At 39.6% G+C, this 71,768-nt stretch overlaps 1 protein-coding gene across 1 annotated transcript; it reads right to left on the bottom strand.

Annotated features, from left to right (window-relative positions):
* Positions 1-19,765: 19,765 nt before the first annotated feature.
* LOC109373595 (uncharacterized) lies at positions 19,766-39,774 on the bottom strand. The gene is made up of 5 exons (XM_019627596.1): positions 39,717-39,774; positions 39,380-39,491; positions 27,754-27,804; positions 23,026-23,161; positions 19,766-20,192 (listed from the first exon to the last, which is right to left on the bottom strand). Exons 1-5 carry the CDS (start codon positions 39,772-39,774, stop codon positions 19,893-19,895), a joined length of 657 nt encoding a protein of 218 aa, XP_019483141.1. The 3' UTR covers positions 19,766-19,892.
* Positions 39,775-71,768: the final 31,994 nt, after the last annotated feature.

Genomic DNA, 71,768 nt, shown 5'->3' with positions numbered 1-71,768 from the left:
GAGGGCAGTGTCACTGGCCCTCATATGTGGGATCCGAACTGGGGCCCTCTGGCATCCCAAGCCAGCTCTTAACCAACGCGCCACTCGGTCAGCCCAGAAGTTTTATTTTATTCTGCAAGCAAAGCTTTTTGAACAAGGGAGTAACATGGGCATCGATGAAGGGCAAAGCTTTAAATAGTGACAGTAATAATAATAATAACAATATAATAATAATTCACCGGGGGATGGATTTTCAAATTAAAAAGCATTCAAAGATGAACTCAAATGGCATCTTTAACATTAAGTATGCTTAGATGAACTTGGGTCTGTATCTAAATTTAATAACACAGTTGAATTTCATATACCTTTCATTATTGTATGAATATTTAAAATTTTCAACAATAGAGAAAGACACAGAAACCCATCCAAAAACCCAAGTGTCTGTTCTTTGGGTGGGACTGGAGATGGAAGCATAGCACAGTAACCATTGTGATCATCCAGTTATATTAACCAAGAGAGCAAAAGGCAGGAAACAAGTTAACTATCCATCACAAGGGAACTGGCTAAAAAAAGTATGGTACAACCATGAAATGACAAACTATCCAGGCATTTAGAAAGTGATGTACAGGTATATGTACTCATATGGAAACATGACCACTATACATTATTAAGAAAAAGAATTAAAGAACAGTACATAGAAGATATCATTTGCATTAACAAGAGGATATATTGGTTTAATCATATGAAATTGTTGATGTTCAACAATTTCTAACCTATAAGAATGACAATTTCATGTGGTTCAACATATATATATATATATATATACATATGCTGGAATATGTTCAGAAAAATTTCTGAAGTTAACACAATAAACCCTTAGTGATGATTACTTCACAATAGTATTAGTTGGTTGAAAAATTTTTCACTTTTCGGATTTATTTTACTTTACAAAAGACTTTTCAGCTAATGAAGTCCACTTTCTCTGATTCCACACTCACCCTGTAACTTCTGGATGTACAATAATTTTGCCTACATTGGAAGGAAACAATGATCAGTAAACATGATTATCTTGTGCTCTTGATGGGTATATTTCTCACTATAAAAGGCATAAAGAGGATTTCTAAAAATATAATTTGAATCATGAAAACCAAGTAGCCATTCATTTTAATAAGCCTCTGGTTCAGTGCTATTAAAGGCAGTGGAAGTTACCAAGTAAAATGACTCAGAAAGGAAAATTCCTGATATTCATGAGAGCTTCAACTGAATCAATGCGTTATAGTTTCACTATAATTCTCCTCTTGTTCCATCCTTATTGAGGTGATTCAGAAGCTATAAAATTTTTTGGCCAATTATTTCAGGATGGCTTTTGTAAGCATTGAAAGAGAACACCTTTAATTGAAAAAAAAAACCACCAAAAAACCACAGCTCTATTGAGGTATATTTTACATAAAATAAAATTTACCAGTTTAAAATGTACGGTTTCATGAGTTTTGACAAATGCATAGTCATGTAACCATCACTACAATCAAGATACGGAACAATATTATTTTTTTAAAAAGTTCCCTTGTGCTTTTTTGCAGTTAGTACCTTTCTTTGTCACCTGGCCCCTGAAAACTACTGATCTGTTTTCTGTCACTGTGGTTTTGTTTTTTTCTAGAATCTTATAAATGGAATCAAATGGGAGGTAGCCTTTTTTTTTTTTTTAAGATTTTTATTGGGGGATTGGGGGAAGGGGAACAGACAAGTTGCTATCCTTTTGTTCTTCAGTCTGGTTGTGGAGGACGTTGCTTCACTGGCCCAAGTTGGCACCATCATTGTGCTCTTCCCAGTCGAGGCAGATCAGTCGCCGGCTTCTGGACGGCCACTCACGGTGGTTGCTGGCCGCTCACGCTGGCTGCTGGCTACACACAGTAGCCCATGGCAACCCACCAGCCATCGCCGGCGACTCATGGCAGCCCAGCTCCAGGTTGAGCTGTTGTTCAGCATCTTAGCTGTAGAGGGCAGTGTCACTGGCCCTCATATGTGGGATCCTAACCGGGGCCCTCTGGCGTCCCAAGCCAGCTCTTAACCAACGCACCACTCGGCTGACCACTCGGAGGTAGCCTTTTATGTCTGACTTTCACTTACCATAATCTTTTGGATTCACCCATGTTGTGTGTCAAGAGCTGTTCCTTTTTATTGCTGACTAACATTGCATTGTATTTATAAATCACAATTTGCTTATTCATTGACCTTTGATGGACATTTGGATTATTTTGTTTTTGCCTATTATGAATAAAGCTGCTATGAACATTCATATACTGTAAGTGTGTGCTCATGTTTTTCTTTCAAGTAAATACATAGAATATACCGGGGGTGCCAAAAGAGATATATACATGACTTGTATTCATCTTTTGTTATAGGTATATATTACTACAATTTTAATAAGGTTTTTTCCTTTCTTAAAATATGTATACATTTTTTTGGCACCCTCTGTATTTACATAGCATTGTAAATACATTGAATTAAATTGTAAGTGTATGTTTAACTTTAACTCCTCAACTCTTTGCAAAGTGGTTGTATCATTTTGCATTAGTGAGATCAATGGTGAGAGTTTCAGTTGTTCTGGGTGCTTACCAATATTTGGTGTTGTTAAATTTAAAAATTTTAGTCATTCTAGTAGGTGTGCAGTGTTATCTCATTGGTTTTAATTTACATTTCCCTAATGACTAATGCAGTTGTTTACCTTTTCAGATTCTTGTTTTTTTCCTTTGTATTCTTTGGTAAAGTGTCATTTCATTCTTTTGCCCATTTAAAAAAGTGGGTTATTTGTCTGAATAACAATCCTTTGCAAGAATGTGTTTTGCAATCTTTTTCTCCTAATCTGTGATTTACCTTTTCATTTTCTTAAGAATGTCTTTCAAAAAGCCAAAGTTTTTAATTTTGATGAAGTGCCATTTATCAATATTTTCTATTTGTGTCTTCTCTAAAAAATGTTTGTCTAACTCAACGTCGCAAAGATTTCGTCTTATGTATTTTTCTTATGATGTGAGATAAGGGTCAAGGTTCATTTTTTCCCCCATATGGATATCGAATCTCTCCAGAACTGTTTGTGGAAAAGATCGTCCTTTCCCCATTGAATTAATGTATTATTTTGCTAGGGCTGTCACAACAAAGTACCACAGACAGGGTGACTTAAGCAACAGAAATTTTTCTCATAGTTCTGGAGGCTAGACGTCCAAAATCAAGGTGTCAGCAGGGACATGATTTCCATTAAGGCTCTAGAGAAGAACCTTTCCTTGTTTCGTTTGGCTTCTGGCGGCCCTAGGCATTCTGAATGAATGAATGACTGCATGAATGAATTCTGAATGAATGAGTAAATGAGTTTCCAATGACTAGATGACTTAAACTGCCAACACAAGCAAACAGATGCATGCATAGTACTGCTCATGGAAGCATTGTTTCATATAGTGAAAACTGGGGGTAAGGTGGAGAGAAATATCTACCAGTAGATCAGCTAAGTAAATTATAGTACATTTATACAATGGCATGCTATACAGCCATCACAGGTGGTAATGTAGATTTGTATTTATTGAAATGACAAGTTATCCAAGATATTATGCAAAGTAACAAACAATCCTCAAAGCAGAACTTCTTGAATGGGGTGTACAGCCTATCTCCATGATGTAAAATTATATTCATGTATCTTGCATGTATGTATGTAAAGCTAGGTATCTAGAAATTATCAAAATGTTAGCAGTGATTTTACCTACATGGTGGGATTTCAAGTAATAATATTTTTCTTTGTAGTTCTTGCCTTCTTTAATCATTTTATGGTGAGCATGTAATCATTTTATTTTGATAGTTACATATAAATTGTCTGGTCACTGGAAATTCACTCATTAATGTAACACAAATTGAACTTCTACTCTGTTTCAGGCCCCTCTAAACCCTAGAGCATGCAGTAATCTTTCTTCCTTATGGGTTATATGCAATCTTATTCTAGAACTGTTTGGAGCTGACCACTCCATTTACTTCTTTTCACCTGAAGATAAGAATGACCTGATGAAACAAGGTACAGTTTGAATGGCATGTTCCAGAATGCCTGGCACTGGGTGGATTCACTGAATGTTAATTGCCTCCCTTCTCTTCTTGAAAGTACCATTTCTGCTGCACTGTTATCACAATGAAATCCAACAAGGGTCTATTACTATCAACTATCACTGTTGAACCAATGCCGCTTGACACTTCTGCCTATCAGATATTCTTTGAAAGTTGAGGCCAATTGTAGATGTTCAGTAAATATGAGTAAATGTTACTTTCCTTAGCAGCTTTCTGAATACACTGTCAGAACAGATGTCATTTTCCAATGAGGAGACCACAGGAGGTACAGCATTCAGAAGAATGGGCTCCATTCCAAGTGCTAATATTTCCTCTTGGCTGAACAGTGCTTCTGAAAAATTTCCACAGGAGAGTGATGTGAATCAAGGTGGATCTGGTGGTGTAGTCCTATATCGCTATTGAAGTCACCAAATGCCTTTGAACTCACCTACATTATTTAAAAATTTTGAACTTTGAATTCTATTCCACATCTTAATATATTTTTAAAATAGCATCTTTCTTTAATAAAAAAATTTACATTTTTTCTCTTTCAAGTCAAATTGATGCTTAAGGAAGGTAGACCTTGTTTATCTAGCCTCGTATTCTCCCTTGCGTACCCTAGGTTTCTGGGAACCCCAATTTGAAAAGCATAGGCTCTACTATTTTTGCTCTTTTTTTAATTAAAAAGTTTTCAATTTTAGTTGATATTCTGTATTATATTAGTTTCAAGTATTACTATTTTTGTTCTTACCCACACTTAAATAAGGACAAAATTCTTCCATTTAGCTTTTCAATACCTTGAAATTACAATGCAGCGCAGGGGCCCCACGCTGCTTTGCTGATAGGAGGAAGCAGCTGTATTAGGATTTTTGCTGTAATTAATAGAAATTTACATGAGCTATGCAAGTTAACGGAAAGAAAAAGCTGAAGGCTGACTTCATTATAAGGATATGGGGCATTTCAGAGCCCAGGGAACAGAAACCAGAAGTATGTCTGGACTCAGTCTCTGCACATTTCCTTCTCTCGCCACAGATCGGCTCCCATGATCCTCTGTGCACGAGTCATGTGGCCACCATTAACCCTGAATTTACAGGCAGCAGTTCCAAATGTGTAGGAGATTGACACAGTCAGTCTCTTGGTCCCACATCCCCATGGAATGATCTGGTTGCTCTATCTGCTATGTCTAGGAAAATAATGTTTGCAGTACAAATATGGCCTCCTGGGGCCCATCCGGCCATGAGGCGTTCTAGTTGTTCTCCCCTAGAGAATAGGGAAGTGTAAATTAGGCTGACACTACAAAGGGCAAAATCAGAAGCAAAGGCCTACTGGGCTTTTAATGGAATGAGTTTCTAAGTGAGTAGAGTAGAGATAGCTAACTGAAGGATCTTTTTGTAGAAAATGGATCTGCTATGAAGAAAATGGTCCAGTTATACATGTTTACAAGCTATAAGAAGCCTAAGGCTTGTAAACATGTATAACGATGACTGACCTCTTAATAAATTAAAATATTTTAATAAAGATCCAATTCTTGACTCTCCTGAATAATTGCATGTAGTTTTTAAAAATTCAGATGAAATTTAGGGTCTGTTAAAAAAATTAAGGCAAGTCCTAATGAGAGCTCCCAGGAAATTTTGGGGGACTAATTAAAAAAATACCTGATATTGTACACAAAGGGGAAATATATGTATCAGACAGCCACTATGGTCCCACTTTTGGTTTGTTGTGCTTCGGTTATCACTCTGCACCTGCAATATAAGTGGTCGAACAAAAATGGGCAAACATTAACAGAAATTATCTCTTTTTTAAAACACTTCACTGGTTCTAAACTCCTTTATATGATCTATTAAGCCCTTCATGACATCTCCTCCTGACTCCTTCACACACCCACTCACCCACTCACTTCTAGTTGTTTTCCAACATTAAGTCATGGCCTACTAGTGGGGTTGTAAAATCAATTTAGTGGGCTGTCGCCAGTATTTTCAAAGAGTGGAGGATAATACAATAGGAAACAGAATATGTGTGGGGCACAAAGCATCATTTTGTGAAATATAAGTTTCTGATGTATGTACATGTGCGTCCGTGTACGTGTGCCAGATCATGCTGTTAGATTATATTTCTTTCTATAGGTTATGATTCAGATGTTTGAAAGCCACTGCTCCAGGTGCAGCCTCTGATCTTCCTGCCCTCTTTCAGAATTGCATGCCTCTACACACACAAAGTATTTTTCCTTGTATGACTGGCAAACATTGACTTTGGTGTTTGAGCCCACTCAGGCATCATTTCCAATGTGAAATCTTTGCCCATCTCCAGATTATCAGCAATTGGTTACACAAACGTTTTTCACAGACTCAGTCTGTAAGTTTTGGAAAGGACTGTCCATGTCCATTTTTGGATCTTTGGTGTTTAGCAGAGTCAACTCATCAGAGCTTATTAAATATGTTACTGAAGCTCTAAGCTCAATGAGCTGCTATTTACTTTTCTTATACATTTGAAGCCTGAAAAGGAGTCCCTTTAAACAAAAGTTTAAAACATATTCTGCCAAAACTTATTTTATTATACGTTACTTTACTCGCTGCAATTATATTCATTTTACATTAAGGTAAAAAGAAAAATAGCTAGAATAGTAATTCATCTCCAAGAAAGCAGTTTAAAATTGCTGTTTTTATTACTTTTATTTGCTACCAACATTTTTATTGTAAGAAATACAAAAGGCATGGCAAATATACAAACCATTCTCTCTTTGTGCTTTCATTTAGCTTGTGTATAAGTGAAAACAATGAACTGGACAGTGATATTTCAACACCAATTCTTAAAAAACAATAAATTCAATTATCTGACAATAAATACCTAAATTTGCATTCTAGCACCCAGTAAGACATCCAGTTTCCAAAGGATTATTGATCTGTAACCCTCTGAATTTTTTGACACGTTACGTTTGCCACTGCATCAGTCACTATTGGCAGTTCTGCCTCTCCAAGTAAATCTTAGAGTCAGGCGGATGCTAGCATAGCTACCTCAGACCTTAGAAACCCTGGGTCATACATAAAGCATCCCTTACTTGAGCTACTTTTAAAAACAGACTGCTAATGACGGGGTACTTAATGTAAGTTTTGGTGCTCATTGGATTACATATTTTACATTACACAAACATCTACATTTCTATTTTCTTCTTCAGGTGGAAAGAATCTAGATCATCTGACCTGTATTTTCATCTACGTAAAGGGAGGGAAGCAAGATCATTCAGCTCAGGGTGCCATGAAGATAACTGTACAGATAAGCTTTACTTCCTTTTGGGGGGGAGGGGCCTCAGGAGGACCTTCTTTATGAATCGGAGGGATGGTCACTAGAGTGAGACGGCTCTCCCCATTCTGCTCCTGTCTTCCCTCGAGGCCATTTCTCTTTGAGGGCTAAATGATCCGGTTATGTAGGGGAGGTCCCTGTTTTCAGAGAGCTGCACTGCGCCCACACTTGGGGAGAGCACAGGATGTATGTACTCTGTGAGGAAGGATACTCAGGTGAACTTGCCAGGCCACTTGTGTGGTCACTCTCCCTCTTCTGAAAGAAAGAGAAAGCAGCACAAGCAATATTTAACACCAAACCATCTGCCAACGTTTTTGTAAAACTGTGTTCCAGGCAGTGAATTTCCACTGCTTCTTTGACCTGATGAACCCAAAGCACCAAAACAGAGCATTGTAGCAATATGAGCAAACGGAATGAGAGTAATTTTGCACCTTTAAGGAACATGCACCCTTATAAGTCTGTACCCTGATATTAAAACAGCGGAATGAGTTTCAAGTATGAAGAAATACAGTAAAAGTTCAGCCTGTAAATGGATAGAAAACAGCAGCCTGGAATGTGGTGTATATTCTTGGTTAGTTATTCTCTTTGTACCACAGCCAAAACTGAATGCTCTGTAGAATGACTGGGTTTAAAAATCAAGATATACACAAAGATGCCACAGGGCATTTGTGATTGGTGTCGTGAGTACACTCTGTGCCCAGCACCAGGAACCTTCTCTTGATGACTGCGGCCAGCAGAAGGTCAAGTAAGGATGGTGGCCAAGCCTGAGCAGACGCACCTGTGATGCCTAAAGCATGACTCATGATGTCCCTGATGCCCAAGGGGGCAGTATTTGGGGATGGAGAGCACCATGTGGACTGGCCAGGATGGGGGCAGGGAGCACTTCAGAGGAAGGGAAGAAGGGATACTGAGGATGGGCTAGTTGTATTGGTTACCCTGGGCTGCTTCACACAGTCTAGATTAGTATCTGACATGCACACGCACAATCTCTACATCTCCAGAACCATGATTTCAAACACAGAAACCAACACATCAAATGTACAAGATTTTTTTTCTATGTTTAGAACATTTTGTATTATAAAGCAAAAAACAAACAAACAAACAAAAAAACAGCAACTCACTGGGTATGACATCCTTGCTGAAACCTAGAAGAAGGTATTAACTAGGCCCTATGGGAATGCAGAAACACTAATACATTTTACACATCTCAGAAATGATAATCCTATAAGACCCTCTAAGTTCTAACCTGTACTCTACGGGAACCAATATTGTGCTTTTCTTAATACATACAGCTCTTCTATACTAAACACTTGCCATTTAACCTTCAGCTCAAAACCTAAAATACCAGAAATGCAACAAGGTTGTGAGGTGGTTGGGAACTGTTGGTTGTTAAAATCCCACTGTTGACTATTGTACATGCAATCCTTGTTTTTATTACTGGACTGCTTCTGTACAAAAACCAAGTTACTTGAAGCACGGAAACTTGGACTTCTCCATCTGACACATTCAGGAAGCCTCAAGGCACAAGCTGACAGTTCTGTTTCTACAGAAAACGTGCACATTGCTTTCCTTTCGACAGTACTACCTGTTCCCACTAATGCACACAACACCTATGAGGGCCATAGATCACATGGGGGAAGCTTCTTCTCAAGGCCAGACAAGAGCCACTGCTCAGGCGCCTGTCTCTGCCTAGTGCCTACTCCGATGGCCATCTGGCAGAATTCCTAAATTAAGGCAGTATCGGATGTTTTTCTATCTGTAGTTTTTATTTTTGTTGTTATTTTCACACTATACTATTTGCATATTTGACAAAAGAATAACTACAAAGTCCTTTGCTTTAATGCCTTTATACATGATAAGACACCTAGACACAAAACAGTATACTTATGTACTTAAATTCTATTATCATGTTAAAATGCATGCAGCTTATTGGGGGGCTTAGTCTAATTTTTATTTTCTTAGCTCCGTCAAGACAATGATTAAGAACATTAAACCCATATTCTTCTGTGGTCTGCTTAAGTTCCACTTTCACAGGACTAGTGTGATACAGAAATAAATAATATAAATGAATAATAATAGAAATAACTTATTCAAATGTAGAACAACTTGAAATAGAAACTTCCCACCTTGTTAAATGCTAGGGGTAGTTGATGCTATTCATTCCATGTATTAACTAGTATATTTCTTGTCATAGCAAAATAAATGAATGCAAAGTAAGTGAGGAACTACAGGCATGTGGACATGCAAACACAGGACCAAAATGAGAAGATATATAATGCACTTGGGGGGCACGGTTCAAGAAATGTATTGTTGCTGGGGTCTATTTATTCAGAGACTTCAAGGCTAAATTCAGAGTTGCTGGTGATCACAGATCTATTGCTAGCTATACATATTATTGCATTTCATAAAACTTAAAATCAGAAACTTCCAAGTGAGGGTACAAAGGATATCTTGAGGACTGTAACCTAAGCACCTCAACAGAATCTGGCTAGAAACCACAGAGAGTTTGAAATTAAGTAAGTGAGTGGCTCTATGCCTGCTGATTAGTGCTACAGCCATAGTTCTTGGTAGCAATATGTACAGTTATGTGCTCCCCTTTAAGAAAAATCTACATTTGATAATCCAAACTCCTGAAATAGAGAAGGGTTGATTATTTGCTGGACAAAACAATTCACACGAAACTTCCTCTAAACAGGAAAATCCCCTGCTACATTAGATACTTTGCTTACATACCTTTAATTACTTAAAAAAGAAAAAAGAGAAAGAAAAAAATTAAGAAGAAAAGCGTTAGGAGCTTTTGCCAACTAAGGATGAAGCAGAAAAATAAAAATTTGAAACAAAGCTTTCCAGGCATATCTTGTGCTATCATATAAGTAGAATGATAGAAAATAAAAAAATAAAAAAAATCTTTCCTGTAATCTGTAATCACACATTTTCTCTTAAAAAAACAACAACAAAAAAACAAAAAACACTGAGCTTAGAGCTTGAGAGATGCCTGATAGTTTCATACAGAGCATCTCCTCTTTATACCCGAACTTTCGGAGAATTCTGTTGTACTTATTTATGCACAGAAGACACCCGTTTGCTTCTAGGGACATTTTACTTCCTAAGATTGCAGAACAGATGCCTCTGAGGCAGCAGCAGGGCACATGGACCTCGGACAGTTTCCCGCCGGGTCTGTATATCTTTTCAGCACTAACAGGTGAGCGGTGGACGGGGCCCTGCCAGCTCCGCCCACTGTCACTCTACTGCCAAAGGGGCGGGGTGACGGTGCAGCGCACCCGGAAGGTTTTCAGGTGGGAGGGAAGATTTAAACACGAGCAAATAGAATCCAGATTGGCTCAACTGATAAAACTCGAGGTTTGCATTCGGCCTTAAATTGTAAAGTACTTCAGCGGGATTTTAAGCAGAGGGATGAGGCCGACGATTTCTCGAGTTTTTGACAGCCCTTGGTGTGTGCGGTAGTTTGATTCAGTATGAATTACTGAGACTTGCCTGCTGGCTACTTTGTAGGAAAGTTAAGCAGGCAATGTTGAATTTCTACCTCTTAGAAGGAATAAACTGCCTTCTGTTAGGTTGTGCTAAGGAAATTCGGAAAAATATAATTTCCTTCTTCCTAAAATTCAGGGACACAACTGAGGAAAGTGACTTCTAAAATTCACTAAAATCATTTTGGGGTTATTGGGTCTCTGAGCAGACCCGAGAATTAAAACATAAAAGAGTGTAGAGATGTCTGTATATGTATCTAAAATAGAGTTGTCACAGAACTTGACAAGTGGAGAAATTCAAGGCTTGTGTAGGTATACTCCTAAATTATTACAGTCATATGTTTAGACAAAATTTTAAAAAATGAGGATTTCTTGTGAATTTACACTTGTGATTATACAAATGTAAAAATTACTAGGTCTTTTAGTATGTCAGGGCTGTTTTGGCATAGCCAATTCTTTAGAAAAAATAGTTCTGCCATTTAATAACTGATGGGCTACTTATTTTGTTCATCCGGTTTTTTAATTAGGATTACAAAAAATTAATCAATGTCTAAAGGCAGCCATGGTAGGGAAAGTGACAGCAGCAGACAGGGGATTTGGTATTTTGGCTGGGGACACTGGAGGAGTTTCATACTCTTAACAAAAGTATCCTGTTCACAGATGAGTGTTGCCTTTTTAGAATTAAGCCTGCCCATCTTTGAAACTTCTGCACCTAGAAAAGTGAGGTAATTAGGTACCTCAAAAAATGTTTCTTAAATAAATGAATGACTAGACTTTCTTTATGCACTTAAATGATCAAAGTGAGTGTATTATCCAACCGCAAGAACAATCCACTTGCAGACAATTGTTTAAAACCCAGCTAACAACTAAAATATCTAAGTTACAGAACATTATGAAGACTGTTAACCTTCATGAAAAACAAGTGCTGGGCAAGAGTTCAGTATGTACAGAAAAATGAAGTTAGAATTAAGTCTTCAGAAATACCTCTTTAGCTTACTCATATTTCCCCTCCCCCTGAAAGTGCCACCTTGTGGAGAACCCTGGAATAAAACAAGAAAGCCCATCTCTTAGGACAGTCTAAATTTTAAAAAAGACGTCTGCACCTCTTTTTCCTGCCATATTAACTTCCCATTGCTGTAATATAATTTAAATAGATGCTTGAAAAAAGCCTGTATTTGTTTTCAGGTGGCTCTTGCTTTTTCTTCTTGAAGGCCAGAGGACCAGTATCAAGGAAACATAAATATGTTGAGGGAAGTCCATTCAGTTATCTAAATTAACTCCCTGGGGCTGCTGAGAAATAGAAAAAAGCCCATTTGTACTTCATTAAAAAATAAAACCAAATAACTAATTGAGAAAAAAAAACATTTAAAAATCAGAACCCTCCTCTTTTTGTTGTTTGCAAAGGTCAGAAGATAGAAAAGGCCAAAAGAATATTTTTGGTTTCTTTTCTGAAAAAGTACAAGTTAGAAATGCTTGAGATATAGGTTATGTAACAAAATTAGGTTGAAAATTGCATCGATAAGAAATGAAAACGCCATTTTTTTATGCTTTTGAGGGAAGCACTGTTACTAATTATCTGAGGACTTACATTGCTTGACAGGTTTTTGGCAGCTTCAAGTTTTTCCACTGTGGAGAAGGAAGATGTAATGATCTTCCTAATCATATATCTAAATGTATTGAATGCACATGCACATGATAAATGGTTTGGGTTTCACAATTAAAAAAAAATTCTGGTGGCACAGAAAACACACACTTTGTTTTCTATACAGTGAACATCCTTAGGCTTGCATAACAAGTGTAGTTTCATGTGGCTGCTTCTTCCCATGAAATGAAGAAAGAATACAAATGATATAGTTTGCTTAGCTCAACATTTGAAATGGTAACTGTGTGGAATGGTTTTTCCATAAAATTTGTTTTTGAACATATCAAGTTCATAGTTGCAAGATGATTTCAATATAAATTCTTACAATATATTTGTTAATAAAATATATATCCCTCAAAATATATTTAACTTTGAAACTATCCACCTTTGAATACCTTCATTTTCTCTAGAATTTCCTCTATCCATTGCCTGCTGTTTTACGATCTTTAAAGATTTAGAAATTATGTAACATCTTTATTTTTATAAAATACATTATTTTTGTGTCACACTGTAAAACAGGCATTCTTTTGAATTCTATCAATATCTAAGAATTTATATTTCAATATTTTCTTTCCAAAGTAAAAATTCTATAGTTTCTATAATAACACAATGAAGTAACTATAGGGGCTTATTAACTGTTAAGTTATTCTTTCCTAGACCCAACTATTCAACAAAAGCCTGCTTCTGGAAAATGTGAGACAGTCTCATGTGCTTATCATAAAAATAGTCATGTTGTCACATAAAAGAAGCAATTCTTTGGAGAGAAGAATTTTAATATGTTTATGATATTAGGAAGCTTACATGATTTAAATTCCATAATGAATGAGAATTACCATTATTGACTTTTATAGGTACTACTTTTAAGAGAAGCTGCTATAGTTAGTTAAAAGCTCAATTTAAATACATAATTTAAGATTCAAAATGTTTGGTACAATTTAAATTTTTTCTCATCATTATGGATAGTACCACATTCTGGAGTCAAACTATAAATTTCTCTATTAAAAGGCACAAGTTTTCTTTAAGATATTAACATCCTGTGTATTCTGACATTTTCATTTTTACTTAAAACTACAATAAAAGGCTGAGATTCTATTCTTAGGTGACTATTTTGAACTATTTTTAGTAAGTCACCTGGGGCTAAATGAAAAGTCTGCATTCATAGTGTGTGTTTCCTGAGAGAAAATGATGAGAATACGTGGGCTGAAATGGCCCTGGCACTTTCTTCCAAAACAGGTTCTCTGCTTCTTGAGTTACCATCCCCTTCAAAGGAGAGACAAAGTGGGAGGCTCCACCTTACTGGATTCTTACAAGCTCTTAGGTATTGTGTTTTGCAGATTATAAGGTTAGATCCTTGTTACCCTTTGCCACGTTATCGCTATGATGCCCAAATGGAGGTTTCTCTTTTATTCTTTTAAAATGTAGTTTGATACAAACTCTACCCTGCCCAACAGTTCCCACAATGTCTGGTTGCCAGAACGGAATATCATATAGAAACTATCTGGCACATTCTTGAACCAGTCCTAGAAAGAAATTCAAATGTGATTTCAAATTTGTTACTATATTGTAATGTACTGCTCTAACTTGCTTTAGTATAACCCTGAGGCAGTATGACCTTTTCAACTAACCACTGCCTAGCTTTTGGCCAAGATATCTGAAACCATATGTCACAAAAGAATAAGCTGTATTCAGTAAGTTCACGTTCTGCTATATGCTTCCAAGTACCCTAACTGCAAGGATGCTTGTGTGGGAGCTGGCTGTCAGAAGCAGTGAGCCCCGATGTAATAGACATAAAACAACAAAGTGACTACTCAGGTGTACCAACCACACTGTTGCAAGAGCTGGGGACAGACTCTTAAGCTCGGAGAGGCTGAAATGCCTTTTCATTCTACCTCTCAGAGGATAATCTGGCAATTATCTAATGCCAAAATGTTTGTGCCTTAAATTTTCTTTATAAACACTACTGAGAAATGAACCAAAAGCATGAGCTAGAAACAAAAGTTGAGCTCCTATTTGTTTAAAATTCTACAGAATGCTGAAAAAAATTCCAGTTTAGAACAGCTGCATTTTTCTTGAGGAAACTTATACAAAAAACTTGTGCAAAAGCAAAAACTCGTTATGTTCACTCTAGCCATGGATACTAACTGAAAAGCTCATGATGAATCAGTGCAGTGAGTTTTACAATTCAACTTCTAGGCCCCAGCGAAAATGTCTCTGTTTTTAGACCCCAATCAAAGAAAAGGCAGAACTCACTTTTCCAGGGGAGACCACAAAGACACCTCACCCTGATGCTCTGGATTCATTATATCTCAAGCATTTACAGTGATGACAAAACATCATTATTGTTGTCACAATGAACAAAAGTGTAAAACATCTTTATGGCCCATCTTCATAGCTTGCTTTAGAAAAATTTGTCCCGCTCTTCAAGTTACTGAATTAGAATAATGTTAAATAACCTATGTATTAAAAATAAATGGTTCCTGACCTAAAATGCTCTCAAGGAGAAAATTCTCCTCATTTTTCTCTTGGTCAATATAGTCACACACAATATTAAGTGGTGAAAGCTTGACAATGCATAAACATCACCTGGAACATAGTGTACTGAGTTAAGCAAGGTCCATTATTTGAAAACTCTAACTCTAAACATGGTCTAACTGTTGCATGCTCTCAAAACATGCGTCAGAAAGCAAAGGTAGCTAAAATTCCCAAAACATACTTAATCTCCGTGTCTTCCAGGTATTAGAGCCAACTGAGCACTTAACCACATGGATGGCAGAGATGGTATGAAATGTAAAGTACTACACAGAAAATGGCAAGAGAAAAAGTAGAGGTGTGCACAGTGCCCAGGTCAGGCTGGGAGTGTGCACAAGGCACTAGAAATGAGCACAGCCTTGGGGATGGAGCAAAGATTGTTTTATAGAGTAAATATTTATTTCTAAAAAAGAGTTAAAGATATTCCCTCAGAATACCTACACTGACATATATTCTATAAAACGGTAAAACACTAAGTAACACTTTAAAGCAATCTATGTGCTAGTGATAGAGAAGAACTAGTCCTCTACTCACTGCCTAGGTAACAACTGTGAATGCCAGGCAGGAAGATTGCACTAGAGCGAGAACACAGGAGACCTGTTAATATGGGGGAATTGGAATCATAGCCATTATCTGAATCTAACTGTTTCAGAACGGTTCACCAAAAGCAAGAAAGTGCATGGGAACAGCTTAAGCAATCTGTTATTAGTTATGTAATGGAAGTCATATATACTGGGGGTGCCAAAAATAATGTATACAAGTGGCCACTTTAGTCAACATTGCTCAAGCAGTAGCTTGCCGTCATCAGACGTTGTATGGACACTGATGCTAACTACTTTGAGCACCTCTTGTAACTGAAGTCAAAAGTGACTTGTATTCACCTTTTGTTATTGGTAAATATTGGGTATTGCAATTTTAAGAGTTTTCGCCTTTCTTAAACTGTGTATACATTTTTTTGGCACCCTCTGTATATTAGAGGCACTGGGTGAGAGTGAAGATGCAAACTTTGAAAACAAGGCAGTGCGTGGTAGAAAAAGTACAGTGTAATAGGTGGGGAAAACTTATATGGCATTCCTGTCTCTCGTCAGAGAGCTCTCCTCCAAACCAAAACAGGAAACAGTTTCTGACAAATTCCTAGAATCAAACACAGAACAACAACAAAAAACAAACAGGAAATAAATTTCAAACTAGGAAATAAAGGCTTTCTCTACCTTTTTTTTTTTTTTTTGACAATTTCACCTATTTGAGGTATACTCCCTAAATCTATATAGCAAGTAAGAAAGAGCTTATGGGGTTTTTTTCCCCTCCAAAAAACCAATAAAGCATATTATACATGTTAAAATGGACTTAGAATGAATAAATTCAGCTTTTTAAAGAGTAAATAGGATGTATGCTTTAAAAAATAGGTCTCTTAAAAGATACTAGAATTTTTTTTTTCTCTTTGCTGTGTGTATAAAACTTCATCTAGATAGTGAAACTTTCGCTGCTAGCAAATTTACTGCTTTTGGCCAGAAAAGTTCTGCGGACATACGCTCAATGCTCTAATTTGAGAAGCCCATTCTGTTATTTAAGGGTCACTCTGAGTCTTTAAAATTCAATTATTGTTGTCATTTACAGAAAGTAACACTTTGTAAGAGATCAAGAAGCACACATGCGCGCGCACACACACGCTCACTCAGAAGTACCAAATTAGGCTCCGGCAGCTGCAGAGAGATTACATCATAACTCAGCTGTGCCTGGGTTGCTCACTTTACACTGGCAGCATTCAAAGTTAGACAAATGAAAATGGCAGCACAATTGGTCAGCAGCTTCTTTTCTTCTTCTGGAATTTTTCCAGGTTCTTAAAACAAACAGACAGACAAACAAATCAATGAACGAACATAAAGCTGCATTTGCTCTTGCATTGCTTTCACACAGTAAACTAGGCGGTGAGAAGCAGAGCCCATCCAGAAGACGGCGGGCAGCGAGAAGGTCTCCCGCCTGTGGGCCTCAACAGAGGTGCAGGGCTTCCTCAGGAGGAGCCATCAGCCACCGTCGATGTTCTCTAGGTGATCAGCTCAAGGCAGTGGCTGGGCCCTCAGGCTGTGTTCATCTCGGAGCTGTTCTGGCTGGGTGGCAGGTGGGAATCCTGGTTCTCCTTGCATCTCTCCAGGTCATGGAAGTATGGGTGGGACAGGGCACTGTAGGCAGATATTCTTTTGGCTGGATTAAAGGTCAAGCACTTCTGTGATGAAGAAAAAATAACTGGTTGATATAAAACATGTCCATTTAAAAAATGTGTTCACATAGTTATACATTTGTTCACTGCCATGAATTATGTGTGTCTATAATGAATGAATATCTATTTCAAAGGATACTAGATAAAACGTAGATAGTACTAATATATACATATAAGGTATAAACTGCCCCTCAGAAAAAGGGTTGCACATTTTGGGTTGCCTGTCGACAATTATCTACCCATGATTTCTCTCCAACCCACCCCAGGTCCTTTAAAAGATTTATTATTATTATTATTATTACTATTATTATTGCTGCAATATGCATATAACTTTATTTAGGTAGTGATTTTTCTAAGGATAGCAAACTTAGTGCTATCATCAGAGACTTCATCCTGATTCTTTACTCTTCCCCAAGGTTTGACAATGAGCAGGGAATGGCACGGCATCGTTTAGGCGTAAAGGGGAATTACTGAATTCTCTCCAAACCAAAACAGGAAATAGCTTCTGACAAATTCCTAAAACCAAAACCAAAACGAACTAACAACAAAAACCATAAAGGAAATGCATTTCAAGCCAGGAAAGAAAAGGCTTTCTCTATTAAGGAGGGAGCAAGTGAGGGCTAGAACCTAGATCCTAATTATCCCAAAGTACTAGCAAGCCATGCGCCCTGCCCCAGGGCTGCACCACCAGAGTGCAGCCTTCCTTCTACAATAATTCACATCGCGGGTCGGCCGAGTGGCTCAGTTGGTTAAGAGCTCGCTCAAGGGTGCGAGCTCTGAGCAACAGCGGTTCGAGTCCCGGCCCGAGCTGAGCTGCCACAGGTGGCAGGATGGCTCAGCTAAAAAAAAAAAAAGAAAAAAAAATTCACATTGAGGTGCCATATGGACTAGCAGTAGCTCTCCCTACAAGGAGTCCACTAGATTCAATTCAGTCACTAAACTCTATTCCAGGCTGTCAACGCAAGTGTAGGTAGAATGTGCAGGAAGAAGGTGAAGGAGGGAAAGGTGAACCTCTGGGGTAGCAATCACCATTCCCAAACCGCTGATTCATAATCAGTCAGTCAGAATGTTTCCCCGATCTCAGTTCCATCTCCACTCCAACCCCAGGTAATCTTATTTTTCAAACCTTCCTGCATTCCTTCCACCAACACCTCCGGAGTGCCTAGCAGGTGGCAAGCATTAACGATGAGTAAGACCCACCCAAGTGGCAGAGAAGCTACACCAGTTTTTCCATCCTTGTGAAGCGAGCTGAGTATCTGAAATGTCTATGAATTTTGAGTCTTCTATGTAATCTAAAGACTTAATATTATCATCGTTATGCGAACCGCTTCTATTTAATCTGGGTTTCTGGTCTTAAGGAGCTCACAGGCCTCATCAGATCCAGCCTGGATTAGGGGCCCCTCTAATATACACTGTTGAACACTACTGACCTAGCAAAACATGTACGAATAGAGAATTCGACATAGAATTGCAGGAAAATTTTTGGGTCCCCTGAATCTTATTTATCTTGAACTCCCTACCAGTCCATGGAAGCTAGGCTAGCCTCCTCGTAGTGTCTTCTGGAAATCAAAGAATGAAAGGGCAAGCAAAGGAAAGAGCTTGTTCATAGAATGGTTCTACTGTCTCTCATAGCAATAAACATCTTGAGGAAAGCTTTACAAGGAAGGGCTGAATTCCCCAAGGCTGGGAAAACAGGGGCAAAATTCTTGAGCCTGAGCTCTCTTCTCATGTTTAAAGAGGACATTAGTAGTGGCATTAGAAAAGGAACCTGCTGGTTTAATTCCCAGAACATAGGAAAGAAAAAAAAAAAAGGGTGGAGATATGTTCAAGATAGAGACATGTCACTAGAAGATTATCTGAGACGAAGCTCTGTCCCCACAGATATACTGATGGCTTAGAGCTGGAAAGGAGGTAGAAAGAAGGAGAAATTCTTAGCTTCATGTGGGGGTGTGTGATAATCTTATGCCGGAAGCCTGAAAATACATTATTATGTCCTCTAGAAATATTGTTAGAAAGGGTGGCTAAATTCTATTATTGCTCTACATCAATAGAGCAAAAGGCTGACTTGAGAATTAAAAGAAATCTTGTGTAGTAATATTGTTTCTGCCAGAAAATTTAATTTACTGTAATTTAATTAAATTACTGACTTATGAGTTTTTTGGGTTTTTTTTAAAAGATTTTTTTTATTGGGGAATTGGGGGGATGGGAACAGCACTGGGGAATCGGGGAAGGGGAACAGACAAGATGCTGTCCTTTTGCTCTTCAGTCTAGTTGTGGAGGATGTCGCTTCACTGGCCCATGTTGGTATTATCACTGTGCTCTTCCTGGGTGAGGCAGTCACTCGCCAGCCACTGGAAGGCCGCTCACAGCAGCTCACGGCAGCTCACGAAAGCTCACGCCCACTGCTGGCCAGCCCCACTGCAGCCTATGCCGTTGCCAGCGACTCACGTCAGCCCAGCTCCAGGTCGAGCTGTTGTTCATCTTAGCTGTAGAGGGCAGTGTCACTGGCCCTCATATGTGGGATCTGAACCGGGCCCTGCTGCTCAGAGCTGGTGTCCCAAGCCAACTCCTAACCAACACGCCACTCGGCCGACCCTAAAATGAGCTTTTTGAATGACGCCTTAGTCAAGAGTTGAATACTACAGTGGAACATTTTTCAGCACATGTTGCCTTTCTTCTCTCCATGGGAGGAATATTCCTTACTAAAGTTGGCCTTGGTCATGAAACTTGCTTTGGCCAGTGAAATGTGGACAGAAGTAACAGGGTGGCTCTTCCAAGAGGCCTTCAGGGGCATCCACCATAGGCTTCTGCTTGCCTCCTGGGAGCATCTTCCTTCGACCATGAGCAAAACATGCTCCAGGGAGCCGCAGCCTCTCTGGTCTGGGCCCCAGAATAAGACGCACGGAGACAACCTGTACTTGACCCCAAAGGCTGGAGCAGAGCTGTCTGTGCCAATCTGCAGACCCATGGGCAAGAAAAAAATGTTTACTGTTGTATGCTAGTGAGATGTTTTTTTGGTTATTTGTTATGCATCAAAAGCAGACTAATACAAGCACCAAAAAAAAAAAAAAAAGCACCTCAGCCTCTGAAAGCAGTTAGACAGCAGGAAGTCTAAAACTTTTTTTTCAGCAAGAACATCACATGTGGAATAAGTACTCAGCTTTCCAAGTTTGCCATGATCAAGGGGGGACAAAACTCATAAAGATGTGTAGGTATTGGTTGTTAAAAGTAATTTTCCCCCTGAATTGTCTTATTACTGCACGTGACTTATATACATATGTAAGAGCATTTACAAATGTTGATGTATATATCCATACATACATGACTGAGGCATTCTGTAAAGTCAACCACTTTACTGATAAAAATGAAGAGTAACTCCTAAAGTGCCAAACTTTCAAATGTTGTTTCTGAAACAAAACAAACGTCTTAAAACACTCTTCGCTTTTCTTGTTTAGTAAATAATTTTCAATGGAAGCAACAGGTACCGTTAAGGTCTTAGCTGCCTATCTTGTACCAAATGGCCAGTCTTCTTCTGCTGTATAGTTCTGGCCTGTGTCCCTTCAGCATGAAACAGGGAGAACTTAAGAGGGTTCTGAGCTTTGAGATCTCGGGCTGTGCTTTCCTTGAATGCACATAGAAATTATGCTTGGTCCTTAGGTTTCCCCTAGTCCTGATGACAACTGGCTATTCGTCTCCTTTGCTTCTTCCTTCTCTCTTTGGTACGTTTCTTTGTTCCTTTTTCTTCTTTGCTTGTCTCCTGCTACTTCTCCAGTCTAACACTAGTGTGTCGTCTGACTTTGAAAGCCACCACTGCTAGTGGGGCACCCTGAATGAGGATGTGACGTTATCTGTTACCTTTACATTTTAAGCTCTTCTTGGTGATTCCTACTGATGTTGGAGCTAGGAGATATTTTGGGTTGTCTTTAGATGTGCTGGTAGCTGAAGGAGTAGGATACTTCATTACTGAAGTTCATCTGTGACTGTTTGACCAGAATTCTTTTCTGAGAGGAACATTTCATTCAAAATTCCTGCTGAAAGGAAAGCCTATGGTTGCCATGTTTTCTACCATGCGACCCTTACGCCTTCACAGCTCAGCTGACTGGACCAGGAATGCCACCTGGCCCTAGGTAGCAATCCATATCATGGCTTGGAAGAAAGGAGAGGTGTGTCAGCCAGATTCCTCCTTTTAGGAATCTGATGTAGAAAACACTGACAGGGTAAACGTTAGCAGTGGGGGTTAGAGCTGAAAGGATCCATGAGTTAGTAGAAGTTCTGATAGTGAAGGGACCAGCTAAAGTTAAGCGGAGCAGACAGTATAACTGAAAAGAAGTAATCAGGCAATGAAAAGGCATTCAGGGCAGAGAAGAGCAGGGTTGCTAAGGGCAGGAGATGCACAGGACAGAGACAGAGCATTTATACCCTGAATGGCTTTCCATTTCCAGACCACATGAAACATTCAATTAAACCCTCTTTTCTTAACGGTAATGCAAGTACATGTCTGTTACTTGGAACTAAAATTTTTTCCTAAATAACAAGTGAGCCAGCAAGTAAGCCTAGACATATAGTGTGCCTATGCCTACATAAATGTTCTCCCTTTTAATTAATTTATTTCAAAGGATGTAGGCCTTAGTGAGGGACTGTCTTAGCAATAAAGAGTGGGGAGGAAATATAGCTGTCCTTATCCATAACTCGGCAGTGGAGGGAACCTTTGCCTAAACATTAGAAAATGAACCACCATCAGGTGAAGCTGGAGTTAGGTCTGAACTTCACTGGGAAAATCCTGAAATTCACTGGTTCTGCAAACATGCCAGTCAATGGCTGTATCCACACAGAGCTGAAGCATAACATATCTACTAAGGGCTATAAACCATACTTGAAATCAGAATATACTGAGCACTGGTTGCTTCCAGTCTAGGAGCACTTTCTTGGCTAGATAGCAAAGGTTGTTCATTTTAGTAGGTAAAGGATACACTTATTACTCAATGGGTTCCAAACACCAAGAGTAGCCCAATAGGTCTGCTCTTCTACCTATATTGTTCTGGCCTCCAAGTATAGGAAATTATGTAAAAGGCCATGTATTACGAGTTTGAGTCTCAAACAGGACTGAAGTCCTTCTTTTTAGTGAGGTAGCTCATCTGTGCACGGCCCATTAAATACTTATTAGAAGCATATTTCTAGACCAGGAGTCGGCAAACTTTTGAGATGGAAGAGCGTCCAGGAGTCGGCAAACGGTGGCTCACGAGCCACATGCGGCTCTTTGGGTACATACCTGTGGCTCTGAAGTAAAACTGAAAATGAAAATAAAACTATCATAGTTTCATTTATACTATTACTTTAAATTTCCCTTATTTGTAAAAATATATTTATGGCTCTCGAATAATTTTTAAATTGTTGTGAGGGAAAGGACTGGCTCTTCCAGGGGTCGGCAAACTTTTGGGATGGAACGTACCCAAAGAGCCCCATGTGGCTCGCGAGCCGCAGTTTGCTGACCTCTGATCTAGATGAATGGAGAGGCTTCAAAGGCTGCATTCAAACAAATGTTCAAAGCTGGAGAACTGAAAGTGTGTGGATCAGACTCTTCCTCTTTTTACAGGAACTGAAGACATTCCAGAATCAAAAGCTGCCAGCTACTACAGGTGTGGAAGTGAGAGCTGCAGAGGGATTGTGGCCTATGCCTTGTGAGGTCATGGCACATGACACTGAACTGATGCTGTGCCCACCACCCAGTGTGGACAGGGCAAGTCTTTCATCAGCACAGTGCAGACCAACTCTGCATCGCCTGAACTTACCAGAAGTAGGTCTTTGCCTTGTTCATCAATATCTGTTACAAACTTCTCAATAGGCTGAGGAGATTTTGAATGAAAAGCCTGCCTTGGAAGGGCAACATCTCTAGGCCAGTCCTCTTCTCCTGGGAGTCCAATTACGCTACAAAAGAACGACATGTGACCATAAACATTAGTGGCTATGCAAAAGCTATTTTCCCATCAAGTTCTAGATGAAGGTAAGGTCTAAGAAGCAGGCATCGGGGACAGGGAGTCCCAGGAGCCCCTCACTTGTGTGGCTGGCTGGACTCTCATTTCTCTGTGCTACTGCAATATGATGACCAGGGAAAGAGGGTAACCCCACAGGAGAATTGTAAAGATCACTGGGAAGAGGTATGAGATTACTCTGGAAGCAGCTACTAAATATAAGAGATATGAAATGGAAAATATCATACCACCAATAAGTCCTTATATACGACAGAGCGAGACCTATATATTCAAAGGAGAACCACATGGGCATATACATTTTCCTTTACGCCCAAGGATGCTTTTTGTGTTCTGACCAAACACTTCCATATTGACATGCTTTTGTGATGTTCATCTAACATGATCTGTTACCATATAAATCTGGTTGCACTTTTGGTTAAAGAATAATTCCCCAAATAGTAATTACATCCATTGGCATCAGACCAAAAGAAAAAGTTAAAAGGCATATGAGTCCTATACTATGCAAACACTGTTTTATAATTTCATATCAAATTTAATTTATATAATTTATATTATGTAACTATTTTATGGTATTCCAAAGTGAGCAAACAATAAACATCATTTACATTTTCCCTGAAAACCATTCTGAGATCAGAAATATGGAGATGGTATCAAGTCATATGAAAACAGCCCAGGCTTTGGAAATAGGCAGACCTGGGTTCTTATTCTGCACCTGCCATATAACGGTAGGTAAGGACAAATTACTGAACTTCTATGAGACTCAGTGTCTTTTGTATGAAACAATGGTAGTAATTTATGGTTGTTATGATGATCAGTGATAATTTAAAGTGCATCGCACAGTGCCTGGCACACAGTACTTGCCAATATCAATACATTACCCATTATTATCATAGGAGAAAAATCATGTTATTAATCTAAAATGTGTAGTTAATGCATCACTACCACATTAAAAATATGTACTGCTTGAGTTCTACTCATGAGGAATTTAAGGTTCTTTAGAAATATTAATAGGTCAGTGGCTTTACACAACATAATAGGAATTATGTAGATGTTATTTATAGTTTATGTATAGATGGTAAGTAGGTTTGAACAAAGGAAACTGGGGATCCAAGAACTTATATCTCACATAGACTCTGATGAGCTCTGAACTAAAATTATAGTATTGCGAACTGAATATAAAACTACTCAAATACTGACCAAACTATTTAAACTCCAGTTAGAAATGCTGCTGGCCTGTATCAGGCTCTTGTTGGTCTGCACTTGCTGGGACTAAGGCCCAGGAAGGGTGTTCTCCTGAATAGATTTCCAGGTTTCAGGAAGAAGTGGTGGTAAATGTCACAGGATCTCTGCAGGGCTTGTTCTCCTTCCCTTACGTCAAGAGAGCCCAGGCCACAGACTCACCCGGGAAGAGCAGACACCTGTGTCATAACTGCACCTGTCACTGAGTATCTGTGGAAAGACACCTATCTCTGCAGGACATGCTGGGAGAACCATGCTATGGAAGCAGATAAAAACAGGCTCCTGGACATGTTTACTGGAACAAATGAATGGCAATGGCAACTTGAGCAATACTCAAACTTGTTCAATAGCAAGATCTAGAGTAAGAGGAAAAAGAAGAAAAAAACCCTCACTATTAATTATGAAAGGAAGTAAATGTGTATGTGTTTGGATAGACTGGGACAAGCAGATGAAGAATGCTTATTAAAGAACTTGAAAATTTTTCTTTCATTCATTTTTAGCTTTTTAGCCATTTTTATACCAATATTTTTGCATATAATCACCAGTTACCGAGAAATTGATTATAACAACACTTAGCAATAATTTAAAATCTTTTTATTTGCATCTTTCAATATATTTATATTGAGTTAAATCTGGCAGTATGGACAGCAAAAGCCATCCGAGAAACAGTGTCTCTGTATGTATATGTCTGTGTGGTGTACAATTATATATATATGTATATATTATATTAATATATAAAACTGCTTATATAAATAACTTCTAAAAGTGTCTTTAAATCTGTCACTTCCTCTGATCCCCATAACCACCTCCTGAGACATGTAGGTCAGGTATTATTGTTTCCATTTTACAGATGGGGAAACTGAGGATGAAGAATGATGTGAGCTGCCAAAGTCACACACGTAACGAGGTCAGCCACAGAGCCTGGAGTGAGTGAAACCAGTTCTCCTTATTCCAAATCCAATATTTTGTTTCTATTTAACTATGACTCCGCTCCTAAAAATGCTCTGAAATGCCATGGGCTAAAAGCATTCAGTTTCATTTTCAAAGTACTTGCTGTTCTTTGAAAGTATAAATCTTCCCAAACACAAACATTTTCTTCCCTGTAGGTTATGTGAATATAACCTGCCTTTAAAAAAAAATTCAGTTCAATATCGAGTATGAACTTTTATGGCCCACATATGAGTGTTGTGAAATTCTGATAGATCTATTAAAAAAACACTTACATCAAATTTCAGTATTTGGACAGCTGAATGTAAGCCTTAAAAGTTGACATTTGTACTGGAAAGAATGACAGCACAAAACCTAAAAATGGCAGTGATGGTGGGGACAGAAATCACTTTTCAAGTACTTTAGAAGTGACACTAGGGTGCAGCACTGTCCCTTTTCTCGACGCCAAAGCAATGCGTGCTTTCAGAGGAATTAGGACACAATGTCAATGAAACAATGTCAGAGCCAAAAAGGAAAATCTAACTGCACAAAACGTAAAGAACTTGATCGCTTCTTTCTGTTGGCAACCCAGGATGTCAGGCCTTTGCCAAAAGTGGAACCGGCTTCCCTGAGGAAGCAAGTCAAACACGCTAGTCAGAGGTTCCTCCTGGTCCATCTCACTGACTTTGTATACTCAGGGGGCACTAACAATGTTAACAAGATTGCAGATGCCAGCGCTGGAGGGGGCCCAAATGCCCAGGTGGCGTCAGTAAGGGAAGCAGGTGAAGGACTTCGATGCCTGGCAAGCCGCTTCCAGTCATGGTTGTCTTTCCTTTTGACTGAGGGTCACTGGTGTATGCCTGATTTGCACAGTTCCCTCTTCAGGATCACATACACACAAAATACATTCAACAGTGATGGGGAAGTACAGATGGGAGCTCATCGTTGCATGACAAAGAAGTTGACATCCAGAAGCAGAGGATGAAAGTTTTGTTCCAAATCCGTTCATCTTACAGAGTGGTCAGCAGTAGCAATAGAAGAAGCAGCAGTTGCCCTGGACCCAGGCAGCCCCTAGACAATAAAACTGGCAAATGTTTTTCAGGCCTTAAAGCCACTGGCTTCTGATCCAACAGTGACACTGGCACTGACAGAAGTCTATTGGAGCTGCTTCCAGTCATCAGACGAACAAAGTCAGATTCCAGTTTTATTTCAATTATTTTAAGCAGTCACGCTTCAGTAGCTAAGATTAAAAAACTATAATTATTTTCTTTAGGGGCGCTTCTCCCCAGTTTCACAGACTGCAAATATCATAGAAAAAAAATCACTTGGATTCCTATAAAATGTCACAGACCAATGATCAGGGCTATTTTTGGTTCTACAACTCCCACTTTCTTCCTACTCCACCCCAATTCTGAGGGGACTTGGCAAATGCACAGATCCCAAAAGGATGCCATACTGCATGCTTTGTGAGAAGAAAAGCCCCCTTTCTACATTCTAGAAACATGAAAGCATATATACACACTCACATGCACACATATAGACATGAATGAAACTCTGCAAATCATCAAGGAGCTGTGTAACAGACAACTGGAACTAAAAAACTTGAGCATGAGAAAGGATCTTAAAGAGAATTTAGGCCCAAAGTTTCATTCTCAGGTGAAGAAGTTAAGGAACAAAATGGTGAAACAATTAATGATGAATTATAATAACTGCTAACACTTTTAAAGCATGTACTACGCACCAGGCACTGTGTAAGCCCTTTATAGGGTATGTTAAACAACTTTCTCAAGATTGTATAGTTATTTAGCCATGGATGTAGGATTAGAACCTAGATTTCTCATTTCCTGTTTCAGGAGCTCCGAAGAGAAATGGATTGTGTAGCATACCATCCTTTTGTCCAGGAAAACCAAAGAAAAAAAATGCAAAACCAACCTGGATGATTAACGGATACTCAATGGGGACAGGGAGCCCAGTATCAAGGATGTATTACCAGGCCACCAAGCACCCCACCTCTGATGGTGGATACATCTGCAATGACCCGAAGCAGACAATACATCTGAACTAAAGAACTGGAGCTCAGCCAAGCAAAGAAAGAGGAGCAGCTCAAAGATCCACATGAGCAACACACACAAGTTTCCAGAGCAGAGCGGTTAGGCCACACGTCATGATGGGCTCTGCATAAAACAGCACAGCCACCATGTCCCCACTCACCACACAAACAGAACATTGTCTGCAGCAGCAGCTTGGGGTAGAAAAGATAAGAAAGAAAAGAGATAAACATATTATATAAACGTCAGAGAAAAGTCACTGTAAATGTTTTAATGCTACAGACACTGATGTAAAAGTACAGCTATTACTTACTCCAAGATTTTTCCTAGTTGATCGACATCTGAACTTCCACGAAAAAGAGGCCTAAAAGAATAAAGATACATGTGAAACAAGGAATTTTGCCAGGTTACATTTCAATCATATTTGTCATTATCTGGGTTTAACAGGAAGCAAAATATTATTTAAGGGGGGAAGGGGAAGAAGTAACACATTGAGACATCTTTCTTCTAGTAAATGAATGTTTTACTTGCATGTTACGGTAAGGAGCTCTCATGAGTAACTGGTGGTACCTGGTGTTTGTGCTTTATAATTGTGGGTACCCTAGTCCCAGTCATTGTAACGATAGTGCTACTGCCATCACATACAGGCCTTGGCTTCAAGGTTCTACTTCACTTTATGATAGGATAGAACACATCACTGTCCTAGTCTCAAACCAGGGCTATGTGGTATCTTTTGAAACCGTTCTTGGTCAGATCCTTCTCAGAGCACTCCTTCCTTCCTCACCATTTGGTCATCCTAGTACTTCCTCATGAGTCTCTCTCCTTCCACTTGTCCTGAAGACTGCAGTGAGCCACCTCTGGGTTTAGTTTTCGGATTATACCACTTCCCTTTCTCCCAATATGACGATAGGTTAAGCATTACAAGTTCCAAATCCTAACTTCAGAGGCAATTGTGGACACACAGCCCTCATTGCCTTCACTGAGCATTTATCTGGCAATTAAATGAGCTCACTTGGTGACATTTCTGGCATTTTCTCAAGTAGATCAATACCCCTTGAGAGCAGGGACTTCTACAAGTGTGCCCCTACCTTTTGACCGGGTGGTGTACCTGAACAGGTGCTCAGTTAATAAGTACTTTATTTGATTTTATATACACCTATGGTACACACGTAAATGTTCCCTAACTCCCTGCTCAATGAATGACATAAACAGGTATTTTTCAATAATAATGTTTTAAAAAATATTTGTAGCTTATTAACAGAGAACATATATTTTTTTAATTAAAGTTTACTGGGGTAACAATTGTTAGTAAAGTTACATAGGTATCAGGTGTATAATTCTGTAATACATCACCTATATATCATATTGTGTATTTACCACCCAGTCAGTTCTCCTTCCATCACCATATATTTGATCCCTTTTACCCTCATCTACCACCCCTCACCCCCCTTACCCTCTGGTAACCACTAAACTATTGTCTGTGTCTGTGAGTTTTTGTTTCTTCATTTGTTTGTTTTGTTCCTTTGTTGTTTTCAGTTTTATATTCCATATATCAGTGAAATCATATGGTTCTCGGCCTTTTCTGTCTGACATTATTTCGCTAAGCATAATAATCAGAGATCGTATTTTTAAAATATATATCAATTTATAAATCTTTAAACCTGACCTCAGATATTTTTCTATGCATAGTAAATGAACTCATTATATAGGTCATAGATAAAGAATCCTACAAAGTCATAGCATTTCAATGGTTAGAAGATACCTTTAAAATTCTACAACCATAATTTCTATTCAAGTTATTATTCTGAAAATGGTTACTTTCAAATGCAGTGGAAAATAATTTATCTGTGGCAATGTTATGGGTTGAATTGTGTCCCCTCCCAAATTCATTATGTTGAAGCCCAACCTCTAGTATCTCAGAGTGTGACTGTATTTAAAGATAGGGCCATTACAGAGTTAAAATGAGGCTTTTAGGGTGTACCCCACTCCAATCTGACTGGTGTCCTTACGAGAAAAGGACATTTGGACACACAAAAAGACACTAGGAGCATGCGTGCCCACAGAGGAATGACCATGTGAGGACAATGCAGGAAGACAAGCCAAGGAAAGAGGCCTCAGAAGAAATAAAACCTGCTGACACTTTGATCTTGAACTTCCAGCTTCCAAAATTGTGAGAAAATAAACGTCCGTGGTTTAAGCCACCCCCCTCTGTTATTTTGTTATGGCAACCCTAACAAACGAACATAAGCAACTTGCACATCACTCATGCAGCCAAATGCATGAAGGATTATGGAGTTCGGTTCCAAAAGTCATCTAGATAGGTCTTAACAGATAGCAAGGTGAGAAGTGAAAGTTTTAGAAAAGCCACCCAATGGAATCTTAACAGCTATTATAGAGCGGTAAAGGTATCTGGCATAGGCCACATGTTCCCCAAACAGTATCTCACTTAATTCTCACAAAAGCTCCAGGAGCACGGGAGTACTATCATCACCCCTATTTTCAGATTAGGAGACTGAGAGGATGTTTCATGACTTACCCAAGGATACACAACAAAGTGCAGCCTCAGAATTCAAACCAGGTCTGCCATGCCTCAAAGCCTGAATGCTTCATGACTGTGTCATCATACTTTTATTTCAGTTACTAATGTAACCTGCATGATTCCGTACTCAGTCGCTTTGCATGTGGCTTGAAATTCTCCCTCTTCTTTAACAAGGGACGAAGAAATTCACCAGATTCACCCAGGCTCTCTCTTCTCTCCATAAACCTACTGACTGATAGCCCTTCTAGGTTTCTAAATGCTTCTCCCAGTCCAATCTTTTACCGCTGTTCTGCTTACATCTTAATCGACGCACCATTTTTCATTCTTTCCAAAGCCTAGGACTTGGGTTGCATAGAAACAGCAATAGTCTTTCTTTTCACACTCATCTGTTTCCTTAATATTAAAGTATGAAATCACGCAACTAAGTATAACCGGCATTATGAGGGAGCAAACGCAGATGACCCCTCCTTGTTAAGTATATGTCTCAAACGGCTAGAGTGAGGTATATGATGACCTGGCGAAGTAGCTAGGTAAATATGCCAAGCCCCCCACCCTTCACGAAGACTGGTATCCCCGGACACATGGGTGAGATTACCTTTGAGGATCATGGAGCAGATTAAAATAAATACGTTGGCCATGGCTAACCATGGGAAGCAAACCAAGCGGATTAACTTGAATGGATGCCGTTCCCAGGCAAAGGGGTAAGACCATCTTTTTCCTGGGTGGCCACTGAAACCCAAGCTGGCAGCTCAGCGGCAGCAGTGGCTCATGCCTTAATTGTTTTGGGTTTTAGTTCCCTTTTTGTTTTTGTCCCTTGGCAATATTCTAACTTTTTTGGGGGTGGGGGGCTCCATTATGCATTTAGGCAAATGCTTGCTCTATTTTATCTCCCATTTGCTAGGTGTTTTAGCAGAGGACTTTCAAGTCATGTCATCCGCCATGCTGCCAGAGCTAGAAGTTTTATCTTTACGTATTGGCTGGCCGTGGCCCACACAATGACATGGGCTTGCCATCCTCGAGTTAGAACTGGCCCATCAGTTTGGCCTCCTTTCATAAAAAGTGTGGCAAACGAAGGTCTGAATCATGACCACTCTTGCGTGAACACTCTGCAAAACGTGCTATGGGGTATACTAAAAACTAGAAGGCAGCGATTTGGTGTATAGCTCAGAATGATTTTTGCCACCTTAGGAAAACCTGGTGCGTGACTGAGGTCTATCAACTTGGCTTTGCAGCAGATGTGGGTTGGCCTGAATTATACAAAACCACTGAACTCAGACAGCAAGCAATTAACTCCTAAAAAATGGATTTTTTGATGCAAATACATAGTCACAAGACACTGGAAATAGGGCACGTGAAGGAGGGAACAGGTCAAATTGGAACCAGTACTCTCAGCTGACCAAGAGGTTGGACACGGATGTGATCAAACTCTTACAACCATCTATTGACTTTGTGGCTGAAAATCCTGAATATTTTGTATGAGTTGGTTTTATGATAGAGGAACAGGAGCATGGAGGGATATAACAGATGCAGAGGAAGGGTGAAATCTTTCATCAGGATGAACTCTTGGGTGTGTGCTGTTGGAGTACAAAGATGTAAGAATAAGACTGCTCCAGGGACACTGTATGATAAATCTGTTTTGAAATAATGCTCTATAGGAAAAACTCTTGGCTATCAAGTCTCTGACCTGTATGTACCATGAACTGTAGAAACACACAGGACTGCATTTTCATGGAGGTTATTTTGAATATTTCTTCCTTTCTTACAGTGAATTAAATGTCCTTTAAATCATAGCATTTATGGCATATTTTAGGTGAACACATATGAACATCATTTTTTTTTATTATTAGTTTTAGGTGTACAAAACAATGCAATAGTTATGCCTTTCACCCCTCACAAAGTGACAACCCAAAAATATGGAATGTTTCATGAATTTGCATGTTATCCTTGCACAGGGGCCATGCTAATCTTCTCTGTATCGTTCCAATTTTAGTATATGTGCTGTCGAAGTGAGCACTGAACATCATTTTTTATTATATTCTTTGGTTTGGTGGTGAGGGACCATTTAAATCTGCTGCCTTGAATAATTTTATAATTGTAGGAATGATTCAGCTAAAACACACACATGCATGAGTCGTACTTGGCTGGTTCTTTATTAACCATGACATAGAGCTGAGCTGGAAGGAAGTAGAGGGTTGAAGGAGCAAAACAGGGGAGAATAAAAGACACAGCAAGACTGAAAGACTTAGTCGGAGACAGAGCTGGCCAGATAGAGACAACCTGAGGTTCAGGTTGAACTTTGAACTCTGTCTTCCCACTGCCTAAAAATGGAGCCCCCTGGAAATCTTTATAGAGGCCCTGCAGGAAGACTAAAGATGGTAGAAGAATGTTCTATTACATACCATGAGACAGAGGCTCATAAAAGATAAAAAGCCGTGCATTTTTTTCGAGTCGCTGCAGGGAGGGTATCCTCTAAGCTATTCCATCTTGTCTATTTTTAGACATAACCCCCTCCAGGTGACATACTTACTAATTCTTTTAAACTAAGTATTTAAAAATAAAATTAGCAATAGAGATAGTATATTGAGGGTAGTAAGCCTGAAGCCTATTTTTATAGTTATAAAAATATTTCTTCCTTATATACACATTTGGTTTTTTTTTTTGGGGGGGTGGGGGTTTAAATAATAAAATGGAAAGATTACACCTACCAAGACCATTCCCAAACAAAGACTTTGCAATTGCTCTGACTGGATTAACACACTAAAAAATCCTGTTGTACAGGACATTACTAAAAGTCAGTAAACTTTTATGCATTTTACTGTATCAAAAATTACAATTACTTACTTTAGATGACTTTACAGTGGTTTAACCACAGTGCTCGGATAATGGTGCACAAACATTATTTGCTAAAGACTTTTAGTTGAACCTAAATTTCATGAATCCCCTTTCTAACTTGATATCTACATTTCTCTTTTCACCTTGCTTATGATCCTCCTTTTTCTTCAGAAGGTTTTCTCCCGACTCACTGCTTGGGACTTACTACATTCTCTTGCACAAACCTTCCTTCTGTCTTTCATGGCCCTAAGCCTCTTTCTATTTTCAATTCCCACATAAACTACAGAGGAACTTCCTGGAAGGTCTTTGCCATGCTACCCTTTGAAAGCCATTTATTTGACAAGATAAACAATGTTTGGGGGGAAAATATCTGAAATCGAACATGAGTTTTTATGAAAGAGAATTTTAGGTTGTTTCCAAGTATTTTCTTCAAATATATTTCTTCACCATTATTATACTTGATAATAGTTAATGTTGGTAAGATAAACTCTTTGTGAAAGAAATACATGTTTCATTTATACCTATAAGCATCTCTTTTCTAAATGAAAGGAGATGACTGCAAAGTATAATGGTAAAATTGCATTCATTTCAAACCATAGCAAAGTTGGTTCTGTTCTCATATCACCTTAGGCGTAGTCGTGCCAAAACAAGTATGGTTCTTGGGGAATTTTTAGTAAGGATTTTCCCCAAGGCTTTTTTGAATTTGTGAGAGTTTAAGCCTTAATGTTTTCCCTGCCTTTAACATGTTGATTTTTCAGGATATTTCTTGACAGAGGAAAGGGCCTAGATTTTGGTGATGGACTGTCCAGGGTGTGAACCCCTACCAGCCATTTCTCCCTAAATAACATTAAGTCATGTGTAGTCTCTTTGAACCTTATTTGCTTCATCTGTAAAATGTGCAGTTTATAGGAGACCTACAATAAGTGGCAACTAAATACACACACACTTTTTCACACTCACACATGGTTATCGTTCTTGTTCCTGGCCAGTGTTACACACAGATGATAACATAAAGTAGTTCGCTTAGTGAACAAGAAAGGAAGGGGACATTTGTCCCCATGTGGTGGGTGCCCAAGTCATAGTTAAGCCTAACAGTCCTTCCTCTGAGGTCACTATACATTCTCTCCACCTGTTACAACTCTTCCACCTTTATCGTCAAAAAAAGAATAAATGTCAAGTTTTCCAATAAGGATTAGTTAATTTTGAATTGGCAATATCATTTCTTCTTCTGTACGCAGTTTTTGCTAAAAACTCACCCATCGAGTCTTTAATTAGTGAAGTGAATTTTCTTGGGTCAAATTACAAATGGAACCAAGTTTAAGATTCTATGTCTTTTTTAAGATTCATAGAACCAAGTTTAAGATTCTATGTCTAGTTTAACTAAAAGAGCATATAAATATCATTCATCATCTCAGTGAACAGCGGAAAACAACATTTAGAAGTGTTGTTTAGAAGTTTCTAGCAGATGAGAAGTGTATGCTGATATGTCTGTTATAGAAAGGAAATGATTCATGCATAATGGAAGATGAAAGATTTCGTTTGGTTACAATACTTTCATTGTACTAAAAAGAAGAGGAAGTCATGGATCACCCTATAGAACACCTCTGTAACCTGCATTTGACCTGCAGCTATGCATTAGCTGTTATCTTTCTTGATTAGAAGAGGAATTTTCCACATTCATAAAATGACCTTTTGAAAAATATTACCCAGGAAATGTCTACTATTTTCTACTTGCTCCCATGCTCAGTCCTAGAGCTGTTATCTGTTAAGTTAAAAATGTTAACTTATCACCTTGCAATTACCACCTATTCAAACAAGATTAAGCAGAAAACCAATGAACCCATTTACTTCATAAACATTAATTGAGTGATCACTCACTAAGCACATACAGCTGCCTTAGGTGCTGAGCAATAACCAAAAATATATATTAAATAATATATAGTCTAAGTATATAATATACATATATTTAAATTATACATTTTAATACAAGTGTATTAAAATATAAGTTTATAAATATCTACAAACAAATATACATGGATACATACTACATACTAATAATCCTTGCCCACATGGGAGACAAGATATACAAACACAGAATCATGAAATAGAGACGTTTATAGGTAAAACTTCTCCCTTCTGCTGGAGGGAGGCAGAAGCCCAGGACTATCATTTAACTTTTACTGGAATGTTGGGAGGTGGTCAGATTAATTGTTTCTTTTCTTTTTCTTTTTAATAGATGAGAAGTTAAGTAACTTATCCAAAGAAACAGCTCAGTAAGTGGCTAAGCTGGTCTGACTCCAATGAGCAGCAAACAGGGACAACGTTTTGGAAAGATTAACATGGCAGACGTTTACTGAGTCAATCAGAGGAGATGGAGACGGACGGAGCCAGGGAGGCCAATAAGGAGGTCAGTGGACTAGTGACAGGACAAGAAACCAAACTATGTGGACAAGAAAATGGGCAAGGACGCAAAGGCATTTAACGGAAGATGATCAGAACTGGGTGAAAGACTGAACATAACTTGGAAGCAGAAGCATGATTTTAAGTTTGTGTTATTAGTAAAGCCAGGCTGAATGAGAAAGGTGGGGAGAGGGTGGCAGGGGTGAAGGAGACTAGAGATAATTAACTTAGTTTTAAATGTGTTCCTTTATAATAAAAAATAATGTATAAAACAATACTTTGAAATTTGAGAATGGAAAATATGCAAAAAAGGGTAGCTAAGCATACCCAAGAGTATTGAAAACATATGTCCACACAAACACTTGTACATGAATGTACCTAGCAGCATTATTCATACAGACAAAAAGTGGAAACTACCCAAATGCCCACCGGCTGATGAAGGGACAAACAGTGTGTAGGACGGCTATACAATGTGGTGTCTGTCACTCAGTCATGAAAAGGAAGGGAGCACTGCTACCACACGGATGGTCCCTGAAAACATTATGCTAAGTAAAAGAAGCCATTCACAAAAGAGCCCATCTTTATTGTTTGATAGAGAAAGCAAATCTATAGAGTCACAAAGTAGATTAGTGGTTGCCTAAGATGGTGGCGGGGGGCAGCCTGAGGTGAAATGAGGAGTAACCGATAATGGGCATACGGTTTCTTTTTGGGTTCACGAAAATGTTCTAAAATTGATTGTGGTGATGGTTGCATTGGGAAATATTGGGTTGCATTGGGAAATGACTGTACATTGAGTTGTACAATTTCCATTGGTGAACTGTATGGTATGTGAATTATATGGTAATAAAGCTGTTTTTAAAAAGTACAATAGTTAAGAAACTATATTTCCAAGCAAACATTACAGATTCAGAAGGACAATAAAAAACTGCTAAGGAAACTGCTTTAGGCCTAAATATAGGGAAGGCTTCCATACATAATATTAAAGTACAGCGATAAACATTTATTTCACCATATATTCAACCAAGTACCCATTTGAAGACATGTGCTCTGAAAGTTCTGAATAAATTACGAATATGATTTGAATTTCCCCCAAGCACCTGATTTATCAGATTAGGAAGAAATAATAAGCCCCCAAAAATGTCTATGTATAAGAAAAGGCATTCTTACAAAACTATCTTGTGCTTTCCTCTGGATGGCGAGATTATGGGTGATCTGTTTGCTTTCTGCATTTTACTACTATTCTGTACTCAGCATGTAAGAGCACTAGTTTCTTTTAAAGTCAGAAGAAAAATATCCCAACACTGCTACTTGCCATCTGTTGCATGTATGCAATTTGTACACCTCATCCACTCCTATGCTGTCCCACTTCTATTACTCGTTTACTTGTCAGTCTCTACAGACAGACTGGAAACTCTGTGAGGACAGAGCCAGCCGGCCAACCCCTACTTGCTTCTGTATCCAGGGCAATAATTTACTACACTCTGTCCGTAACTGGCACTCATTTAATACATAAGAATGGTTACTGTTCCTTCTACCAAGCGAGTTTCTCTCTCTTCTTTCCATCAACTTCAGTCCCTCCCATCTCAAAATTCCCTTCCTTGGTTCATCTCTGGGTTAACTCAAGTGCGAGCATGTGTATTTGCACAGATATGTATATAGGAATAGACGTATACACATTGGGAGCCAAAGTCGGATTTGATTTATATTGTTAGATCCATTTATGCTTTAACTGGTCTGTGGTACTAGACAGTATCTGCCTGCAAATAATGGGTATATAAAAACCAGGGGTGGCTGAGAGCTGGCTGACAGTCCTCTAAGTCTAAAATCTTGCCAAAACCATCAGAGAATCAGCAAGAGGCATGCAGGATAGGAACTTTGCCCTTAGGTGCTGACTTCACCCAGGTATGCAGGACAGGGATGGGCTCTTTGGAAGACAAAGAAAGGCAAGTGTTGAGAAAAAAGTGTAGCAAAGGCAAAACAGAGAGTGAAGGATTAAAGAGGGTGTGGAGGGGAAAGAGGCACTTGAAGGCAACCAGTCCAGAAAGGAAGTGCTGGTGGGAAAAGGCATGGGAGAAAAAATGAAAAGCCCAAGTAATATTAATACAAGGGAAGGCCTGGAGCAAAAAGAAGAACCTGAGAAGAAGTTCTATCACTGAGACACAGAACAGCAGAAAAAAACCTGTACCCAGGGGAAAAAAAGGTGCCATTCGCAGGAAAGACCAGAGGAACACAAGTTACAGTGTGCTGCCATGTCTGTCCATAGCAGGGGGTGCTGGGTCTAGTAATTTCCTTAAAAAAATAACAGCTGAATTAATTTTTCCTTGTTACCAGATGTGAATAATTTATTTCTCTACAGAGGGCTCATATTTATTGGACTATGAGTAACTTCCTTGAGAGACAGAGAGAGAGAGAGAGATGAAGAGAGAAAAAGGAAAAATCTTCCATTTTTCAATTCAAAATTGAGAATTAAAATTAAACCAGAACTCACCAAACCACTTTAGATGTCTGAAACATTACAAAACTTACAAATTAATATAGTAATGGACTTAGTCAATTTTATGGATGACTAAAGAAGCCTAAGTGGTCATTAAGATGAAAAAAACCCCAAAAAACCATTTCTTATCACTTCAACAATTATTGAGTTGCTACTGTTTGCCAGAAATGATTATTTCTCTTCAATACTTAAAGAATTGCCGTTCTGTTCTTTCACTGCCATCTCTTCCTGTCTTAGTCAGCCTGAGCTGCCATACAACACCATAGACCGGGTGGCTTAAACAACAGAGATCTATTGCCCACACTTCTGGAGGTGGGAAGTCCTACATAAAGGTGTCTGGTGAGGACTCTCTTTCTGGCTTGCAGATGGCCACCTGCTTGCTGTGCACCCACATGGTGGAGAGCAAACTCTCTGATGTCTCTTCTTACAAGGGCCTTACTCCCATCTCATGGGACCTACCCTCATGACTTTATCTAACCCCAACTATCTCCAAGAGGCCTGCCTCCAAATATTATCAAACTAGGGGTTAGGGCTTCAACATCTGAATTTTGGGGAGGCACACAAACATTCAGTCCATAACACTTTCTTCTTCATGTCACTAAATACAGTACTTTTCATACCTTTAAAATCAGAAAGCTGGGCTAGCACATTCTTGCCTCATGGGAGCAACAATCACGATTTGTCTCATTCTGCGTCTGGGATCCAAGTATTCATTTTATACACTTTCTGAAAAGTTTTCTTGCCAAATTACATGATCATTACTCCCCCAGTGCCTCCCTTATTTCTTTTTCTCTCCAACTGTACTTACTGCTCAGGTGAGCTCTTAAGAAAGAAACAGTATGTATTGAGCATTTTCTAAAACTGGGGGTCCTAAGTACATTATTGCATTTTCATTCTCATTCTAACCCTCAAGTCAGAGGTCTAGCAAATACCAAGTAACTTTGCATTTGAAAGAAAGTTTTAGAACCAGGAAAGGAAATCTGAGTCAAACCTAAGAAGCAATAACTTGCAAGGGTGAAGCATTTCTACTAGCATTACTAATTATGAGGAAACTGGAGGCAAGTCCAGGGTCTGTGACCCTCCCATGGAATTACCTGTCTCACCTCGGGCAATAAGCTTTTCTAATAGTCAGACATCTCAGGCTCCATGCCCGGGGGAATGCCGTCTTTAGCCTCTTCCTGTAACCAAAGAGCTTGGCTGACTGTCCTTTTCCCTTATGGAAATTCTAGCTGTAACACCCACTGTGTTTTAAGTTGAGGTTGGCATTGAAAAGCTTTAATGACAACAGGCTGGAAGATCATGTGGGGCAAGGGTGATGGTGGTGTGTGAAGACACAGAATAGATTTATCAGAGATTACCAGGGATACCTGGCAAAATCAGTACCGTAGACTAATTAGTCAGGATTTCATGATTAAGTGGACTCAGGGCTTATCAATTACCTCCACTCTACAGAAGAACTGTGAACTAGAGACATCACTCAACCAAAATGGAGCCTCACTGTATCCCATAATAAAATCACTCTGTCTCACAGCTCCTAGCCTTTCTTCATACTGTGCCTTCCTGGGAGAGAACGAAAAGCTGTAACCGGGAGCTGGTCCATGAGTGAGACCCTTGGAACTCATGTTCCTCAGTACCTGGCCTTTGGGTAGGGCTCCCAGGAACAGGGGGACCTACCAGCTCGGTCTGCCCAGCATGGTTCCAGTTTTAGCACTGAAAATCCTGTCCTGGAAAGCCTCTCTGTCCTGGGCAGGCAAACCAGAATGTCTGGTCACCCTATCCAGGAGACCTAGAACAAGAGGTTATAGAAAAGGAAATAAAAAAAGAAGAGTAATCTTTAAAAAAAATTATCTTTGATATTTCAGAGGGCTGTTTTGAAAAATCAGATGAGCATCTCTCAAAACAGTAAGAACAAAGGTGGTTCACAGAGAAAGGTTTCATTCTCCTTTTTCCCTAACAGCTCACTGCTACCATGGAATAAGGGATCAGACCATTGGTAGCTCCCTCCCCATACCATAATTCAAGATGTTATTGTTCCCTTTTAGCAAACGACCTTGTAAAACTATATGCATCTTGCCCAGGCAAAGAGCATCGCTTATGACTAATCTACATGATTAAAGTAACAGTCCGAGGGAAGTGCACGATCTAAAGAGGTGGCCACCAGTAGAGATTGGGGGGGAACTGCCTACATATCTAGAATGAAAAGGAGAATTCACCTTGTCCAATCTCATTGATTGGTAGTAAGTAAAAGACTGTGAGCTGGGTTGAGAATGATTCTGAAGTGCTATCTGGTGTAGTGGAAGAGAATGCTGAGATTAATCAGCAACATATACCACATAACAGAAATTAGCCACGTGAATCAAGGTGACCCGAGTGAGTCCAGTTTTCTCTCTCTGATAGACTGACATTAAACCAATACACAAGGAATAAAAGTTAGAAAACATAAAAGCAAGCCTATCTAATGGCAACATACTCCAAGATCCAAGAGCAAATGTTACACATATTATGATAATAAAATGTGGCTTTCAAAGCCACTTCTTATTTTTAATCTAGGAATCCAGGAAATGTGTCTTGACACATTTTTTGTCAAAGGGAGTGTTTATGGACTCTATCGTGGGTGCGTCTTTGAGCATATACTTACGCTCACCTCTATGCTCATATGCAAGCTTCCTCTTACAAACAGTCCAATACTGACTCCTGCCATCAGTCAGCAAAACAATCACTAGACATTTTCTGAAATAGTCTGTTAGTCGAAGTGGCTTATTACTTTCTTTTTTTTTTTTAAAGTAACTCTGCTCATAAAGGAACCAAAGTATCACTCACAGAGTATTATTACAAATGATCCAAAAATATCCTCAAAATGGATTCAATCATTGGTTAAAAATACTCCAAACAGTGGAAGGCTGATTGTCTCATTTTTTCCTTAAAAAAAATCTGCTTAGCATACAAATATGGGCTGGCCCTTGAATGTCGGTGATGTTATCTCCATATGACTCTGTATTGAGAAATTAGTGCAGTAATCAATCAACCAAAGTTAACATTTGTTTTCTCAGGATAAAACCTTACTGACCTGAAAGCCAGCTTAAGTTTTTATAAGGCTTATTTATTGCATTTATATTTTTAACGGTGGGTGGGTACTTTAAGAATATTTTGCTGATTATGTATATATATATATATATATGCATGCATGTAGACATTTGGAAAATGGAGAAAAGTAAATAGAAGAAAAGGAATCACACACTATCACTTCAATTCTTTTCTCTCTTTCATATACAAATGGATAAGATGGTATCTCTACATAACTCGTCTCTTTCAAACAAACTAAGGGTGGCACCATACCCCAGAGCAGGGTCTGAATCCTGGCTGGATAGTCCTTAGTTGAACAAGAACAAAGAAACAGAAAGTGGTTAGCAGTCATAACAAAGCTGTGACTGAATATGACTCAAGCCTCTATAAAGAATCGAGGACACATTTTAAAAAAATTATTTGCACACACATTTCCACCTACCCTCTTAAGAGTTTATATCCTATGACAAGAAGCAGTGGTAACCTTTAACTTTTTCTCCCCTTTCTGAATGGTAAAGACAACTGGTATCCTGTATGAATATAATATTCCTATCCAGCACATTTTGGGTGGAATCCAATAATGTGTGATAACTCAACAATTTAGCACAGGAAGCAAAGCCCACAACATTCCTTAGAAATTTCACAGACTATCTACACAGAACAGACCCATCTGAATGGGATTTTTTTATTTTCAGTGATATTTGAAGAATGTAATTTTTTCATGGTGAACACACTGGGTTTGTAACGGATGCAAACTCAGATATGTAAAAAACACAATTAAATGATTCAGACTCTTGCGTTTTTTGCTTCCACAGACCTTATTTCGGTATGGGTCAAACAAAGGAAAGTTAGTGTTTGACAACTGTGGATGACTCATCAGAGGAAGTTCTTACCATATGGATGTGCTTGTTGAAATAAAGCTGGTTAACAAAGCCAGCCTTTTTTCTCCCTGTGGGCCAATGAGGGTTTCATTTTAGGAAATGGAAGTGACAATGTGGACAAACTGTCCTGAAGTATTTATAGCATAATGTGTACTTTCCTTAAACTGCCTTTGAACAAAGAATATGTGAATGGAAAATAATTTTTTCACTCTCTTGTGTCATCTGAACTGTGTTCTCTTTATGAAACCCATTTAGCACTCTGACAAATACATAATGGGATAGGAAAGTAGAAGACTACACTGGGGTGTGCTAGTGGTTTCCCAATTAATTTTAAGAGCTCTTTATTCATTAAGGAAATGATGCCTTTGTCATATTCACTGCAAACATTTTCTCCAAGATTACCATATGCTTTTTAATTTTGCGTTATTTTAATTTTTTGATGAAAAAGTTTTCATTTTTTATATAATCAAATATATTCAGATTTTTCTTTGTGACTTTTTAATGCTTTGAAAGTCTATTTCCAGTCTCGGGTCATCAATATTTTCCACAGTTTCTTTATCCTTTTATGGTTTCATTTTTAATATTTAACTCTTTAAACCATCTGTTATTTGCTTCGTGGTAAGGAATAGAGAATCTAATCAGATTACCATTTTTACCTCCCAACAAGCTGACCAGTCACCCTACGTCATGTGTGGAACAAGCCATTCTGTCCTCCAGGATTTGTGATTTATGATAAATTACATCACTTCCTAAACTGGGGCCTTATTCTGGGCTCTCTACTCTGTTTCATTAATGCCTGTCATTTCTTCTGCTGGAACCAATTTGTTTTTATTACTGTAGCTGCATAATGCATTTTAGTGCTTGGTGGTAGAGTTTCCCTTTATAACTTTTTCTTTTTAAGCAAAAAATTCTTGGCTATTTTCGCCAATTTAACTCTTCCCAAATGCATTTTAGAAAATCCCACTGGGTTTCTGATGGTAGTTGCATAAACCTATAAATTAATTTGCAAAAATCTTATATCCTTTCAATATTCAATTTTCCCATTCAGAAAAATGAAGTATCTTTCTAATAGTCAAACATTCTCTACATCTATGTAAGTCTTTTATACCTCTCGCTCAGGTTTTATAGTTTTCTTAACAGTATAGGTCCCACACATTTGTTTACATTAGTCTACATTTTTAATTTTTACTGAGAATGAGATGGAGCTGCTACCAAATGGAGTAACGGTCACTCTTCTGTCTGGGGTCAGAATCCTGGCTGTTCTTTTAAATCATGGGTTATCTTACATTTGAAAAGTAGGAGCAGAAGGAAAAAAGGGACTTGTGGGGGATGGTTTATATGCATAGTGTGAAGACTGTGAACCTCCCAGAAAGGCTCTAAAGGTTAAAAAACATGTACCCAAAAGCACTGGGGGTTAGTAAAAAAGAGAAATAATGTGCTAATAAGCACTCAGGGTGATGACTCATTGCATTGGATCATCCTTGGGAAACTACCTACTAAGCAGAATTTAGCTGTTAAGGCGTTATTTTTGGTGCACCATTTACTGCTACTTCCTCTTGGGAAAAAAAATGATTAAATGCTAGCTCCCGAAAACACATGAAAACTGTCATCCTGGCACGTCAGCCTGTCAGGTAACAATGCTATTTCTAGAACAGGGGAAGGCTGTGTCCCCCGGAAAGGCTGCCTTAGAACAAGACAGAAGCACTTAGCCACGTGTAATGGAAAGGAGGATAAACCAGGGGACAGAAGATCAGGCTCATGCTGGCTCTGTAACTGATTAACACATCACTGAGTGCAGGCAGGCAGGCAGGCAGGCAACCTCTGCTCATCTGTTAAAGAACAGGTATCACAGCTTCTGTACCACTCTATACCACAGGCGTGCTACAAAAATAATCAACTACGTGATGAAGCAGAACTGCTGAGAAGTTAAATTAGCTGCTCAGTAAAGGTAATGTCATCAATCAGGTAGCAAATACAACGAATACTCCCTCATTCCAAAGTGATTCATTTTTGCTTAATTACCTTCTATCACTCCCTACCCACGCAGGTTTCTTTTCCATGGTTCCTTATGGCTAAATATGCAAAAAAAAAAAAAAAAAAAAAAAAAGTTCAATGATGTTATTTTGGCCCTATCTCTGTACCAAATCTCTGAATTTAATTTACCAACGATATTCTGCTGTGCTATTTACAAAGATCACTGGCTCAGAAAACTTGAAAGGTGATGTAGTCAGGAAGAGGACAAGTATGGGGGAAAATGTGTTTCCTTATTCAGTACCTATGGCAGTATAACTAATTAGTTAGAGCAACCCTCTCCCCCTTCCACTGAGCTTGAAATATGGTCTTTTCCTTTTACTGATGAAGAAACTGAGGTCCTGAGAGATTAAATGACTTGCTTGAGGCTTGATACATATTTCGTTCATTCATTCATTCCTTCCTTCAGAGAATATTTACTGAGTGTCAGTTGCTGTTCTGGATGCTAAGAATACAGTAGTAAATGAAATACACTTCCTCTCTGTGAATGCATTAATAAATTGTTGTCAGAATGTGTATTTCTCTGATTAGTGGTGAGTTTGAGTACTTTCATTTTTATGCTTATTTACCACTGGTAATACGTCTGTGAATTTCTACTTCTCATTTTCCAACATAGCCAGATAATTTTACTTAATGAAATAGTATAAGAACTATAGGTAAGATATATTTTTTCTAATCCTTACAAACAACCCTGAAAAATAGGCATTACTTTTTTCATTTTAGAGATGAGGAAGCTGGGGCTCAGAAGAGTTTTGTAACTTAAACAGACAAAGTTATGTATGTGGTAAGTATAGGAGCTGGAATCACTATTGTTAACCATGATTTTTTATTGATATTGTTTTATCACATATATAAATGCAATCTACCATAAACTGAAGTGCAATCTATCATATGTTTAAGTGCAATCTACCAGAACACATTTTAAAAATGTATGTTACGAATCCAATATTAAGGTCTATCTTTGGCCTCAAGTATAAAGTACTTCATTTATTTATGAAACAAATTTGTAAGAATCAGGAGGTTGAAGGCATGTGATTCTATTTATGATCTGTTTGCATTACACATTCTCTAGAGAGGTACAGCTCTATCTGCCATGTATTTGGCTTTACAACTATAAGGGAAGAACATCATGAGCAAAAGGTTTTATGTCAGTCACAGAAACATTCGGTAAAAAAACATGTACAAGTAATAACTACATTTGGTAAAAATATACATTAAAAAGATGAAACATATACTAAATATGTGCTTATATAATATAAATTATAGTAATATTATATAAAAATAAAAATCTATATCAAAAAGACCCAAAAAAAGATATAAAGAAAATGTTAAGATATATGTTGTTCTGTATCTATAAGGTTACAGGTAATTTTCATCCTTTTTTTTTTTTTTTTGCTTCTTGTATTTTCCTAAATCAAACTTTCTAAAATGTTGCTAACATATTACTTTTAAGATGAAAAATTCAATAAAAAGTGTTAAAAATGAAAAATAAAAATCCAGTCATGCGCTGCCACCTCTATAAACTTATGGTCTTAGAGAAAGATGAATATATAGAAATTAAAGAAAAGCTTTGGCAAGTATTTCTTACATACTAAAGACTATGTGGCCACAGGGGGCTGTCAGGCTACATGACGTTTCACATATTTCTTAACTAAATTGAAGATTTCAATGGCAACTGAACATTTTATTCAAAAACTGCTTCAGGATTCAGAAATTACTCTGGTTAGATTTTAGACATTAGACAAATAAATGTTTCTATTAATGATAACAGATGCAATTTACCAAGCATCTCCTATAGGTGGGGGCTGCTTTATTCCATATGTATCCTATCATTTAATTCGGACAACATCCTGTTAGGTAAATACCATTTTCCTTATTTTAAAAGGAGGAACTGAAGTTTAGAGGCTTAGAGAGGTTAAGTCAAGATCGAACATCAAGTTGTAAAAGTCTAATATCTACTAGGTTACAAAGGGCCGATAAACGGTATATCTAATGGTATACACACTGGGTGATTTTTCTTTTGGGAAAGTAGACAAAAAATGGGGCTCAAAATAAATTAGACCATTTGAAAGTTTGTAATATGTTCATCTCAGCTAATTAATCTAGAGCCCTTTAAAGCTTACAAAGCATGATGGGTGAAAGTATTTAATGTATTTCAAATAATATGCTGGTATAATTTGATAGTAATACACATTGTATGCTTTGCTCATAAAACACACTTGCAGATTTTATAGCTTTAGCACATAACTTATACATACTTTAGATTACTTTGGTTTGGCAGGCTAAGAAGTCTAAAAGACATCTAAATTTTATATGGTGACTGAACCTCTCTTCTTCCTGAATTTAGCAAAATATATTTAGTATATCTTTGGTGTTATTATTTTATTAGCATTAGTAGTATTTTAAAAAAAATAAATGGTTTATTTCAAAAGATGAACCTGGCACCTGAAAGCAGAAAGGCCTTGATACCAGGGAAGAGTCTGAGGGCTGAACCTGGAGCAGCTGAGTAACACGGCCATGGCCCATCACGGAACAATGTTGTACTGTCTCATGTTTAACTGATCCACACATTTGAGGCTGAACTTTCCTGGTACCTTTCCCCACTTGTATGGGAGTTCTGCCAGTGCCCAGATAGAAGGACGCTTCAGAGCAAATGTGGGGTTTGTCTCACTGAGTCCTGTTTTGTAAGGTGTGGGCTCTGACAGGCGGCAGGACAACACACCCTGTGTAGACCCTCCAGGCTGGGCACAGACCCCAGGCCCACTCTGCCATCCACTGGCTGTGACCCGCGAGGCCTATGCTAACTCTGAGCCTCAGTTTCTGTAGTCTATTCCCTGAATGCCCCAAGGAACATCACTTATATACTAAATCATAATAAATAATGTCCACAAATTAAATGTTTTCTCTGCCAGTGCTTGAAAATGTCTTAATGACCCCTAGACTTAACAATGATATGCATAAATTTATTAACTATTGCTTTTTAAGCAGAACCACTGTATTTCATCCAATCTATGATGCTACCGATTGATTGTAATTTACCTCCTGATTCTAGAAATAATCAAATAATCAAATCTTAGAAACACTGAAATATGGCAGAATAGCTGATTAAAATAGCTACTTTCTTGCTGGGGAGTAGTGAAATGCAATAGGTGTGCTGTGCTCAGACTCTCCTTGATGTGACTCTGGAACTTATGTCCTTTGTTCCTTTATAGATCCATGTAATTTTTCAGTTCACCAAATACAGATTTACTTAGAAGTTTTTTTTTCTTTTGAAAGTATAACACAAATATCTCAGAACTTTGGTGAACACACAAGGAAAGCTGTGCCCGTCTGAAGTTCTTGAAATAAAAACAGCAAATTGGAGACCTTGATTGCTAACCACTTCTCAGTTACAACATGCGTTTCTTGATAACTGATGAATGGCAGCAACATTACTGAGCGTTTGTTCTGGAAAATTCAGTAAAGAGGATTATGGGGCAAACTCTTTTGACATAATTTGGTGACCAGACCCTCAGCTTCCTATGTGTATTAGTGGTCTGAGGAGCATGTCAGGATGCTGACAAAAATAGCTTCATTGAAACTTCAGTCATTCTCTTCCCTTAGGAAAAGTTTTCTTGCTCAGCAGTATTACTGGAGAGCCAGGTTTGGTACTTAAATCCTTCCTGTTCTCACTGGAAAATTGCAGTCAGTGCCTGAGGCACCACCATACTAGCCTCATCCCTAACGATCACATCAGACTGTGCAGGCTTAAACCGCTTTGTATAATTTCCTTTGTCACTCTTCCTTTTCTGTAATTTTTTTTTTCTGTTGTTGTTGTTTCGTTGTTATGGGTAGTGACAGTTTCTGGTTTCTTTCGTTTATCAACGGTTTCCTTTACCACAGCCTCTATTCCTCCCGCTGGAAGCCTGGCATGATTGGAAGCTGGAAGAAAAACCACAACTGAATAGCCTGGCACTCACTGTAACAGTCATTTCCAACCACAGATTAATACTATTACTGGATTTGACTAACGGCTCTCAATCAGCCCAACTGTCATCACTTGAGAACATATGAGCCAGTGGAAGCCAAAGGGGAAAATATAAGTAAATCCAAATCATAGTGTAATTTACCGATTTTTCATCTTTTGAATGCAAAGGTACATCTCTGAATATTCTCTTCTTGATTCTCCTAATAATCTGTATACTGTACGGATCAGGAGCTAATACCCGCCTGCTCTAACGAGCTGGAGGCTTAAGTCAGCCGGTCAGGGTTGCCATGGGCACCAGGCAGAATAAGAAGGCAAAGTGCTCAGCTACCTGTGGAGTGTGGACCTATCCTGCATCTTGCCCTGTCAACCTCTGAGAATAGCACTGGGTGCTGGTTCAAGTGTGTTCAGTACCCAGCATCCAAGACCAAAGGAAGGAGGCCCTCTTGGAGGTCCTGTGTTGATAACAGTGGTGCTCAATGCTAGCCCATCACAACCAGGAACCAGGTTTTCCTCTTCATCATTGACCTTGACATAGCAGGCTCCAGGCCTAGGGCAGGTGATAGGGCTTTCCAAAAGAGTATGGTATATGACTGGCTCAACTAAAATCAGACTCTGTCCCCACCTGGAGCTTTCTGCATTAACCGAAACGCCATCAGAAGACAAGGCTTTGGAAAACTGTTCATGATCTCCACTTTTTGGTCCTGACAAAAGCTAACCTACACACAGAGAGAAGAGGACTGGAATGACTGTTATTTTCTGACTGATGACTGTCAGGTCCTACTCTGGGTGTTTCACACACATCCATCTCCATCTTCCTCCTTAAAACTATAGTAAAAGGCATGTGTTTAATATACCACTGGTGGGAAATAAAGTAGAAAAATTTTTCTAGAGGGCAATTTAGTTCCATGTAGCAAAGGTCTCAGGGTTTTAAAGATTCTTTACCTCACTATTCCTCTTCCAGGAATGAATCCTAAGGAAATAGTCATGGGAATGCAGAAAACTTTAGTTTCAAGAATGTGCATCTCAATCTTGCTTTAAAAATTCTTGCAAATTCCACTCATTCAATAAATATTTACTACATGCCTACTATGTGCCAGGGAATATTGAAATACAAATAAATAAGACCATAATATATTTTTATATGAGAAAAGCAGGTTACAAAAAGGCATCATTTTTATAAGAAAATCAAAACATTATAATGCATAGAAATTACAGTCAAGGCACTAGTTAAACCATTAATAATGGTCCTCTCTTGGTCACTGGCTTATGGTTTATTTTTATTTCTCTTTACTCCCCCCTTTTTTTAAAAAAAGAACAAGTATCTTATGAGAGCTATTTTGAGATTATATAAATCTTCTACACTTTATCAAATGTTCATTCAAAAAGTTTTAGCATTCATTGATGATTTTCTAATTCTGTCATTACCTGTATATTTATTGGCATTCTACTGGAAGAAAGTGCTTTCTCTTCTCTCCTATTTATCTATTTATATCAGTATGGACTCATGGATTTTTATTTTATTCAATAGGTTATAATCCATTACTATAATTATGTATTTTGATGCTCAAAGTCTCTCAGATTTGTCCAGTGGCCCCTTCAAGCTAAATTCTGTGCCCTTCTGATATGTTCCATTATATTTTTAGCATTTTCTTACTTTCTGGTGCAACACATGCTCTAAGCTTATCTTATACTCTTTATTCATATTTAAAAAAAGAATCTACAATCACATCTATCACTTAGTTAAATGAAAGAAACACAATGCATACTGTTTTTAAAATAAAGCCAACTGAGACGGGAGAGGGGAGCATCTGCCTTACAAATCTGTATGAAAGGCAGTTATGTCCAGTAAGATCATTAAATGCATAAGTCATTGCTCTTTTCTTGATTGAAACCAGTGAGCCAGCCACACAACCCCAGATATGAAAGGGAACAGTTAAAGTACATTCTGTTCAATTAATGTCTCATAGCCAAATGTCTCCTGTTTCCCCCGAGAAAACTGCACAGAAGAATGGTGAGACAAAATCATTTTCATCTGTGATTGAGTTTCTTCCTGCTGACTGTTTGGAGTTTCCCTATGAGCTGGTGTGAGGCACTTCTTCCTGTGGTTCAGAAGAAGACTCTATGCGAGTCAACACACATTGGGGGCTGCACTCCTGATTTTGTAAGGTGCTAAAGAAAACAAAACGGGGACCCCCACATTCCTCCCTGTCAAGGATTTAGTGACCCCCCTCTCCCCAGAGTGCCCTGCCTCGTTTCTCTCATCTTAGTAGATGGCTTTACTGAAACTCACTGTATGCTTCGCCTCTCCCCAGACTCCAGGATCAGTTCTAGCTGTTGTGGTGACTGTGGTGGGGTGGAGGGGAAGAGACATAAGGAGTCCTGCGATGATTAGTCATTACTTAAGTATTGAGTCATTCGGCCATACTGCCCAGACGACTGTGACCTCAGCTCAGAATTTGTGCCCGAGGCATAAGGTTCTGCCTAGAATCTCAGCATTCCAGGTCCTAGGCCTTTTGACACCGAATTCTTCTAATGTCCGATGTTATCTCTGACAAGAAGCCCCCCCCCCCATATCCTGTTCTAGAAAAATGATACACCAAGGCACTTGAACAATACGAACAATAACAGTGGCTAAGTTTCACTGAGCCTATGCAATGCAAATAAACACAAAGCTCCATGCTTTCCATGTGCCGGTTTATTTAACCTCCGATGAGCACTGGGTGGGAGATCTATATTAATATCCTCATTTTACAGGTGAGCAAGTTGAAGCTGAGAGGGGGTTAATAATGAGTCACCCCACCCTAAGACGTGACAGGGGCAGAGTTAGATGCCCCAAAGCCAGTTCTGAAAACCACTTCATTATATTACATCCTTCAGATATGACTAAGGAACTGTTGTTAGTGGACTTGAGAGTCTGAACAAAAATTCCAGTTTTTTTGTTTTGTTTTTTTTTTAAGAAAAACTAATGAATGGAAACCACCCTGGTAAGTTTGATGTTGAGACCAAGTTACATTCCTTAGCTGAATCTAAGAAATGAGGTGATCTCAAGGAACTGTGAGTCTACTAAAAACACAGAACAAATTTGCCACATAGCACTTCGGTAGTTCCTTCATTAATTCTTCCAGCATATTTGGGGGTTCTGTGCCACACTCTTCACTGTGCAGAGTGCAGAAATGATAGGACTAACGTGGTCCCTGACCTTGTAGGGCTCCCACTTGAGGTAAGGAGAAAGGAAAACAATCATTAAATAAGGGGGGGGGGTGAGTGCTATGAAAAAAATAAGATGCTCTGATGAAGAATAATAATGGAGCGGTCAGGAAAGGCCTCTCAGCAGCAGGTGACATTTACCCTAAAGGGTAACACAGAAGAGGCAGAGCTGATGAGTCAATTCACTTCCTTTTTATCATTGGTAATAGCTGGAATTTTTGAGTACTTTTCAAGGGCGCTTTACAATTTGGGTTCTGTAAAGCAGGTCAACCACTACTTTACGATCCGTGTGCTTTATCACTAATTGTGTCTCCACCCAGTTCAAAACATCACAAATAGGATAAGAATGAGATTTTTTCTTATAGGACTGTATCCCCCCCCCTTTTTTTTAAATACATAAAATCACTGCAGAATCAGGGATAAGAGGAAAGATCTTTGTGTGTTGCAGAGGTCATCCAAGTGTACCATTTGTTTCTTCCCTGCGGAATTGTCATATCAGCATTAGTAAAGATGATGAAAGAAAAGAAATGGGCCCACAGAGTCCTCAGGAAACAAGTCCAAACTTGCTATTCACATGGGCCCTCGGGGGGAGAATGAAAGGCAAAAGCAGTAAATTAGGTCCAAATTTTTTTTCTATCAATGCTGTCTGTGTAGTAGTCAGAGACGCAGCGTTCAAAACCCAAAGGTTTTTTGAGCCAGCTTTGGTGAATCCTGACCCACCTTCTTTCTCTTTCTGAAAATGGTAATTTCATCACCTCACAAGTAGAGACTTTGGAGAACCTCCTGAAGGCAACAGCGCAGAAGACCTAGGGGCCTTCTTTACTGGGTTCCAATTGCATTTTCTCTGGGAGGAGAGATAGGAGCCGGAGGCCATAGCTAAGAAGAGAGTACTTTTGATGTGTAGAGAATTCAAATCATGATAATTTCCTTGTGTCCAAAGACTGTAATCAAATGGTTGTGTACTCTCTTCATGGAGCAATGTGATGTTCTGAGACCCTCTATTCCCTGGCTTCCAGAAGTCTATTTTTTCCTTCATCATCATATTTCCTTTAACTACTGAATAATTAACCCTAGTGACTAATCTAGTCTCACAGGAAAAAGGCTTGTGAAATCAGCTCCTGGTGCATATAATAAGTGCAGAAGGACATATGAAGTCATGTGTACAGTCTGAGAAAGCCAAAATTCCTTTCCTGAGGCCTGGTCCACCCTGAAAAACAGGGAGGAAAGCCAGTACTCTAATGATTGGAGCAGCCATATTCTGGTTTCGCAACCATGCAGTACCAGAGGTTTCTTCTTCTTCTCACACACAAGTGACACAGAGCAGCACGCTCCCCTTTGTCTGCCAGTGGAACGCCACACCAACTGACCGAAGCTGTCACCGCCCGGGGCTGCCAATGTGGGCCTCCAGATTGTGAGGCCACAGGGTCAGAGATGTGGCCTGGCGCTGTGCCGTCACAGTGCTGTGTAACCAAAGAGGCCAGCAGCCAGGCAGAGCCCTCTCTGTAATAGCCTGACCACCTGTCTGCGAGGGAAGACAAATCCCATTTCATGAGGCCTTCTGGCGTGGTAAGCAACTCGTCCAACCCCATATCCAAAAGCACTTGAGTGGCCGAAGGAAAAGAGGAGGAAAGTGCAGACCCCAAGGGTGGATGTGAAAAAGGGGATCTCTTTGGGGAGAAACCTTCTGGTTAATTAGGTTTGGATTCCATGGTGTTTTCACCCAGCTCGCATCGGTCTTACGCTTTATTTCCTAGGCTTTTGAGATAATTCTCTTCATGCAGTAATGCAATGCCAAAGCTATGGCATCACAGGGCTTTGCCCTTTCCTGCTTTTAAAAGGCCATCAAAACCATCGCTCCCTAACATACCCATACAGGAAAAAAGATGAGGCTTATCTTGTTTTTTAAGTTACTGTGTTACCAGCATCTCAATGGCATGAGAAAGATAAGTACAGGCTTGCAAAATAAGGTCTGACCCCAAGCTCACCTGATAGGCAGTTTCTATCTTGCTGGCTGCACATGATAATAAGATTTCAAACTCATTAGGAACCGTACGTAGTTCAATCCAGAAGTGTGCTTTTACAACACAGGGAGGGCTCCTGATTACTTTGCAGTGAAGCCACCATCACAAACAGGATTTCCTAAAGAGAGAGGTCTTAGGGCAAGGAAGCTTCATCTTAACTTTGGCTCTGCCATCTGGGCAGCCCAGCTGCTCCTCCCCTACTGTAAACAGGCCGTTGGAGAGGACTGGGGAACACTCCTTTCTATTGTTCCTCACGCCTCTTTCATCTCTGGTAATAGCTGGAATTTATGGGTACATTGGATGAACTTCCAAGTCTTTTCTTCCGAGTTTATTGACTTCAAGGATACTCCTTAGAAGGACTCCATCTTTTTGGCCTCCCTTATCCCAGCTGTATTTGCCCAAAGGTGTGGCTTCATCACTATACACTGTTAAACTGAATGGAAAAAAAGTCATAAAGACTGTGTGCAGTTCTCATAGTCCAACAGTGATTGTGCATTAAAGATAGTAGTTCCCAATTTATACCTTCAGCCAGGTCTTGCTTTTCCAAGAATACACTGCTATTTCCATGGCTTTCCTAAAGAAGCTCTTGTTAAAGACACAATCAAATAGCTCCAAGATCCAGCTCAGGACTAACTTCCTGGTTCTCTATTATTCTAGTCTAGTTCAGAGTAATACTGAATTTTTCTAAGTGCTTGTAGTATTTAACGCTGTACCACATAGCTTAGCACTTCCATATGCAGAGTCTAATACCACTTGCGAATTAATACGTGCTCACTTCACGTCCATTTTTCTTATTTGCTTATGTAGGTTATAACCTCCTTGAGGTCCTGGCCACAGACCGTGGTGAGAAGTAAGAAGTGGTCTTTCACTTCTTTGCTATCTCCCACAGCACGCAGAATAATAACCACCTAGTTATTAAGAATATTTGAAACAGAATATTTGAAAAAACCAGAGGAGTTCTTGGTCTCAGTAATTTTCATTTCCTTATGATGCAAGTGTATTAAATATATAAGTGTAAACAGTAGAATTACCCATAGGAATAATGCTAGGATCAGTATCTATTTAATACGTTTACATCATTTCTATTAGTAAAATGATGTAACATCTCTAAATTTTAAATTAAGGGCTTTGTGGGAATATAAAATTTAAAAAAACAATAACTAACCTTCACTGAAGGAAAACTTTTGAGATGGTGCGAATAGGGAGAAATATGGCAAAACTGTTTTGAGGCGGGCAAGGGCCATATAATGCATTTGGCCCGTTTACTGCCAAAGCTACAGAGAACGATGGGCTCTGAGCTACAGGCTGCATCATACTCATTCATTCATTACTTATTCACTCAGTGACCACTTCTGCCACGCTCTGTTAGATATTAGTTATACAGTGGTGATGGTCCACAGCGTCATGAGTCATGGCACAAACAGGTTTTAAAACAGAAAACATGACAGTAATAAATATGTAATCGCGAACTGTGGTTAAGTGCTATGAAGGAAAAGCACGAGGTGTTACTGCAGTGGATACAAGAGAGTTCTGATTTTATTCTGGGTTAGAGAAGGCCTCTCTGAGGAAATACACTGAAGACGAAATTTGAAGGATGAGATGGAACAGCCAGGAGGTGAATTGGGGCGGGGTGTCGCTGGGGAATGTTTCAGGCAGGGGACTACAGGAATCACCATGGGCAGCCTCTTGAAGGTACTGATGTAATTGCTGCATCTATATGGCAAAGCCCATACACTTATGGATCCCAATAAAAAGGACATAGGACATTCCTTTACTCATTCAAAAAATATTTACTGAATGCAGACTATGTGCCAGATACAGTTCTAGGCCCCTGGGATATCCAAGTAAACAAAGTAAGTGTCCCTGCGCTGTGGAGTTTATGTTCTGTGACAAGACATAAAAGCATTAACTTATAATCATCTAAATACTGCAGGTCTGGCCACAAACTCTGGTATGTGTATGATGAAACAAGAGGAAGGAACAGTGATGGAAGGGATGCAGGGGACAGCTGTTACAATTTTGCATGGGTACTTTGTGTTTCCGCACATGCTGTGAGTTGAAGCACTGACAGCTTTTGTCCTGGACTAGATTTTCAAGTGAAGAGCCTTGGGTGATAGAGATGGTGTCTCTCTCTAGAGAAGGTTTGTGTCTCTTCAACATAATCATGTCTCCTGCTGGGGCAAAGGTCAGGCAGACATACTGCTTATTACAAAAGAGTCAGGTTCCCTAAGCTTGGGGTTTGCTTTCTGTAACACAGTTGTTGTATACATAGGTGTCACCTGTCTTCTCATTTTCCTATGGGAACTGGGGATCTGGGTAATGGAGCAAATGCGGACACTCTAGCTACCACTATTACTGTGAGTAGTAAGTGATCTTTTCTCTGTAACCTAGGAGTCTTGTGTCTTCTGCCAGCATCCATGAAACTGTGGCAGGCTAATTTGGTAGCTTGCAAGTAGGATAAAATCTCAGATCCTTCACAGTTCTTGACATCAATCAACTGACATACTGAAGAATGAGAACTTTTTAGTTTAGAAAGACAAAACCCAAGAGGGGGGAAAGGGTGAAGTCTATAAAATCAGTAAGAGGAAACTTGGCTGTGTTCGCCAATCCTGAATATCAAATCAAGGGGTCAATCGCTAATATTTGGGAGAGGTAAGTTTAGGTCAAGAAAGAAATTTCTTCATACGGAGGAAACTAATCTTATAGAATTCACCATCTCAATAAATGGTACTGGCTGTAAATACAAATGGTTTTTAAAAAGGCCTCACTGAATTTGTGGATGACAGACATAGAATGCCCAATTCAATATGTATTTGATGACTCAGTCTTTGCCAAGTAGAGGATCATGTCCTTTAAAACACAATCCTCATTATCTTTGTTAAAGGACTACTTGGAAAGGTCATTAATCTGACCTCGCCAGGGTCATTTTTAAAAGCATAACAATAACAATGATAGCTAATATTTATTGCTGTCAATTGATGTGCTAGGTGGTATTACGAGCATTTTACACTACATTCTTATAATAAACTATGAAAGAGGTAGTCATTATCTATTTTCACAGAAAAGGAAACTGAGGCACAGCAGGGGTTAAGTAAGTGGCCCAAGACTACACAGCTAGCAAGTTTGAAAAGCTGGATTTAAACCCAGGCAGTCTGGCTCCAGAGTGTCAATCCTTATACACTACTATCTTTGGAATTACAGTGTATATTAGCAAACTTCCATATCACCAGTGTAATTCATATCACAAAGCAGTTTATTGTACCTTCAAGTTGGGTTGAAGCCTTATGTAAGTAGCCTTCAGAACTTAAGAGACATAAAATAACACCCCGAACTTGTGCTAACACATCTTGAAAAGCTTGTCAAAATTTTACAGTTATACCAGAAGAAATAAAATAGAAATGGGTCAGCATGTCCCCACTGTCAAAACAATCTCCCCTTTGCATAATTTCTTGTTCTCACCAATTTGTTACTATACACAACATTAACCTTTAAGTAAATAAATAAGAACTATGACTATACCCACCCTCTTTTAATCACAGCACTGCACTACACCACTTAGTCAAAATGGTTCGTCTCTAAATTTCTTTTTTAATAAAAAATGAGATACATGTACATACATATTTGTGTTCTCGCCCCTACACACCCAATCCTTTGTATACTCCTAGCTGAGTGCTGACTACAGGCTCCCACTGGGTCCTTTTGGCCTTGGGAACTGGTGCTCCTCTCTGTGCAGACATTCTTAGCCAGAGAGCACTTCAACAGCCATTATGAATTGTGTGTTGTGCAATGTTTACTGTTTATCCCACTGTGTCCTGTTGAGGTCTTTTTATTGTTGTGTTGCCATTATTTGATGTTGGTGTGTTGATTTTCTATTGCTGCTGTAACAAATTACCTTAAATTTAGTGGGTTAAAACAACACCTATGATTCATCTCCTAGTTCTGTAGATCACAAGTCCAGGTATGGCTTGGCTAAGCTGGTTCTCTGTTTATAGTCTTACAAAGCTGAAATCAAGGTGTTGGTAGGGCTGAGATTCATTCTGGAGGTGTTGGGGATGAATATGCTCCCCATCTCATTTAGGTTGTTGGCTGAATTCAGTTGCATGTGACTGTTATACTGAGATTCCAGTTTTCTTGCTGGCTGTCAGCTGAGGGCTGTCCTTAGCTCCTAGAGGACTGTCTCTGGTTCTAAAGGTGGCCCCAACATCTCGGAGGCAACAACAGAAGGCTGAATCCTTCTCACATTTGGAATCTCTGTGACTTGTCCTTTTGCCCCATCTCTTTTGCCTCTAGCCTGAGAAAGTGCTCACTTTTAAGGGGCTCATGTGACTCAGACCCACCCAGATAATCCAGAATAATCTCCCCATTTTACGGTTCATAACCTTAATTATATCAGCAAAATCCCTTTTGCCATTATAATAAAACGAATTCATAGGGATTAGGGTATAGATATATTTAGGGGCAGTTCTAGGTACAACTTCGGGTGAACATTCCTGTGCCAAGATGGCTAACCGTGGTGAGTTATAATGCTAACCTTACCTCAAAAATCCAAACAAATAAATAACAACAAACAAGCAAAACCAAGGAAGCATTTCAGAGCTTGATGTTAAATTCATAGTTTTACCCTATTTCCAGAAGCGTTTAGATCCAGAAAATAAGGTAAAGATCAGCAGCCAGTTAGGGATTGGTAGAGGTCTTTGATATAAAAAGTAGAATGAATTGCCCTAGATCAGTAATTGTTCAAATGATAGCTAGAAGAAATGACTGTCTGAAGCATAGGATGACTTCAGGGGACTTATAGAGAATATAGGAATTACTGCAAATATATATTCCTAGGAATGTATCTCCATAGCCTGAGATAATGTTAAAAAAAAATTTTTTTTTCAACATAGAAGGGCAGGAGCAGGTTTCTGGACAACCTTGGTATGCCAGCTGGTAAACCTTTTTGGATCCTAGGGAGGCCCTGGGGGTCTTGGGAAAGGGAGGGGCATCTAGGTACTCAGTTGAGGTGAGGTGCTCTGGACAGTGGCTTTTTACCAGTGGGCATGGACGTATGTCAATATTCTACCGATGGGTAAGGGATACAGTAATATGAGTAAACGAAGACATCCAATAGCATCAATAACATGAGAGCTAACACTCTCACTTATGGGGAGGAATATTATAGCACACACACATTCATATTTCAATACTCCTCATAAATTGTATGAATACATTGGTATTTATTAAGCAATTCTAAGGTTGAACATTTTAATTTCACTTTTGATATTAATATAACCCTCAGAGTTAAAGGAAAAATGGGAAAATGCCAGAAACGATAATATCGGAAGGAAAAAAATCACCCACCTGAAAGTTTAACCCCATTTGCTTTCTGCATCACTTCCTCAGTTCTCCTAAGTGTCAATTCTGCTCTTTGCGCCTCCCCTAAGAGGACTGTAATTTGGCTACTCCATTTTCTGTCTTTATAATTGTTTGTTATCCCATTCACCTTCCTTCTCACTTCATCTTTAGTTTTTCACTTTGACCTACTCTTCTCTGTGTTTTTTAAGACCATTTCTTTCTAGTCAGAAGTGGGCTAAAATGAAGCATAAGTTTAGTCATATTTAATTAGACTTAAATCTGATGGTACATTCCGCCTGAAGCTTCTTCAGGGAAATTTCTGAAGTCCAATTACAGGGCTATTCTCATAATAAGGACTATTAATTCATAATGAAATTATTTTCTTTAAGCTTCATCCAGATGCTGTTGTGAAAAATATACTAAGCCAACCACATTCCTATAGGATCATTAGCATGGCCAGTACAAACAGGTGAGGTCTCTTCACATTTCTCAGAACTTTGTGAAGAGCTGGGTGTTGGATCTACAGACAATCCCTCAGAGAATCCTACCAGTCCTTCCATACTGTGGCCTCCCATTCTGGATGTGTTAATTTTAATATCCCTCTCTGTGAGCTCAAGTATGTCTAATCCAATTGATACAAACCAACCAACCAACCAACCAACCAGTAATGGAATCCTTGCATATGTGAACCTTTCTGTTGCCTTTATGCATTTAGGACAACTGATCCGAGAAGAAAGTTCTTGGGTCACAGACTTTCCTCCACAAAGCTATATATATATCAAGGGTGCCAAAAGTATACAAATGAACCCTTTGGTCAACGTTGCTCACGCAGTAGTTTGCTGTAATCAGAAGTGTTTGGACACTGATGGTAACCACTTTGAGCACCTCTTATAATTGCAGAAGTCAAAAGTGACTTGTATTCATCTTTTGTTATCGGTATATATTGATTAATACAATTTTAATAGTTGTTTCCTTTCTTAAAATATGTATACATTTTTTTGGCACCCTCTGCATTTCTCTATTCTCCTCTGGCTTTAGTTAAATAAAAGAGAAGTCTGAGGCCAGCCTGATTTTCCTTACTTTTTGTATAGCTTTCAAATACATTTGGTCATTATAGGCTTTTTTCTTTCTCCGTGCAATTCAAACATTTTCCAGCATGTACTGTGTCAATCTTTGTAGTGGACTCCATGGGTTGCCTCCCCAGGATCCATTTTTTCCCTTTCACCTTCTAACAGAACCTGATGTTCTTCAGACTACCATCTCTCTGATCAGCTAATTCCATTTCTCTAGTCTTAGTCTCTGGTTCAACTGCAGGCATATGTTATAAAGAGTCCTAAGGATGAATCTGGCACTCCTGTTTGGAACCCGGGTACAGAGGAATGTGTGCCTTGTCTGAGTGTCCTGGTGTGCAAATGTGAAACCTGGAATTACTACAGTCACTTTGCCATGAAGAAAGACAGTCTTTGAAGATGCCAAGACACAGAAAATGGCATCTTAAAAGAGAAATGGAGCTGCAGTTTCTAGATTAAGCCAGCCCTGGAGCACACGTATCTCTGGAATCACTGTTGATGTGAGCCAACAAATTCGTTATTCTTTAGCTGATCTATAGACAAGCCCTCTCCTACCATTCTTTCCATACTGTGGCCTCCCAATTCTTGATGTGTTACTCCCAGATTGAGTTTACTATACTCACATTCCTGAGCGTCCCAACTACCCGCATCTCTTTTTCAATGATTTCCCCCCAAATATTGCGAGACCATTTAATCTGCATATTCAAGTCTTATCTCAATTTAGAAACATGTTTCTTTAATTATGTTTTTGATTCCTGCATTTTAAGACCATCAATTTCTTAGGCCAGATTTCCATCCTTTATCCTTCATATTTATCATTTTCTTACCATCTTGTTCTTTTCCTCAGCATTCTGTGAGAACTTCTTCTTACAGTAATAATTCTACTTTTTACTCCCTCCTATCAGATTTTAATTGTGTCAACTGTACTTGGTTTCTTTACAATTCCACGTCTCCTTCACCTCCTTTTCCATCTCAGATGTTGATTTTACATTTCAGAATGTTCAATTCTTGAGGCCTTTTGTTTCTGTTTTAGAGAGGGGTGTTTTCTAGCATTCTTTTGAGTTAGTCTGATTGTTAAAATTTTTCTTCTGCTTTTTCTAGCTAATCACTTTCAGAGTTCTGTATCTTTTTTGTTGTTGTTTAGGCTTCTGGATAATGTTACTTGCCTTGATTAGTTATATTTGTTCAAAGGTCACAAGAATTTATTCTTTTAGTTTGTTTTCTTATTCTTCTAAGAGGGGCAATCTACCCAGACAATTTGTAGTCAACACAATGTAGACATTGCTTTGCACTTATTTTGTAATCATTTAATACTCCCTGAGTAGCTTTTACACCAATTTTAACATCTAGCATGTTTCAGCTAATATTGCTCTCTTGATGTCTCTGTCGGTGCCTACTAAATATCCCATTCTCCTCACCTCCTGAACTCCTGATCCTTTATTGCACATGTTTTTCTGGTACTTGTACTCCTATCTGAGAAAAAGAGAGAATTCTGATGGCAGAGGGGAGTCAACAACACTGTGGAGATCTCGATAAGTGTAGGGAACAGCTGCCCATTTTTTGAATTAAAATCAACTTTGTGTTTCTGAAACAGGGAATGAGGGAGGGGGAGAAAGGTCTGTCTAACTATTTCCAGGTGCACATAACAAACATGAGTCACCCAATGGGTTTTTATATCTAGTTCTGGCAAAATGGGAATTCTTCCAAATAACTTTGAAAACTATTTCATTGCTAGTCTTAATTTTTGGTGTTGGATGTTTTTGTCTTTTTAGTAGGAAACGGAAAGAGGGGCAGTAGGTATCATTTTAAACTAAAAACTACTAATATTTGTAATGATTTTTGACTGAGGGCTCACTGAGGTAATACACCAGGAAGCTGTTAATATGCAATCGGTAAAATAGGTACCAGTTTAGAGAAAAAATGAGAAACGTCTAAGTATTCAGTTCAGTGCCATTTAAAATTAGGGCTGTATACCACTTAACTGAGTGCCTATGAAATTAACTTTATTGCATGCTGATACCTGGAGACTTCAATATGAATCTGACCAGCAAAACAGACATAGCAATTGGCTTTTACATTGCTTCTGAATATTTAAATATTAATGTCAAATTATTATCAATTAAATAGTTGGGCAACATAGCACAAACACAACTGGCAGGCTCCTGATGCCGGACTTCCAAAGTTTTGGATGTTCTCCCAGATTTTGGACCAAGGACATGGATCCAACAAACTCTAACTATGCCAGTGATAAGAGAAGAACTGGCAGTGTTCAATTCTCCTCATAGTAAAATCTAATTTCCACTGGAAACCTGCCATTTTGAATGGTCCCTTGCAACATTTCAATTTGCAAGTAAATACAGCTCCCATTTCTGTAGCTGTCCCTGTCGTACCTTTCTGCCTCATATTAGGATTTTGTAAAATGCTTACAAGAAAACAAGAAAAAGATTCTGAAACGCATTTACCATATTCCTGGTTTTACACACACACACACACACACACACACACACACACACACACCCTAAGTAGCCAACAGCTCTTAAGCCTGAGTAAATTCTAATACCTGTAAATTTAACTTAGCCAGCAAAACTGGAACAATAAATCAGAAACCCAATACTCCCTACCACGTATTATCAGAGGAGGTGTATATACGCCACATTGAATGCTCTGCATTTCCCATGGTTACACTGGCAGGAAGAGAGCGGAGAGAATGACAGAGGTCAGAAGGGCAAGACGGACAAAAGAGGAGAACAGAAGTTTGGAGGCAGGGAAGAGGAGAAGAGATAAAGAGAGGAAAAGAAAGAAAACTAGATAATATATTTTCATTTTTATAAGAAAAATGCCTCAGTTCTTCTCATTTAAGCCAAGTCCTAGGTATTACGAGACACAAGCTCCTCCAGCCGCCACAGGAAGGCCAGAAGGGAGAAACTCAGAGCAAAACAATGGAGAACGGGTCTCAGACAGATACAGACCATCCATGGCAGTAGGCCACATGGAGTTACCAACAGACTGTCACTATGGTCTATCATTTTAGGACAAGACCAAATAGAGTCTTTTGTCATATCTTACCATTTGTCATAATTTAGCACCTTAGTACTGTTCTGTGGAAAATTATTTAGGCATACGATAAAATCTCATAAACTTACATTTATCTGAAATACCTTATACTTATTTATTATATTTATTGTCTTGCCCAGTAAATTTCATGACTGTTATAAAGCAACAAATGTAATAGAGCATCATGCTTTGAAGGAGTTACCAAGGCCAGACTCAACTCAGATCGCAGGTCCCAGCTCCAGCTAAAATAACTGTCTGTGGGCCTGCTACTGGTTAGTAGTTTGTAGGGCTGTGAAGGCCCTCTTACTCATGAGAGCCAGGAGACAATAACTAGAAGCTTGCCACCAACTAAAGATTAGACTGGTAAGAAATGGCTTTCAATGTATAAAAGAGCTACTTTCTCTGCCAGTGTTTTATAATAAAAAATGGCTTCTTGTCTCAAACCCAAGTATTTTATTTTATTTTATTTTTTTATCCAAATCAATGGTTGACAAAGGGGACCAGAAAGACCTGAGACTTTATGGCCCAGGTAGAACTGAGACTTTTAGTTGGCGTCTTTTCCTATTTAGAGGAAGAGGCTAATGCAAGGGCTTCCAGGGTTAGTCCAATGAGCAGACGCAGCGGGAAAAGTCTGAAGGAGAGATCCATGAGGTCTGGTGACCGAGGAGCCCTAGAAGGAAGAGAGGGCCCATGCCCCACATCCTGCATCGAAGGAAGATCAGAACTCAACATACATTATTACTCTCCAAGCCCAGGCAATGATCTTCATGCTGTCTGTGCACTGGAAAAAACTAGTCTGAAAAACTGCTTGGAACTTGATCTTAAGATATTTTCTATTTTTAAGTTGATAAAATGGGGTTGATTTTGTCCCTATCGCTATACAACCGATAAAAAGGAAACCCACAGTGAATTTTACAGTTGAAAGAGGTCTCTTAGGCTTCAAACTAAGCTTACCAACAGCTTTGGTAAAATTATCACGTTCACTTACATTTCCTTTTTGATATTATTTTTAAATAGTGGTAGAAGAGGGAGCCAAAGCTTACAAAGAGTCCTTGTCTTGTTTGACTCTTGACAACTTTTCTTAATCTTTGAGAATCTCAATCCTATCTCCTGTCTTAAGTTAAAAACAGAGTTTACTTGAAGCTTTTTGGAGGGCAATTTGGTTGAGCTAAGCAGAATTTTAAATATGCGTGTTATCTGACCCTGTAATTTCGCTTCTGGAATTCACCATACAGAAATACTTGGACAAATGTTCCACAAAATAAGCACAAGAATTTTACTGCAACATGGGTTATAATAAGACCACAAACAAACAAACAACCCCTAAATGTCCATCAAAGGAAAATGATGAAATAAATGAACTGAACAATTATTCAGCACTTTAAAAATTAAGTTAGATCTCTATGAATTGACATAAAATCACAATACAATAAAACAAAGTGAACAAGGCAATGCACAGAAGAGCATAGTGGACAGCGTAAGCCCATCTCTGAGAGAAATTCACAGATGTGTGTGCGTGTGTGCTTATGTATGTACATACTTATAAAAACACACACTTTTGAACTGGCAATAAATAAAGAAGATCTGGAAGTATATCCAGGGGGCGATCTTTGGGAGGCAGATTTTTGGATGCGAGTATAGAAAAGACAATATTTACTTTTTATACTCCTATACCATTTGGCATTTTTGCAACAAGACTTTTTTACTTTGTGGTAAAAAACATTAAAAAAAAATACAGCTAACTGGCATCGTTCTTTGCCTCAGCAATTCTTGTTACTGAAAGTGGCACATGGAGTGAGAGATCACAGAAATAAATGGTGAGGCTCCCAGGCGCAAGCAGTTTTTAAAGAGGACAGACTGGGGACGATCTATCTGCCAGTGACGATACACACACTTGCGGGTTGGCTCCCAAGTGCCACTAATTCAGGGGACAAAGGCCAAGCAGCTGCTTCCACCTCAGGTCTCTTGGTTTTACATACCAGGGCCCCAACTTCTGTAAAGCCTCCACCCAGACTAGAAAAAACGACAATGTAGGATACAGAAGTTTGAGAAATCAGTGAGTCTAGGGGAGACGGGCACTGACTTGTTTGCTCCTACCACCCCACTAAATGGCAAGTTGCCTGTTTCTTCTTTATTTTTTATTTTTTTGTTTTTTTTTAATCGGGGAAGGTGAACAGACAAGTTGCTGTCCTTTTGTTCTTCAGTCTAGTTGTGGAGGACGTTGCTTCACTGGCTCATGTTGGTATTATCATTGAGCTCTTCCCGGGTGAGGCAGATGGGTCGCCGGTCACTGGACGGCTGCTCACGCTGGCTGCAGGCCACTCACGGTAGCCCATGGCAACCCACTGCAGCCCCACTACAGCCTATGCCATCGCTGGTGACTCATGGCAGCCCAGCTCCAGGTCGAGCTGTTGTTCACCATCTTAGCTGTAGAGGGCGCAGCGTCACTGGCCCGCATGTGGGATCCGAACCGGGGCCCTGCTGCTCAGAGCTGGCGTCCCAAGCCAGCTCTTAACCAATGTGCCACTCGGCCGACCCTCCCTATTTCTTCTTTAATTTATCCTTCTATATAATGGTTTCGACTTGCGCTGTCCAGCACAGTACCATGTAGCTACTGAGCCCTTGAAATGTAGCTAGTAGGAACTGAGATGGGCTGTAAGGGCAAAATACACAATGCAGTTTGAAGACTTAGTATGACAAAAAAAAAATTAAGTATTTCATCATTCATATTTTTTATATTCATTACATGTTGAAATAGTAATACTTTGGATATATTGTGCTAAATAAAATATAATATCAAAACTCATTTTACCTGTTTCCTTTTACCTTTTCTTAATGTGGCTACTAGAAAATTTAAAATTACATGGTGGTTCACATTATATTTTCTATTGGACAGAGCTGGTTTAGACCTTTACAGATACATGGAATATCTACCTATTTAAATGCTCAAAAAAAGGAACAGGAGGGTGGAGGGGGAGGCATGTATGCAAGCACCTGTGCACGTGCGTGCAAACACACACACGCCAATTGTTACCTTGCTGCCCTGTCTTTATGCCCTTCTAATTTTCTAGTGTTGTTTGTGACAGTTCAGTGTACCTGCTACACAGGTCATACAGCTCTGAGTTCAAGCTCTGCCAATGACCAGATTTGGGATCTTTAGGGGGATTAAACTGAATCATATACATCGAATGCTCAGACCCACACACAGGGCTACTGGGATAAGCTCTGCCAACAAATGTGAGTTGTGCAAGACACGGTAAGAGTACCAGAAGTGACCAAGTCATTGTTCTACCCAGAAGCAAAAGACTATCAGTGTTCGCGTGAATCTGGGACAACATCCACTCCCATGTTTTAAAGCCCTTCTAAATCTCAGAAGTCCAACATATAAAGATGATGAAATCAAGCTGCTCTGGATAACACTGCGTGAGGGAGCGCGAAGGGCTGGGAACTCCTGGCCTACCCAGAGGAGGGGGATGTGAAGTCGCTTAGGCAGTTTAAACACCATGGATGTGCTATCTTATCCTGGCCTCCCCATTTGACGGATGCAGACACTGAGCGCCACAGGATGATAGGCCTTCAGTCACAGAGCTGGCGGACGGCGGGCTGGAACACAGACTCAGGCTCCTAAGGAAGAACACTGCTCTGCATGACATCATCACTGCAGCTGCGGGGGACAAACTTGCGTGCACAGGAAGAATGTGGCTGCGAAAAGGGCTGCGCGACAGGTCCAGACAGAACGCTGAGGAGCCGCTGAGGTTGGAGGAGGGGGACTGCAGCAGGTCTCCTCCCTGAAGATGTGTTTTCTAGGTTTAGCTTTGGAAGATGAAAGAGGGCAGGTGAGCATCCAGGATGAGAGAAGCACATGGGGTCTAAGGAAGAAAACCCAGAGGCATGTTTTGGGGCCAAAAGGTAGGTCGCTTTCACTAACATACAGCTACATGTTGGAGAGGAGTATGTGCTAAGGCCAGAATACAGTTGGGGCTTCTTTAGCAGGTCTTTGGGGCCAAGGGTCCTACACCGTTTTTCATAAGTTTTTAAAAAGGGGTGACAATAGGAAGATTAATTTACCCTAAGTCCATGAATGGGCAGGAAACAGAAAAATGGGCTGGCGGGTTACTGCTCTGGACGGGGTGACTGTTAAGCCCATAGTGGGGTGATGGAAGTCGTGATATAAAGGGACATGATCTGAGAGACCCCGTGGAGACAGAATCCATAGGACTTGCACGTGTGGGAAAGATGAGGAAGACTCCAAGGTGACTTCAAGGACCCAGTCAGTTAACTGTGGGGATGAGGGCTCCATTAATAGGAAAAGACAAAGTGCGAAGCAGAGCTGGTTTGAGGGGTTTGGTGAAGGTCAGGTGTCTGTGAGATGGCTGGTGGCGAGTCAGTCCCTCAGGGAACTGAAATGTGGCTCTGGGACCCATCTGAGGGTCACCTGCACCTTGTCTAGACAGAACACTTTGGGAACATCTAGGTTTGGGAGAGGGAGGTGAAGAAGAGCTGGTAAAGGAATAGCGGCAGAGGCACCCAGGAGTGTGCTGTCACCAACAGCAAGGACAGGGGTCTCATGGAAGGAGTGGTCGTGACTCCAGGGCTGGAGACACCAAGCCTGGTGAGAATGGAGAGATGGGCTCTATCAGTCTGGAAGGCGGCAGCTTGAGTGCCAGGGGGACTGTGCAGTCACATAAGCCTGGCTTCAGGGCCGCTGCTCCTCACTTATTTGCGGTGGTGCCCTGCGCTACTTACCCTCTTCAGACCTCAGCTTTCTCAGCTGCACAACAGTACCCTATAAAGTTATTCTGAGATTGAAACGAAATTACATATTTCAAGGCACTGAATACAGTGCTTAGCTCATAGCATGTGCCCAATAAATATTATCTATCATTTATACCATTGGAAGGATTTAAGGAATGAACAAGTGGTGAAGACGTGGAGGCTGCAGGTAGAGACACTATTGTGTTAAAAAGTTTGGCTGTGAAGAGGAGGAGAAAGACTGAGGCACAGGAGGAGGAGTGAGGTCTTTCCAGGATGGACAGATAAAAGAGCTAGCAGAAGGAGAGATTCTGGGGGGGATGATAAGAAGGGGAGGAAGGATGGGGGAGGGAGCAGGTGCAGGGTTGGAGCAAGAACACAGGTTGAGCCTTGTAAGGAGAGAGAAGGCATCCTCCTCAGAAGAGGCAGAGAGGGACGAGAGAGGGTGAAGATAAAGATTTTTGAGTAGAAAGAAGGAGCATAGAGAAGCTCATTTTGGATGGCATCCCTCATCTCAATCAGATGGAGATGAGGCTAAATGTTGGGTTGGGAGCGTGGGAATAGATTTCGGCTTAAGGACTGTGGGGGATGGAAAGGGAAGCAACTGTAGCATGGGACTGGGTCTGGGACTAAGGAGGGGGGGGGATGGAGACGTGCCCACCCAAAGCCCAGATGGCAAAGCCGCACAAAGCATGTGTGCTCTAGTTGCCCCTATTTCTGTCTGTAAGCAGAGCTTTCTTTTTAATGGTGGACATTTGGATGATAATGACCGCTAAGATGCAGTGCCCCTAAGAAGTGAGCAGAGGACACAAGTTCATCAGAAGGTCACTGCATGCTTAAGTACAGGCTTGGGGGCAGGGAGAGAATAAGGTGAATGATGCAGCTAAGACAATCAGCAACCTCAACCTGCTGTCTCTTCCTATATGGGAAGCACTTCCATCAGGAATCATTCTTCTAACCCTGTAGTAGCTTTTTACTTAAAAAAAACAAAATCGCTGGTTCTGAATGTGACAGGTGATGCAACTGATTGACACTGGGGAGAGGGAGTGAGAGAGGATGGCAGAAAGAAGTTGAGAGGCTTTGGCAGAATAATGCCCCTAAGCAGCAGATGGATTACGTGGATTAGAGTGCCCTAATTCTCTTCTCAGGGATCGGATAGAGCACTGATGGAAAAAAGTCTGGTTTTTAGTCACCCTGAAGAAGGAGACTGTGAGGAGAAGTTCAGGGAAGGAGGGCGATACGTTGCCACAGAACGGGGATTCTAAGAGGCAGAGTGGGAAGGATGAACAGAAGCTGAGAGCCAGAAAAGAGGGCTGCTCAGAACAGGGAGAGGACCTTGGGAAGTTGGAGGGAAGGACATGAGGCAGATAGCAGGAAAAGTACTACAAAGATAAAATCTAGTTTGCGGAGATGACTGTAAAACAGGCAGACCCAGGGTCAAACTGGAGGGTCATGGGTTTGGGGGGTCGGGCAGCTGGAGGGCTGCAGTGCTGCCCCAGCCAGGAAATGCCAGGCCTGATGGCGGCTTCTCAGTGTAAGTCATGAGAGCAAATGTGTTTTCCAAATTCATGTTCAAGTACGATACACACATACTAAGAATGAGAGAAATCGACACTGATTCCATTTGAAAGTCCTCCTTCTTCTTACTTAGAACTACCCCGTACGCATTATTCAACCACGATCAGGTCTTTTTCTGGGTACCAGCTTGGGTATTTCCTTACTCAAGAAAATGCTTCTTGGGAGTTTTTCCCATTTGGGTGGTTCTTGAGAGAGTGAGAAAAAAAGGTATAGGAAAATATCCAAGAAGAGATAAGAAATCTCGAAGTCCAGCCGAGGGCCCTGGTTTCCACACCCGTGTTCTGACCTGACCTGGGGTGACGAGTTTCCGCTCACAGGCTAGGACTTGCTTTCTGGTGCCTTGGTGTTCAGGCCAGCCGGGTAAGGACCTCATTTCCTGATGTCACTAAGGATAGTGCTCAAATATGGGGAAACACAAGCACAGTAACCAATTGGCAAGGCACCCAGTGACATTTTAAAGATATATGCTCACAGACCACTCGGCCACAAAGGACAGTTTCACTGTCAGTTTCTCAGCTACTGGGTGTTTAATTCATAGAAATCAATGACGACAAGCCTAGACAGGCCACCATACATGGGGTAGCATAACCATGAAGTCTTGTTTGTTTCTTTCTAACAGGGACTGTATTTAGTACATTCTTTCTGGTGGCATTTGGCATTTCTCAGCTAGGGATCAGTAGAACTGGCAACTCAAAACTTCTAAGAATTACTATCTGTTTACCACAATCTCCGCATTCAAAGAATTAGTAGCATGTTTTATTTTTTAAATGTGCATTTCTTTTTATGATTTTGCTGTAACCTGGAAAACCCCACAGCTTTCAAACCACAAACAACAGTTCTGACCAGGATCACAAGGCAAGCGACAGATACCTGGAGTGTTAACAATTGTAAATTTAATTTGCCATGAAGTTAAAAATCAGTCTATCTCACCATCTGTCCACCTGTCTATCCAGCCATCCCATCCTTCCATCCCATCCTATCTTATCCCATCCTTCAGGCTAGCTAGCTGTCTACTCACCAAATTCATAGCAATGTTTTTTAGTATTAAAATATAACTCAGTGTGGGACAAAGAGATGGATTAACCATGGATGAAGAGCTGAAGGAGGAAGATAAAAATCCAGCTCTTCTCCATTTTGTAGAATGCTACTGGGGGCAGTGTGGGACAGATGGTATTTAAACTCTCTGGCTCTTTGTCAACCATCTGCCCCAAGACTCTCAGATTGAGTTCATATTTCCTAGGTTCCATTTTAGAATAGAAGGCATGCACTCAATAATATCACAGAGAACTGGTCAACCTTGCCAATATGGGAGACTGAAAATCAAAGTTTTTAAACGTGTGGTTTGCTTCTTGACCTCTGTAAAACATCATTGCTGCTACACTGTAATAACATACAAAACATTCCAGAAAAAAATATGGCCTATTAGGTAAAATAACAGCAAGGGCAGAAAACACGGCAGAGTGCAAAAAAATCAAAGGCTACAGAGTCACGCAGACCTGGGTTCAAACGTGGCTCTGCCATTTGAGAGCTGTGTGTCCATGGACACGTTATTTACCATCCTTGGGGAAGGCTCTAGTTTGTCACCTGAAGACTGGATAATAGTCCTCAGAATGTGGCTTAAAGAGGTAATGCATGGAGAGGACCCTGCCATGGGTCTGTCACATGACAGGTCAGTGTTAACTCCTTTAGCTTATTTTTTTCTCCCTAGATTATGGAGGATAGTGAACCTTGCTGATGTATAAATGATTACTCCTTGATTATTTTATATAAACAACTAGGATGTGACCTCAAAGGAAGGTTAATCCTGACTTCTAGCCTTCCACTGAGAAATCTCTTTCCCCTCTCTGGGAAGTCTTCTCATTATACTCATTCGTAGAACCCTATACTTTTTCATAGCACTTAGCCCAGCTCTGGTTAATTGTCATGCATGCAATGCTGCTCTTCCCCACTAGGATTTAAGTTATCCCACTAGAAAAGGGCCTTGCATATAATAGCTGCTCAATAAGTTATTTGTAGACTGAATGAATAACACTTGTTACAGGGTTTCCAACATGTGGCATGTACCACTGGAGATATGTGAGATGATTTCAGGGGTTGAACATGGACTAAATTTCTTAATAATTTTCATGGCTATACTGTATTTATTTTAGTGTGTACTAGACAAATAAATAACTTGCTCATCAAATCTGTGATTTTTATAATTTTTGCTTAGGATGAGGCTAAATAAAAAAGTAAACTGATTCGGGGTAATAAAAAATTAAGTTAAGTATAGTTGTCATAAGAATATGGCAAGAACTTCAATGAAGGTGGTAACAAGAGATGACAAAATTTGGGAAGTCTGCTTCAGGATTCATGGCTTGTGAATTTTCAGCTGGACACTGTCACAAGTAGGTCAACACTGAATTAAGAGTGAAGCTGGAACCAGGTCAAGCTGGGGGCTGGACCCCAGAACACATCTGGCATAAGTAAGTAGCATGCACATTCAGATATCTGAGTGTTATCATAGGAAATGCCAAACGTTAACTGAGCAGCAATAAGGGTCAGACCCTATGGCCGTATCAAGGTCACAGCCAAACTAGCAGGAGCTATCTAAGAGACAAGGCACTGGCCCTGGAATAGTGTGTGGTAGGCCTGGATTCATTCTCTTTCAGCTTTAAAGGCACACGAGCCTGGGTTCTGATATTGCTATGTTCAAAATGTAGTTACAGGATAGCTCACAAGGTGAAGTGGTCAGCCATTGCTTGCTTATCTGTTTGAATCAAATGAAGTTTTGTGCATGCAATAAATTTTGGGGCCTATTTCTAGAACTCAGCAGATCTATCTGTGTCTCACAAGAAGGAATCATTAAGGATATCAAAGTACACAGATGTGTAATGCAGCCCTACTGTGTGCCAAGGATTGGCCCAAACCTCTTCCCTTATGTTACCTTTTGATTCCTCACAATAAGAGATAACTGAGGTATAGTGGTAAATTGATTAGTCTAACATCAAGCACTTAAAAAGCAGCAGGGGGGGCCGGCCGAGTGGCGCGATGGTTAAGAACTCGCTTGGGATGCCAGAGGGCCCCGGTTCGGATCCCACATATGAGGGCCAGTGACACTGC

Source organism: Hipposideros armiger, unplaced genomic scaffold (genome assembly GCF_001890085.2).
Source record: "Hipposideros armiger isolate ML-2016 unplaced genomic scaffold, ASM189008v1 scaffold_737, whole genome shotgun sequence".
NCBI lineage: Eukaryota > Metazoa > Chordata > Mammalia > Chiroptera > Hipposideridae > Hipposideros > Hipposideros armiger.
Note: the sequence above shows the minus strand (reverse complement) of the source record. Positions and strands in the feature narration are given on the sequence as shown.

Coding starts and splice junctions, on each gene's coding strand:
- LOC109373595 (XM_019627596.1), bottom strand. CDS start 39,774: ATGCATATAGTTTTACAAGGTCGTTTGCTAAAAGGGAACAATAACATC. Junction 39,492..39,716: donor CAATAACATCTTGAATTATG/GTATGGGGAGGG, acceptor CTCTTGTTCTAG/GTCTCCTGGATAGGGTGACC. Junction 23,162..27,753: donor CAACTAGGAAAAATCTTGGA/GTAAGTAATAGC, acceptor GTTCTTTTGTAG/CGTAATTGGACTCCCAGGAG.